The sequence below is a fragment of the Coturnix japonica genome, chromosome 27 (assembly GCF_054131305.1).
Source record: "Coturnix japonica strain WE chromosome 27, WE-NBRP24, whole genome shotgun sequence".
NCBI lineage: Eukaryota > Metazoa > Chordata > Aves > Galliformes > Phasianidae > Coturnix > Coturnix japonica.
Genome location: NC_140689.1, coordinates 8,010,005 through 8,081,208, shown reverse-complemented (window position 1 = coordinate 8,081,208; position 71,204 = coordinate 8,010,005). Strand labels below are relative to the sequence as shown.

The window sequence follows — 71,204 nt, the reverse complement described above, 5'->3', positions numbered from 1 at the left end:
AGCACAGATGGCAGCTTCTTGACCAAGCCATGGAGGAACCAAAGAGGAGAGGTGCTCTGCTGGATCTCATACTCTCTGGCAATGAAGGTCTAGTGGGAATTGTGAAGGTGAGAGGGGCATCAGGCCACGTGCAAAAGACAAATGGATCTAATTTTATTTATTTATTTGTTTGTTTGTTTGTTTTTAGGCTGTAAGCTTAAAAGATGAACATACATGTCAATAAAACTGAAATAAAGAATTGAAGACAAAGAATTCAATGAAAATGCTTTAACCCTTCTCATCATGAGAAATTCTCATGAGTCTTGATCCATTTTTAGTTGTAAATATGAGAATTTGTAGGGATTTTGTGTCTTCTTTTTTTTTTTTTTTTTTTTCCCTATATTTCAAATGCCTTCGGGTACAGAGACACCATCAGTGGTGCCATTGCCGTTGCCCTGCGACTAAAGCCCAGCGTCCACCGCTGCTCTTCCCTGCTGCCTATTTGATGTCCCTCATTTTTCAGGTGTCTGGAGCTGTCCTGAATAAATGGCCGTGGTTAAGGGCATGTTTTCAGCAGACCATTTGGACTCACGCTCCTCCCACTGCCTGCCATCTTTCCCCATCCTTGTTCAGTCAGATACCTCCCAATTATCTGTCTGATTTCTGACTTTCAAGGAGATTACTTGAATTTGCTCTGTCTCTCCAAAGTCTGATTGACTGTGTTGTCAAATCCTTCACCATAATTCTATCTATCCCTTCCTATCTTTTCTTTTTCTCTTTCTTTCTCTCTTTCTCTTTCTATTTTTCCCTTTCTTTTTCTTTTTCTTTTTCTTTTTCTTTTTCCTTTTCTTTTTCTCTTTCTCTTTCTTTTTCCTTTTCCTCTTCCTTTCTCTTTTTCTTTTTTTCTGTTTCTTTTACTTTTTTTTTTCTTTATCTTCTTTTTTCTTTTCCTTCTTTTACTTCTTTTTCTAATTGTCTTTCTTTTTAATTTTTTTAAAGCACAATGTCTAAAAGATGTTCATTAATGTCAGTAAAAGTTAAAAATATGAGTTGAAGACAAAGATATAAATAAATGAGAATGTGTTAAACATTCTCAATGTGTGAAATACTCACAAGTCCTGTTCAGTTTTAAGTTGATACCTCTCAACAACCTGGCTGATCTATCCCAGGGAGATTACTGGAATTTGCTCCATCTCCCAGAGTCTGATGGCCTCTGTTGTCAACTACTTCACTGTGATTCAATCTATCCTATGCTACCTCAGTATAAATAATTTCTTTTAAAAGTATTCCATATGAAAGACAAACTTCAATAGATGCAGCTTGAACATGGCATGCAGTTGATCGCTGTTTTACTGTTCATTCAATTGCATCACCTTTCCTTCCGTTTGCTGGCCAGATAAAAAAGAGAAATCTTTCCTTTTCCATGTGTAGCTGGTTCTCTGAGGAAAGCCAGTGGGAGTTGGTGCAAAGAAGTTTTAAAACTGAGCAGATGAATGCAGAGGAGAAGAGTGATGTGAAGAAAAGTGATGCAAGTCCCATAGGTCCATTGTGAGCAGAAATTGGGTGGGGAGGTTGAGAAGGACATTTGTAAACACAGTAACAGTACAGAACTCATTGGGACATCCTGGATTGGTATCAGTTGCACAGTGCTGCTTTAATGTCTTCTTTAAACCCAACTATAAATAAATAGACAATAAATTTATAATGGATTCTTTCTCTTTAATCTCTCTCCAGGTATCCCTCCTTTTTGCTGAACAAGTTCTGATAACCTGAAGAAGAGAACAAGATGGCACGAGGCACAGGAGACTCTTTGATTATAATGGGCCCCAGGGCGCATTTGATGCTGAGTCCATCAACCTCCAGTGCAGAGAGAAGTTTGCACAAAGTACTCAGCAAGACAAAGTCAGAAGTAACAGTGAAGTATCTTGCAGTACTAATGGGCCCACTGAGGGCCATGATCAAGCAAGCTTCCCAAGGGACTTGTTAGAGAAGATAACTGGAAGCCATGACTATAGGCAGGGAAAGGCACTGGCATGCTAAGAAACCTCTCCTTTGCCTTACGAAGCAGACAGGTCAAGCCCTGATTACAAGACCAGTGGTAGAGAGATCCTGTCTCTCATGTTGGCTCACGACCCTTCCTGGGGCAGTGGGATGGAGGTCTGTATGATGCTAAATGAAAGGCATGGGGACAGAAGATCCCAGGCTCTACATGTGGTGCAAGGATGCTGTCAAGTTCATATCCCACATGTGCCCTGTATCTCATCACAGGATGTGGGATGTGATAAGGGCCCTGTCTAAACAAGCAGTCAATTTTAGTAATACTCTGAACTTCAGATCTTTCAGTTCCAGTGCCCTCCTGTGCACACTCTCCCATAGTTTGATGCACTTTATGTTCTGCATTGCCCAGAAGAGCACCCAGTGCTCTAGGTGAGGCTGCAGCAGTGCAGAGCACACAGGGACAATCCTTTTCCTCACCCAATTGGCAAAACATGCTTGATGCACTCCAGGGCCTTCCTGGCTGCCTGGGCACACTGCTGACTCACATTCAATTTGATGCTGACCAGGACCCCCAGTCCTTTTCAGTCAGATTTCTCTCCAGTGCCCCATATCCAGTCAGTGTGTATGTCCAGGGTTGCCCCTACCCAGGTGCACAATCAGGCACTTGTTATACTTAATGCACTCGGTGCTTAGTACCGACTGGTACCCACTTCTCTGACTTGTTCACATCTCTCTGCAAGTACTCTCCACCCTCAGTGGAGGCAACAGCACCTCCTCATCTGGTCTAACCAGCAAACTTGCTCAGAACATCTAGTTCTGCATGCAAGTCATCAACAAAAACATGAGAGAAGTGGCCCGAAAATGGAGCCATGGGGGACCTTGATAGTGACCATCTACCAGGCTGATGGAACCCATTGACTATAATCCCTTTGGCCTGACCTATTGGCCAACTACTCACCCACCATGTTCTGTTTCTGTCTAGCCATATGCAGGACATTTTGTCCAGAAGGGTGCTGTGAGAAACAGTATCAAAAGCTCTACTGAAATCCTCAATGATTACATCAACTAGCTTCCCTTGGTCAGCTAATTGGATAACCGTGTCATAAAAGGATCTGAAATGAAATGACCTTCCCCTCAGTATCTTGCATTAGCTGCAACCAATGACAGGATTGTCCTTCAGCTGTTTTTCCGTAACTCCCACCATCATTTCCTCCACAATTTTAACAGGCACTGGAGTGATACTGGCTGGTCCATAATTGCTCATTTCATCTTTCTTGCTCTTCCTTACAATGAGACAACATTTGCCAGCTTCCCGTTAACTGGTATGACCCTGGATTTTTTTAGATGCCATGGAAAAGAGAGCCCAGAGCATGCTAAAGTGTCATCAGTGCAAGAACGTAGATGTGCCATAGCTTTGCAATGCCTTGAAATCCAGACTATGCCACAGATGGAGCAGAGAGGAAGATCTGCCTCTTCTGTTGTGAGCTCATCCTTTCAGTAAGCTGAATATCACTACGTACTCCATGGGGTCAGGTGCAAAAGACACACTGGGTGCCCTAAGCACGCGGCTGAGGTGGTATTTAGGATGGCCAAGAATACCTCCCTTCTGGCCCTCAGCTGATGCTCCAGAAGGAGGTGTCTATCTCATAGATTTTCCGTCACAGTTTACAAGCACTAGCACAAAACTAGAATCACCCAAGGCAACTTGGGCATCACTGAGAGTCTGTGTATAAGCAGTGCAGTCGCTGTGGAATAAAAACCAAGGATTCAGATGAGGGACTCACACACAGACACCTCACTGTGCACATCTGAACTCAGCTAGGTGAACTTGCAGCTCCCATGGTTCTTTGAAAATCTGATCCCAATTCAGCCCCAGGGTTTCCATCTGAGGATGAGATGCCTAACACTAGAATAAGGATGGGATGGTCCGATGATAACAGGACAAATGGAAACGGATTTAAATTAAAAAGGGGAGACATAGGTTAGATGTGAGGAACCTATTTTTTTACACAGCAACACTGGAAAAAGTTGCCCTCAGAGGCTGTGCATGCCTGATGGATGGGATCCTGGTTTTACTCTGGGTTTACCCTCACGTCAGTCCATGTTTCTACTCATAATTTTGTCTAGGTGAACTCTCACTTTACTCAAGGTTTTACTCACAATTTACCATCAGGGTGTGTGATCGGGAGATGGGCTGGTGGAGTGACTTGCTGGCATCCCCGAGGGAAGGCTGCCAGGCAGATACCCCCAGAAAAGTGGTTGACTCCCTGCCCTGTCACAGTCGGACAGACCTGACTGATGAGGCGGGTTGGAAGAGAGTCCCAACTCAACATCACAGGAGCCCCCCCATGCCTGCCTAGCCCTCGACCCCTGATCCATCTAAGCAACAGGTTTGACACTCTGAAATCTGAAGGAGATAAGAATGGGGAGGCAATGGAGGATCTGCCTAGGAGGGAGCCTAATGCAAGGCAGTCACTACCAAGCCTTGTGACTTTCTCTGCCATGAAAGAAAGAAGGGTGGCCGTGGTGGGTGACTCCCTTCTCAGAGGAATAGAGGGCCCCATTTGCAGACTGGACCCAAGTTGTCAGGAAGTCTGCTGCCTTCTTGGCTGCAGGTCAGGGACATAACGAGGAAACTCCCCATGCTGGTTAGGTCCACTGATTATTTTCCACTACTCATAGTTTAGGTGGGCAGTGATGAAATTTCTTAGATAAGACTACAGACTATGAAAAGAGATTTCAGGAATTTAGGCCATTTAGTTCACAGAGTGGGAGATCAAGTGATTTTTTGTTCTATACCTTCAGTGGCAGTGAGGGACACGGAGCAGGCTTGGAAAGCAAAGCAATGAACAATTGTCTCAGAGGTTGATACTGAGCCAGAAACTTTGGTTTCTTTGATCACAGGGCAGTTTACTTGGCCCATGGTCTGTTATCCATGAATGGAACCCAACTGTCTCAAAGGGGGAAACAAATCCTAGCACAGAAGGTAGTGGGGCTTATCGAAAGAGCTTTAAACTAGCTACGATGGGGGAGGGGACAAAACAAAGCTCACCAGAGATGAGCCTAGGGGAATGCTGCTTGAGTTGGGAGAGAGGCAGATGCCTCAGCTGAAGTGTCTACACCAACACAAGGAGCTTGGTCAACAAGCAGGAGGAGCTGGAAGCAACTGTGCATCTGACAAACCATGACCTAGTTGCTATTACCGACCCATGGTGGGACCACTGCCATGACTGGAGTGCTGTGATGGATGGTTACAAGCTCTTCAGAAGGGATAGAGGAGGAAGGAAGGGTGGTGGTGCCTCCCCATTCTTATCTCCTTCAGATTTCAGAGTGGCCCTTTATATTAAAGAGAGTTTTGATGTTGAAGAGCTTGGGCTTCAGAATGAAGTGCATGTTTGTAAGGATCAGGGGAAAGGCCTGTAAGTGTGACATCTTGCTAAAGGTTTCTTATAGACCGCCTAATTGATGCGTGAGGCATTCTATGAGCAGCTTACTGAAGTCGCACGATCGCCAGCACTCATTTTCTTGGGAGACTACAACTTCTCTGATATATGCTGGGAATATAATAAATAGCAGAGGAATCAGTCCAAGAGGTTTATAGATTGCATGCAAGACAGCTTCCTTACACAGCTGGTATGAAGGCCTACCAGGGGGGGTTCCTTGCTAGACCTGCTCTTCACTAACAGTGAAGGACTGGTAGGAGTTGAGAAGGTTGGGGACTGTCTTGGGCAGAGTGGCCATGAAATGGTAGAATTCTCTATTCTTGCAGATGTCAGAAGGGTGACTAGCAAAACTACTATCCTGAACTTCTAGAGGGCGGACTTTGACCTGTTCAGGACACTTGTAGCACAGGTCCCTTGGGAGTCGCTCCTTATGGGTAAAGGGGTCCAGGAAGCCTGGACACTCCTCAAGATGGAAATCATAAAGGCACGAGATCAGGCTATCCCTGAATGCCATAAGGTGAGCCATAGGGGAAGAAGACCAGTGCAGATGAACTGGGAAAAACTATTGAGACTCAGGAAGAAAAAGAGAATCTACGCCCTCTGGAAGAAGGGACAGGATACTTGGGGAGATTACAAGGAAGTTGCTAAGGTATGAAGGGAGGAAGTTAGGAAGGCACATTATTTCCCTATCCCTTAATCCATGCCCAGAGCTTCTCAGCCACGTCACTGCCAACTGTAAGCTCCATGCAGAGTTCAAGTGGGACACAGAGGGCACAGCCTTCTGCTGGGTGGATGCAAGTGTTGGTGGAACCAGATGGGACAAAGCCCTCCCACCATGCCCTCCTGGGAAAATGGCCACCCCAAGAATGGCAGTCTGCCTCCTCCATGACCCCATCTGAAATGCTCCTGCACTGATTGATTAAAGGGCTTTAAACCATGTCCGAAGTGGGAAGGGAGGGGAATTGGATGTGACAGATAAGGGCTGAGGGATGTTGTTGCTGTTGGAGATTGCAGAGAAAGCCTCTGAGTTGTTCCATAGGATTGTGTGAGGATTCCTCAGAGAAGGTCTTATTGCCAATACCTCGTCCTAAATCTTACTGTGTACCCTCTGGGGGTAACCCCAACCTGCTGCTGCCCTATAGTGCCTGTAGACCAGTGCGGGTAGCATGGGAAATAAACGGGACAACACAAGAGAAAACCACAGAGAATTTCCTTTCATGCAGGCTGCTGCTTCTGAGCAAGGCCCTGAACATCAGTACCACAGTGTAGATTCAAGACCCAGACAGGCTAAATCAAAGCATGCTTCTGGAAGGGGATGCTTTCTGAAGAATCCTTACACTAATGAGAGGACCACAAACATTCACTCAGCTAACTCCAAATCTCTGTGCCTTTGCAGGCCTAGGGTCTTGTTTGTCTCACAGAGACATGGTGGGATGGTTCCCACCTCTGAACTGTAGCAAAGTAGGTACAGACTCTTCATTACGATTAGGCAGTGAAGATGAAGAAAGGCTGCTGCCATCTGTGAGAGTGCACTGAGCTCTGCCTGGGGATGGCAGAGGAGCCAGCTGAGAACTGATGGAAAGGTTTCAAAAAGAAGAGCAGCAGATTCTGTTCCTTGCTTCCTGATCAGGAAGAACAAGAAGAGGGGACAGGCAGGAACCTGAGTTACAGCTGGGATGGAATTGTTTTCTTCAGACTGCCTGCTATGGTGCAGTGTTTTGGTTCTAGGAGAAAATCATTGATAACACTCTGATGTTTACAGCTGCTGCTAAGCAGTGTTGTACGGAGCCAAGGCCATGGTCAGTAAAGGGCACATGGAGCTGGGAGGGAACAGAGTGAGGACAGCTGACTGAAAGTGGCCAAAGGGACGTTCTCTATCAGCTGACAGCAAGCAGAAATTGTATTGAAAGGGGTGGGAGTTCATCTCAGTCTCTTCACTGCCCAGGGCCCAGCTGAGCATCAGTCTGGTGGTGCTGAGCAAGTGCTTGTGCATCAGTTGTTACATACAACTTTGTTACAACCCAGAAGTTGTACTTTTTTTCCCAGTTCTCATCCTCATCCCACTGGGAATTGGGCAGTGCACAAAGCACTGTGTGCTGCTGAGCCACATGTTGGGTTCAACAACCACCATCATTTTGGTGCCTGATGTAAGGCTCCACGGGTAGAGATAACAGCACAACTGTCCAGAGCGAGATAACTCAGGGCTTTGTGGGAGCTGGAGAAGTGCAGGCCATGGTGCTGATATGTGTGGATGTGCTCCCTATGTGTGGAGCTTGTTGAGTCTTCTCATGAAGCTTCACTGCACAGCTCCTTACTTGGTGCTTGGATGCTGCATTAGGGTATTTATTTTGCTATGCTGTTTGACCTCAGTTTGTACCACGATAAAATTGGCAGCTGACAAAGTGAAGTTTTGTGCACATTCAGCTCTGTGGCCATCTTTGGGTTTTGGAAGTAATATTGTCCATATGATTAGGAATTACACAATTTACATTGTCGCCTCTGTGAGTCCGGGGGTGTACTGGATATTGTGTTGAGGGACATGGTTTAGTGGGAGCTATTGGTAATAGGTGAACGGTTGGACTGGATGATCTTTTAGGCCTTTTCCAGCCTTGGTGATTCTATGATTCTAGGACTGAGGTTAAACAATTATTCAGGAATATCAGTGAGAGATCTGCCCCAAGGTGAGAAGGCTCTGCATGGCAGAGGGTGTGGGACAGTCTGTGCAGCTGCCTGGAGCGGTGGGCACCTCCAGGGCTTTGGAACTTCATCTCTGAGCAACTGCAGGATCCTGAGAAACTGGTAGAATATTGGGGGCAGGTCTGCTGTGGCTCTGGTAACCCCCAAGATACACACATTACTGCAGTGTGCCAGATCCAGAGAGCTGGATCTGCTGACAGTGCTGCAGCCTCTGCAACTCCTGGCACAGACCCTGCAGTATAACCAAGTTTTCTACACATCCTGTGGCTGCTCCAAGCTCTGGGACAGATCCCACTGTCACTCCATCCCTCATAATGAGCTCTGCAGTCAATCCTGCTACGGGTCCTGTAGCTTTTCCAAGTATTTTGATAAGAAATTGAAACAAATTCCTCCCAAGGGAGGTGCACTGTGCCAGGAGGTTCAGCCCTGTGGTCACTCCAACCCCTCCAATGAGCCCAGTGGCTGCTCCAACATAATCACATGTCCTGTGGTGGTTCCAGCTCTGGCAATGAACTCTGAGGTCCTTCAACTCCTGCAACAGCCTGAAAGTTAGTGCAGCTCCTACAGTTAACCCTCTGGCTGTTAAAACCCCAGCAACTAGTCCTGGACTTGCAAACAGGTGTGCATTGGGATTAGTTCATATATGTTTGCAACTGCATATGTTGTATATGTGTGAAAATACACTAAATATATTATATATGTATAAATACATTTGTCATGATTATTATCTTTTTCTTTTTCTCTTTATCTCAACCCAAAAACCTTAAACCACAGCACTGCCCCAAGTCTCTTACTGATCACATTGGGATTATTCTCTCTGATCCGGTCACTCACTGAAGAGCACCAGAAGATCTTGAGGACTTCTCAGGGAGCAGCTCCTGAGGTATATTCCTTACACCAGCTTTGGAAGAGGCCTCCAGTTCTCTGGTCCTGACCTGAAGGGGCCCTCTTGTTATGGCAGTACCAGCAAGGAGACCAGCTCTGACAGACCTTTTCATATTGCTAACAACTGACTGCAGCCCCAGAGTGCTGCTGTAGAGACAACTGGACTGTTGTGAGACACACAGGACCTTCAGGCCTGCACAAATGAGAGGACTTGAGAGCACTGTGACACTGTAAATGAAGCAGGAATGAAAACAGCACGTTGTGCTGCTGTCTGCGGCTCTACCTCCCCCAGACCCAGAGAAGGTAGGAAGACAGAAGAGCTAAGGAAAAGTTTACTTTGAAAGTATTTATTTATCTCTTAACCTATTGAGGGAATCGGGTTCCACATTTACACGAGTTATTGGAGTGCAAAAATGGAAAGGAGGTAGGAAGGAAGTGAAATAATTTGCAACATTATTTGCAGAATGCTGTATAAAACACAATCAAACAATCAAAGATGCATAAAACATAAATAGCCATCACTGGGAATCCTGTGAGAAAGTTGTGCATTTTATGGAAGCTGGAATAGTGCTTATGGCAACACCTTCCTGAGAGCGTTCTTGATCTCCCGGTTCCTCATGCTGTAGATAATAGGGTTCAGTGTTGGAGGCACCACCGAGTACAGAACTGCCATCATCTGGTCTATGGGTGGGGATGAGAGTGAGGGGGGCTTCAGGTAGGCAAAAGCAGCAGTGCTGACAAACAAGGAGACCACAGCCAGGTGAGGGAGGCATGTGGAGAAGGCTTTGTGCTGTCCCTGCTCAGAGGGCATCCTCAGCACGGCCATGAAGATCTGCACATATGATGCCACTATGAATAAAAAGCACCCAAAGAATAAACTGATACTAAAAAACAGAAGCACAACTTCCCTGAGGTAGGAGGCTGAGCAGGAGAGTTTGAGGATCTGGGGGATTTCACAGAAAAACAGGTTGACAACATTGCCTTGGCAGAGAGGCAGTGAAAACGTACTGGCAGTGTGCAGCAGGGAATTGAGAACCCCAGCGCCCCAGGCAGCTGCTGCCATGGTGGCACAAGCTCTGCTGTCCATCAAGGTCCCGTAGTGCAGGGGCTTGCAGATGGCAACGTAGCGGTCATAGGACATGATGGTGAGAAGGGAATACTCTGCTGAGATGAAGAAGACAAAGAAGAAGACCTGTGCAGCACATCCTGTGTAGGAGATGGCCCTGGTGTCCCAGAGGGTGTTGGCCATGGAATTGGGGAGAGTGGTGGAGATGCAGCCCAGGTCGAGGAGGGCCAGGTTGAGGAGGAAGAAGTACATGGGGGTGTGCAGGCGGCGGTCGCAGGCTACGGCTGTGCTGATGAGGCCGTTGCCCAGGAGGGCAGCCAGGTAGATGCCCAGCAAGAGCCAGAAGTGCAGGAGCTGCAGCTGCCGCGTGTCTGCCAACGGCAGCAGGAGGAACTCACTGATGGAGCTGCTGTTGGGCATCTGCTGTTGTTGGGCTTGGAGTCCTGCTCAGAGTGCAGAAGATAATGACAAGTCCAGACCATTCTCAAAGACACTACTCCTGGTATACTATGAAATGTTTTTATTCTCTTACAACAGTGTACATTTAGCACCATTACTTGCATTTAATTTCATGTATTTCAGCATTCCTTAAGCAGAAGCAGCATATGGAGCTCTAACCTTCCTCTTATTTTCTTATCCCTTCTCCCTGGGTATTTTCATCTGTTTCAAGTCTCATATCTCTACCCCAAGTGCTCTTAGAGCTTCTGTGGCATTCAGTTTCAGTTAGAAAATGATGCTTGTTTATAGGATAAGTGAATTATTCATGCCTATTGTTCACAAAACAAGCAATTGATTGACGAAAAATACTCAGAACTCTTATTGCCCCTTTTAGATTTCTGACTCCAAAACTCTTTGCCTCAGAACAGGAAATGGAAACCCCCTGCCTTGGCTCTCCTCTTGCAAAGTGCCCTCAGAAACATACTGTTGTGCAGTGGAGCTGTGATCCCCCTGCCCCAGGCAGCAGCTGTGGCAGCACAAGCCCTGCCGGGGGGCTCCTTCCCCCCACCCGTCTCCCCGCAGCGCCCTGGGCAGCTCCCCGGGCAGGCTGAGTGCTGAGCCTGGCAGGCGGCAGAGTCCCATACCCGGCACACAGCACCTGGGGCACAGCAGGGACCCTGCTCTGCAGGACAGCCCTGGGCACCCACCTGCAGCCCCGGCTGCTGGGACACGCAGCCCTCAGGGCTGTGCTCTGACACTGCAGTATGGAAGCCCTCAGCTGGAGCAGAAGGCTTTTTCCACAGTAAAGAAACATGCAGTGCCTGCATCCAGATCTGCTATGGGATATCCCAAATTAAGTTGACCCTCTATGAAAAGCAGCTCATGGTCCGCAGTGAGACTTACCCTGTCATGGTCTGTGAGCAATGCTCCTGCAGAGAGCATGCAGCCTGCTCACACCATACACATCCTGCAAGCTCTCTCCAATTTCTCTCCTCTCCTTCTGTCACCTGCAGGCTGTGCTGTGCACAAGAGCTGCTCCTGGGCACAGCTGTCTCTCTGCAGCTCTGCCCACTTTTATGAGCTCCCTGTGTCCCAGGAGCCTGGGCAAGCAAGCAGCAGATTATGTCATTTTTATCCTTCCCACTCGTCTCCCCTGACACATCCCTGGGTCCTCACGGCCAACAGCTCCTGAAAGACAACAGCATCATGACTGTGCTTTGAAATTCGCTCAATTAACCACCACATGTCCAGTGGTCAGTGACTGATTGGAGACATATGGGGAGTGCTACCAGAGTTCATTTGATGAATCACAAAGGGCACCCAGACAAGGAAGGCGAGGTTTGGACTTTCCCTGTGCAGGACAGTGATCCAGCTGAGGCAGTGCAGGAGTCTCATCCCTTGACAGAAATCCTGGAGCTGAAATGGGATTCAGCTCCCTACACACCCACAGGAGCTGGGATTCCTCTGGTTCAGTTCAGAAGAGCACAAGGAGTTGCCTGCATGTGAGCTCCTGCTCTGAGTCCTCGGTCCTTCAGCTGGGAGGCAGCTGCTCACACACAGACACTGGGTGATGCCCAAGGTGCCTGGGCTGCTCCTGATGTGTGCCAGTGCTTGTAAACCGTGTGGGAAATCCCTGAGATAGAAAGCTCCTTCCTAGGCTTCCGCTGAGGGCCAGAGAGGGGATAGCACCGGCTGTCTGGTGAATTCACATGCAGCTGCAAGTGCAGCACAGGGCCTTCAGCAAAGTCATGCCCTAGGAGTGTTTGTGCTGCTATGTCACCTCCAAGACCCACGATCGGTCTAATGTTTGTGTGCCACCTTCTGCACACTGATACCATAGATGAGCTATCCAGTCAGGCTATGTCCAGTGATGCTTTTCAATTAGGATGTTTACTTCTGTGTTTTTGCACTAATGCAAACACCAACACACAAGAAGCTAGAAATCTTGGTAGAGCTGCTGGCCTGAGCTCCTGTTTGGACCACGGGGACACAGTTTAATGGCTTCCACAACTGCACTGTAGCACAAGGAGGATACTGAGTCTTTAGGATGGATGGGCGAGGAGACAAAGAAGGGTGAATGCCCTCTGTGAGAGTGCACTGAGCTCTGCCTGGGGATGGAAGAGCAGACAGGTCAGAGCTAATGGAAATGGCAAACAGAGGAGACCATCAGTGTCTTTTCCTGTCTTCCTGATCAGAGAGAGTCAATGGAAGGTGCCCTCTGCAGACAGATGGGAATCTGATGTTCTCTGTCCCTTGTCCCATTTGGGGGCCTTTGTCACTCCATTATCTGCGGCAGGGACAGCACACAGGGCATGTGGCATCCAGCAGATCCCTGGAGAGCACAGATGGCAGGTTCTTGACCAAGCCATGGAGGAACCAAAGAGGAGAGGTGCTCTGCTGGATCTCATACTTTCTGGCATGGAAGGACTTGTGGGAACTGTGAAGGTCAAAGGGGCATCAGGCCATGTGCAAGATGCAAATGTATCTCTTTTAATTTATTTATTTATTTTGAGGCTGTAAGCTTAATAGTTGATCATAAATGTCAATAAAACTGAAACAAATAATTGAAGACAAAGATGGAAATCAATGAAAATGTGTTAACCCTTCTCAACATGAGAAATTCTCATGAGTCTTGTTCCATTTTAAGTTGTAAATATGAATCTTTGAGGTGATTTGATGTCTTTTTTTTTCTTTTACTGAAACTACAATGTTTTCCAGAACTGTGTTCGCTGGACACAAATGCTTTCAGGTTCAGAGACACAGACAGCAGTGCCAGTGCCAATGCCCTGTGACTATAGCCCGGTGCCCAGCACTACTCTTCCCTGCTGCCTATTTGATGTGTCTCATCCTCCAGGTGTTTTCAGCTCTCCTAAATAAATGGCCATGGTTAAGGGCATGTTTTCAGCAGGCCATTTGGGCACACACTACTCCCACTGCCCTCCAGATTTCTCCATCCCTTGCTCTTTGTTCAGTCAGATACCTCCCAATTATCTGTCTCATTTCTGACTTTCAGGGGGATTACTGGAATTTGTTCCATCTCCCCAAAGTCTGATGGAATGTGTTGTCAACTCCTTCACTTTGATTTGATCTATCCCTTCCTATCTTTTCTTTTTCTTTTTCTTCTTATACTTTTTCTTTTTCTCAATCACTGTCTCTTTTTTATTAAGGCACGAAGTCTGAAAGATGTTCATTAATGTCAGTAAAAGTGAAAAACAGAGTTGGAGACAAAGATATAAATCAATGAGAATGTGTTAACCCATCTCAATGTGTGAAATACTCACAAGTCCTGATCAATTTTAAGTTGGTACCTCTCAACAACCTGGCTGATCTATTCCAGGAAGATTACTGGAATTTGCTCCATCTCCCAGAGTCTGATGGCCTCTGTTGTCAACTACTTCACTGTGATTCAATCTATCCTATGCTACCTCAGCATAAATCATTTCTTTTAAAAGTATTGCATATGAAAGACAAACTTCAATAGATGCCGCTTGAACATGGCATGCAGTTGATCACTGTGTTTTACTGTTCATTCAATTGCATCACCTTTCTTTCCATTTGCTGGCCAGATAAAAAAGAGAAATCTTTCCTTTTCCATGTGTAGCTGGTTCTCTGAGGAAAGCCAGTGGGAGTTGGTGCAAAGCAGTTTTAACACTGAGCGGATGAATGCAGAGGAGAAGAGTGATGTGAAGAAAAGTGATGCAAGTCCCATAGGTCCATTGTGAGCAGAAATTGGGTGGGGAGGTTGAGAAGGACCTTTGTCAACACAGTAACAGTACAGAACTCATTGGGACATCCTGGATTGGTATCAGTTGCACAGTGCTGCTTTAAACCCAGCTATAAATAAAGAGACAATAAATTTATAATGGATTCTTTCTCTTTAAGCTCTCTCCAGATATCCCTCCTTTTTGCTGAACAAGTTCTGATAACCTGAAGAAGATAACAAGATGGCATAAGGCACAGGAGATTCTTTAGGTTATAATGGGCCCCAGGGCGCATTTGATGCTGAGTCGATCAACCTCCAGTGCAGAGAGAAGTTTGCACAAAGTGCTCAACAAGACAAAGTCAGAAGTAACAGTGAAGTTTCTTGGAGTATTAATGGGCCCACTGAGGAACATTAACAAGCAAGCTTCCCAAGGGACTTGTTAGAGAAGATAACTGGAAGCCATGACTAAAGACAGGCAAAGGCACTGGCATGCTAAGAAACCTCTCCTTTGCCTTACAAAGCAGACAGGTCAAGCCCTGATTGCAAGACCAGTGGTAGAGAGATCCTGTCTCTCATGTTGGCTCCGTGCATTTCCTGGGGCAATGGGTTGGAATTTTGTATGATGTTAAATGAAAGACATGGGGACAGAAGATCCCAGGCTCTACATGTTGTGCAAGGACGCTGTGAGGTTCATGTCCCATATGAGACCTATGTTTCATTGCAGGATGTGAGCAGGGATGTGAGAAGGGCGCCGTGTGAACAAGCAGTCAATCCCTGTGAAACTTTGAACTTCACATCTCTCAGTTTCAGTGCCCTCCTTTGCACATTCTCCCAGAGTTTGAAGTCCTTTATGTTCTGCGGTGCCCAGAAGTGCACCTAGTGCTGCTAGTGAGGCAGTAGCAATGCAGAGAAGAGAGGGATGATCCTTTCCCTCACCCAGCTGGCAATAAGTTGCTTCATGCACTCCAGGGGACCTTGGCTTTCCTGGCTGCCTGGGCACACTGCTGACTTATATTCAGTGTGATGCTGACCAGCACCCCAACCCTTTCCAGTAAGACTCCTCTCCAGTGTCCCATATCCAGTCAGTGTGTATGTCCAGCATTGCCCCTACCCAGGTGCACAATCAGGCACTTGTTCTTGTTATACGTTATGCACTTGGTGCTTAGTACCAATTGGTGCCCACTTCTCTGACTTGTCCACATCTCTCTGCAAGTCCTCTCCACCCGCAGTGGAGGCAACAGCACCTCCTCATCTGGTCTCATCAGCAAACTTGCTCAGAACGTCTTCTAGTCCTGCATTCAAGTCATCTGCATAAACATGAAAGGAAAGTGGCCCCAAAATGGAACCCTGGGGACCCCGACAGTGACCATCTACAATCCTGATGGAACCCACTGACTATAATCCTTTGGGACTGACCTACTGGCCAACTGCTCACCCACCACATTGTGTTTCTGTCTAGCCATATGCAGAACATTCTGTCCAGAAGGTTGTTGTGATAAACACTGTCAAAATCTCCACTGAAATCCTCAAGGATTACATCAACTGGCTTCCCTTGGTCAACTAAACAGATAACTGTGTCACAGAATGAGCTTAAATTTAACAGGACCTTCGCCTCACAAACTTGTGTTGGCTGCGACCAATGACAGAATTGTCCTTCAGCTGTTTTTCCATAACTCCCACCATCATTTTTTCCATAATTTTACCAGGCACTGGAGTGAGACTGACAGGTCCATAATTGCCCATGTCATCTTTCTTGCTCTTCCTTACAATGAGACAACATTTGCCAGCTTCCTGTCAGCTGGTATGACCCTAGACTTCTATAGATGCAATTGAAATGAGAGCCCAGAGCACACTAAGGTGTCATCATTGAAAGAAAGTAGATGTGCCATAGCTTTGCAATGCCTTGAACTCCAGAGTATGCCACAGATGGAGCAGAGGGGAAGATTTGCCTCTTCTGTAGTGAACTCATTCATTTGGTAAGCAGAATAACACTACCTGATACACGGGGACTGTGTCTCCACTATTCTCTGCTCAGCTCACAGGGCAGCGGTGCAGGGTGTTGCTCTCATGTCAGTGCAGGTAAACTCACTTTAATCCTTTTTCCTCTGTAAATGCTTCCTATGTTTGTATGCTCAGATACACTTCCACATTCCCTCAAGTACACTTCCATATATCATTAACAATTACACTTTCTTATACCATCAAAACAGTTTGTCAAACAGTACAGTTCTTCAGTTCACATAAACTCCCTTAATACAGTCTGTATTCTTCAGTTATAAACACTGTGCCACAGAACCAGCACTGATTGAACCACCTCCCTCACACACTTCCTCACAAGCTGTACATAGTATTACATAAATGGGTTGGCACTCATTGGTGGTGGAATGTACACCTCTCCTCAGGACAATCTTACTAATCTACAGAGTGCAAACTCCCGTCTTCTTACATACAAGCAGAAAGTACTTATGAGTGGACAGACAACACAGTCTTTCACTTTGTCCGTGTCCGGCCATTTCCCTCACAGGAGGAAGGAAACATGGGTCGGGACTCGGCACTCACCCTGCAGCTGTTCTGTGTCTCACTCACACCACAGTCACTCTGACATTTAGATCAAAAACTATGGTTTATTCATACTACACAATGCTGACAACGTTTTCTAGCTGGAATCTTAATAACACTCATACACTGGTCGACCAGTTGCAAACATTAATGTTTTTCCCAGAGTCGGCTTGACACACGGTACCAAACACTTAAAGCAGATGATAATATTGAACATACAACCTATAAGCCCCATGATTCCACCTTGGAGAACCCAGGCTACCATTTGACAGGCTATCCACTATATCCCATACCCGTAGGAGAGACCAACCTAGGTCCCTCCTATTGTCAGCTACCTGGGAGAGAGTATTTGTTCTTGTTTCCATTCATATGACATACAGTTCCCTTTCATAGGAACTCACCCAAGGAGTCTTCCTACCCCAGCTGGCAACCAAAGCCATGAGCTCACCTCCCTGGGAGCAGCACGTATGGCTGTAAACTGTGTAGGATGTCTCCTCAAGACATATGGGCTCCACTTACCATACACATACCTGGTCCACCTATGGGTGGTCCTTGTCTGTCCCTGCAGTGATCAGGTGAGGAAGGGAGTCCTTCAGAGAAATCTCAGGGTGCGCCAAAAGTGTCTCCCTCTCAGCTGGTCCTGCAGCAAACAGAGCTGGTCCCACCTGGGCCGCGAAATTGACTACAGGAATTGAACTCTATAACCTCTATAACTGATACAGTCTCCCATGACATACTTATACCAAAGTTGAGGAAGTATGGGATAGGTGAGTGGACAGTGAAGTGGGTTGAGAATTGGCTGACTGGCAGAGTGCAGAGGGTTGTCGTTGGCAGTGCAGTGTCTGGCTGCAGGGCTGTAACTAGCGGCGTCCCCCAGGGGTCTGTGCTGGGTCCGGTCTTGTTCAACATCTTCATCAACGACCACCCTCAGCAAGTTTGCTGATGACACGAAGTTGGGAGGATTGGCTGACACACCTGAAGGCTGTGATGCCATTCAGCGAGACCTGGACAGGCTTGAGAGCTGGGCAGTAAGAAACCAGATGAGGTTTAACAAAAGCAAATGTAGAGTCTTGCACCTAAGTAGAAATAATTGCATGCACCAGTACAGGCTGGGGGAAGAGCTGCTGGAGAGGAGCTCTGCTGAGAGGGACCTGGGCGTCCTGGTGGACGACAGATTGACCATGAGCCAGCAGTGTGCCCTTGTAGCCAAAAAAGCCAATGGCATCCTGGGGTGTATTAAAAAGAGCGTGTCCAGCAGGTCGAAGGAGGTGATCCTCCCCCTCTACTCTGCCCTGGTGAGGCCTCATCTGGAATATTGTGTCCAGTTCTGGGCTCCCCAGTACAAAAAAGACAGGGATCTCTTGGAAAGAGTCCAGCGGAGGGCCACAAAGATGGTGAAGGGCCTGGAGCATCTCACCTATGAGGAGAGACTTAGGGAACTGGGTCTGTTTAGCCTTGAGAAAAGAAGGCTGAGAGGGGACAGGATCCAGGTTTATAAATACCTGAGGTGTGGGGGTCATAGTGGTGAGGCTGGTGTCTTTTCAGTATTCCTGGGGACAGGATTAGGGGTAATGGGATGAAAGTACAGCATAGGAAGTTCTGCACTAATGTGTGCAATAACTTCTTTATGGTGAGAGTGACAGAGCACTGGAACAGGCTGCCCAGGGTGGTTGTGGAATCTCCTTCTCTGGAGATATTCAAGACCTGCCTGGATGCCGAGCTGTGCGACGTGGTGTAGGGAACCTGCTTTGGCAGGGGGACTGGACTCAGTGGTCTCTGGAGGTCTCTTCCAACCCCTACAATTCTGTGATTCTGTGAATATCATGGGGTGGTTTGGATGGGGAAAGACTACCCCTTTGAATGACCTTTTGTCAGGGCATGTCCTGGGATTCCTAGGATCCTTAAAATGCAGCATTGCTTCTGTCACTGAAAAATGGGGCCCTGTGTGGGACGGAGGGAGGGTCCATGAGTTCCTGGCCCACCTGACTGAGTATTTCCATGGTCTTAGCAAAGACATACTTACAACTTGAGAATGACAGTTAGCTGCGTTCATGGTGGCATGGCCACTGCTGATGGCCTTGAACTGTCTGAACATAACTGAAGAGGCTCAGGCTGATGCAAATCAGCTACTGAATGACAGTGTTGAAAAACTGGGAAGACAGGTGGCAGTTTTGATGGGAAAAAAACCTAATTCAATCATTCTCCTATGGAAGATCAGTAACAACTCTCTGGAGGACTATGGGGACCCTGTACAAGGGAATCTGTATAAAATGGACTCTGTAAATGAAGGCACTAAAAGGTCAGATTTTGAGGTTCCATTTAGACTAGATCTATTTGAGATCTGACTGAAATGAAAAAATGAAAAAAAAAAAAAATAAATGCAGGATAGGCTGGTGGGAGTGCCATGACCAGTGTCCAACCCCCCAAACCCTGCTGCCCATAATACAGCAGCTGAACTGATGGATATAGTACAGTGGTTTAGACAGAAACCAAGAGAGCATGCCAGCATAGCTGCTCTGGTTATGGGACATGGAGACAGAAAGCACTGTGGTGAACGGACTGGAAATTTCAAAACTGACATCCATTACTACTCACCCTGCCCTCAGGCAAAGACTGTATGCTCTGTCCAACATAATGAGGATAGACATTTGATCAGTGAATGATTTATGGCTGTGTGTCATATAACATGGCCAAATAAGAATGACATACCATTAAATATCAGCCTGTGGTACTCTATGGAGGACTAACAAAATTATATTAGAGAATTAGGCATGAAAGAGGCAATCTATGAAGATGATTTTGAGAGCCCAGTCAATAAATTTTTCATCAGGAACGAGGGATCTCATCCTACAGCCATCACCTTTACATCAGTATGGGTCTATGTTATCCATACTGAACCCCCCAGTGGCCCTCAGGTGCTGTAATACAACAGGCTGCCCAATTGATGGAGAGACAAGAGTGCCTATGGCCAGATGCAGGCTCTGAATGGTGGTGAAAAGGTCAGAGAACCATCTGCTGCCATGACTTAGGCGTCCAGCCCCTAAGGTAATCCAGTCTGGACCCATTAGAGTCTTGAGACAACAAATGTTTAAAGACCAGATTAGAGCAGGAGTTCAGTTTAAAAAGATTGATGGACAGCATAATCAGGAAATAAATATCTGTTAAACAGGCCCAAGCACTGAGTATTTTCAGTCCAACCTTTTCAGCCAAACTAGATGTGAATGTAACTCAAGAAGGGTCTGGATGGGGGCTCTGGCAGAACCAGAGTTCTTTGTGAACCCCTATGAGGTTTTGGTCACAGGTTTGGCATGGAGCAGAATAAAGATACATCACAGTTGAAAAGCATTTATTGGCTACCTATTCTACACTACAGGTGGTAGAACCAGTAACTCAGATTTCAGAGGTTATCGTTAAACAACAAGGCCAGTCCAGGGGTGGGTAAAAGATCTAACACACATCTCTATGATACGGGTGGCCCAATCACAAGCAGTGGTGCGCTCAGTTGTTCTGCTTGCCTGCTCCTCAAGGAGTTAGGAGAAATCTACGCCTGTTGCGTGTTCGAGTGCATGCGCAATGCCATGTGGAGGGCTTATCACAATAAAGATTGGCGGATTTGCTGCGTAGACCGGTCAGAACTCAGATCTGCGTTGTGCTTCCTGCGGCACCAAACGCCCAACAGTGGCAGTTCCGTGTATTGGCCAGCAGGTGGCAGCAGAGACCACGGAAAGAACGTCTGCGGGACAGACCCTGGGGATCCATTCTCTTTTGATTATAGGGGAAGAACACAAAGATGGAAGAGGAGGGAAGGGGGAAAAAAAAAAGAAAAAAAGAAAAAACCAAACCACAGCAAACAAATAAAAACTTCTCCAAACGTAGCAAATGTGAATCTCTGTCAATAAATAAATGAGTAATTGAATTGATGTCCATTTCCCCACCCCCCCCCCACCCCCCCCCCGCCCCGCAACTTCTGAGATGAAAAAAAACACCTGGTATCAATTGGACAGATGCACACAGTGAAGCCAGGGATGGTCTGAAACGCAAAGCAGCTGAGCAGCTTTTAGAAGAAAACAGAGTAGTAACAACTTCTGTACCTACATTCACCACTCTGAGATCCTGTCTGGGTCACCCAAGGCTTGTAAATAACCACTGGGTCGGTTCTGATGTCGAGTGATTTGTTGTCAGTTCTCTCATGGTTCTCCGGTCAGTTCTCCGGTGCCAGGATCTGCCACAGGGCATTCTGACCACGGGCATCATGTTTCTACGCTGCCGCCTGCATTTAACAGGCAATGGGACTGCCCAGCATGTGCAAGGCAGCACCTCTGTCACACCACCAGAATGTTTAAGGCTGTTGGGATTGTTGTTAGCGTCCCATTAACACTGAGGCTAGAGATACCCTTAGGATTGACATTACTATTAGCATTACTTTGATGGTGCCCTATCTGGGTCATCTTCAGGGGATGTCAGGAGTAAGGCACAGTGTCAGGAGAAAAAGAACAGACTCTGTTACTTTATAAACGTGATAATAGAGAGAGTTCATTGGAAAAAATACAACTCTTAAATAATGCAAAGCATGCTTCTGATTGGATGCAGGCATCATCTGGGCTCTGATTAATATTACTTTTAAGGTAAAGATTATTGTTACCTTAATGATTGTTTTTTGGATTATGATCAGGTTAAAGGTTCCTTTTGCTACAAACTTCTAGCATCATTTTTGTTGTTACATTTGGAGTTAGAGACGATTTTAGAATCAGGGTAAGGGTTAGGATTAGAGTTACATTGTGGGTTAATGCTGTTATCTCTACAGCTCCTGTGAGGGTTGGGGTCTGGGTCAGGTGTTTAAAAAATGAAATGAAAAAAGAATAAAAAAAATATATATTGAAAGCTTCAGATTTCCTTAATCTTTGTGGGAATCATATAATGTGCAACTCAAATCTACCTCTTCGTGCAGTGACTGCCTGTAAATTTGCTAGAGCTTGATATAATATGGCCTTGTGCCATAGTCCTCCAGATTGTTGCTAGGATTCCTTTCCATATATTGAAATTGAATTGACCTAATATATAGGTCAGTTACCAACCTCTTGTTTTTAGGTCTGCCTTGTACTTTTCTGTGGAGAGAGAAGGGCAATGTTTCCAAAAGTCAGTACATTCATTCTGTCCTGTGCTGGGCTCTACCCACCCTGCGTATTTATCTTGTGCTTGTCTCAATTCTCCCCATGTCAGAATGCCCCCAGTCTGAACTTAATTCTGTTCAGCAACTTTCTTGGTGGAAAAACTACTTATACAGCTGTTTTACAAGAGGGTTATACATTCAGTTAGGGCCTACACTATGTACTGAAAATACTGGAAACTTCCACTGCAAAAACACAATCTACCTCTCCCATCTGTGCAGCCTTGCAGACCCAGAGCATGCCAGGTTATTTCTGCTTTCATAGCATTTGCATGCTGTAGGGTGAGCAAAAGGTTCTGCTGCTTGATTCTTCTGCAAGAGCTGCCTACCGGCAAATGGTTGCAGGGATGGAGGATGTGACAGAAAGCATTTGTCTCCACAAGAGCAGAGTTACATTCAGTGCAGAGTGTGAGAGTCAGGTTGGTGTGGAAAAGCACTGACACGCTGGGGATGATGCAGTGCTCACATGTCTAACACTCACAGACATTACTGTCAGAAGGATGGTGCTGTGTTGTGCTTCTACCTTTGGCAGCCCCTGGAGAAATGCTGTGGCACACAGAACACCTTTGTATTGCACTGACTGCTGCCATGCAGCATGGATTTAACACACCAAATCCAGAGGAGCATGACTGCATCTAACTGCCCTGAGAAAAACTACTGTAGCTGAAGAGATGAGGAGGCAGCTGCTCATCTGCAGAACAAGCAGCACTGCCAGACACTGGGCCAGGTGAGCACCTCCTGCTGCAGCGTGATGATGACAGGGCTGGAGATGATCTGCAAAGCCAGCTTAAAAGTGGGAGACGTGAGTCAACATGGCAGGAGGACAGAGGTGTTAGGGAGCAGCCAAGGCATCAAAGAGTATCAAAAGGCTTTGAAAAGTATCACAAAGTGACAGCCAGGAAGACTGGGATTATCATGAGCAGCAACCTGGATGCTAGAGATTATTTGCTGCCATACAAAATGGTAGAGATCTTGCTGCTGACATCCCAAAGCCATGCAAAATGGGAACCCAGAGCTCTGCCTGCACAAACCCCACAGCCATAGCATTGCAAGCTGAGCTGCCTTGCTGTTTGTTGCATTCATCCCAATCCCTGTGAATGAAGACTCGGACTGCAGCCAAGGCGATGATTGAGCATGAGAGTGACTTTATTCAATAAAAGACAGGAGGGCTTGAGAGGTCAGGGGTGAAGATGGGACTCCTCTTGTCAAGATGAGAGTGGCTCAGAGCTGGTGCTGCTGCCTGGTGCCTGGGACTGGCAGCCTGACTCTAAGTCCCCATCTAAGATGCTCAGCTTCACCTCACTGATGCTGACCTGCTCCTGCATGGTGGTGCTGCTGTTGGGGCACTCGGGCTGTGCTTGGGATGGGCAGCACTGCAAAGGCACTGGGTCACAATCCAGGCAGGTGACTGTGGTGTCTGGCAGGCTCAGGTCAGGAGCTTCAGCAGAGCCAGGAGATATGAGAGCATGAATGTGGATGAGCCCCTTGTGTCCATCACTGTTACCATGTGGAAGGCTGTCATCCGAATTGCAGCGATTTGTGCTTAATAAGAACTCTCCATTGATGGAAACACACTGCACATCACTACTTGGTTTGGATCTTTGGGGTTGACAAGGGCTCGAATTATCTAGGAAGGCACAGAAACACAAGGGTTAGTGTCAAACGTTTGCAAGTTGAATCATGCAAGAGGTTGCTGATACTTGGTAATAGAGTGGCGGCAGGACGAAGCAAATAAGCTTGAAGCAACAGAGCCACTGTCTTGAAAGTGATCCTCGTGCAGGTCCATAAGTTTTGACTCTGCCTGGACTTCATATGGGGCAGTATGACATCACAAAGGGGTGATATGATGTCACAAATGGGCATTATGACGTCACAAATAAGCATTATGATGTCACAAAGGGGCACTATAATGTCAAAAAGGGGCATTATGACATCACAAATAAGCATTATGACGTCACAAAGGGCATTCTGACATCACAAAGGGGCATCATAACGTCACAAAGGATTGTTATGACGTCACAAAGAGGCATTATGACATCACAAAGGGGCATCGTGATGTCAGAAAGGAGCATTATGACATCACAAAGGGCATTATGACATCACAAAGAAGCATTATGACGTCACAAAGGGGCATTATGACATCACAAATGGGTGTTACCATCACCCTGCGCCCAACTCCTCTCTCCCTCCTATTGGCTCCCTCTCCCACCAATCCCCGATCTCCCCTTCCCTTAGGCATTGAATTCTCTTCTCACTACCTCCTCCCAGTCCTCCCCTAGGAACAGAAACCATTCGGATTCTACAGCAAACTACAGCATCTGCACTGCAAGAGCTCACTGAACCACCTGCAACAATGAAACATGGTTTTGGAGAGTGGGTTTGAAAACACACCTTTAGACAGCTGTCTCCCTGTAGCCAAAAGGAAACCAAGCAGCAAAAGAAGAGTCCAGCCTGAAACATGCCCATGCTACTAGCCCAGGTTTTTCACAGTCAATGCAGAATCCATCCTGTTCATGAGGTGACAAATGACCAGTGGGTCTCCCCTTGCTCCACCCCTTCTCCTTCAAAGCCAGAAAAAGAAAGAGAAAACAAGCTTCTGTACAGCTGCCGTTATTTCTGACAGCGAGTGTAATCACAGAATCATAGAATGGCCCGGGCTGGAAGGGACCTCAAGGATCATGAAGATCAATCACCTCCCTGTCCCTGCTGGCCATCCCCTCTTCTGATGGAGCCCAGGGGACCATTTGCTCTCTGAGCTGCAAGAGCACGCTGATGGCTCACGTTCTGTTTTTCATCCACCAGGACCCCCAGGTCCTTCTCTGCGGGGCTTCTCTTAAGGACTGCTCCTCCCAGGCTGTACAGATGCCTGGGATTCCTCCAGCCCAAGTGCAAAACCTTGCACTTTGCTGTGTTCAACCTCATTAGATTCACCTAGGCCAACCTCTCGGTTGAGCTCCCTCTGAATGGCATCCCTTCCTTCCACTGCATCAGCCGCACCACTCAGCAAACAGCAGAGGGTGCACTCCATTGCATCATTGGTGTCACTGATAACCATGTAAAAAAGCACTGGTCCCAAGACAGACTCCTGGATGACACCACTTGTTATTGGCCTCCACCTGGACACAGAACCATGAATCACCACCCTCTGTCTGTGGCCTTTCAACCAATCCCTTATCCACCAGGTGGTCCACCTGTCAAATCCACATCCCTCCAGTTTAGAGATAAGGATGTGGTGGAGGGCCATGTCAAAGATCTTGCTCAAGTCCAGGTCAATGACATCAGTTTCCTTCCTTTTGTCCACAAATGCCGTCACTCCATCATAGAAGAGCACCAGATTGGTTAGGCATGGCCTTCCCCTGCTAAAGCCACGCTGACTGTCTTGGATCACATGCTCATTCCTTATGTGATCAAGCATGTCTTTGAGGCGGATCTGTTCTTCACCATCTTCATCACAGTTCTACATTTGAATCAAGTAACTGGTGTTGCTGTCACCAAGAAAACCTCTTTGTCTTCTACTCCTGCTGCACATCTGTGCTTTCACCAGAAGCAAAGGGAGAGGCCACCTCCTAGATCCAAATTTTAAGAAACCAACACCCAATAGGTGTCATCTGAAGTAAAATAGCAGAGAAATTAAGATGACTCTTTTGCATCCAGCTTGGATCACTCCCTCACTCAGGCACACCACCATCAGATCAAGGAGATGCTGCCTTCAGCTTAGAGACTGTATGGGAAATCACAGCTTGAACCTCTGATTAATCAGCTGAGGCAAGTGTTGGGTCAGCTGCGGGAGCACAGGTGAGAGTAATCTAGCTGTGCTCCCAGAAGGGGTGGACCTCGACTGCACCTCTTCTGAGACCTCACCTCATTTAAAGGCTGACCACCACTAAGGCAGAATCTCTTGGAGACTGCTCCCCAGTTGAGACTGCCTCAGCTTTCTGGTCAAGGCATCAACATTGGTCAGTTTTCCTTTGCTAATAATCTTTGACTATTTACCACCATCTTGGTTAACATCTTTTTACTAGCCACCCTTACAGAGACCATAAGGGCTTGGGCTTCCAAACTCTCAGCAAGCATTTGGATCAGACAGCTTCCTGCTGGGGAGCCCCCTGCATCACTGCTGCCTCCTTTCGTACTGGACCTGCAGATGCTTCAGAGCTCATTAGCATGGACTTCCTTCCTCCCCTCAGCAGCTGCTCCTGCACTCACCTTCATTCCTACTCAGATACCGGCCGCTTCCAGCACCAGCTGACCTGCAAGACACAGAAAGGAAAGGTGGGAGTCATGCAAACGCACAAGCCCAAGGCTGCGTCACCACCACGTATGGCAGCCTCGGGAAGTCAGCTGCAACTACATCCTTTGTCAGAATGGAAACAGGCACCGTCAATTAAGTGTGACCTCTGAACTCATTGCCACCATCAGAAATAGGCACTGAAATTGCTCACTTCACTGCAGCTGGTTACCTCCTGATTTTGGGTAAATGCGGACACTGTCTTGAGGGCTACCAGAAAAACGACATCAACTTCATTGTAGGTGGTTAAGCTTGGAAGCTGGACTTGAGCAAGAAAAGTTTCTCAGCTCAGAATCACAGAATTATCAAGGTTGGAGAAGACCTACAAAATCATCTGGTCCAACCATTACCAATACTTCCCGGATAAATCATACCTCTCAACACAACATCCAAACGTTTCTTGAGCACTCCCATGGTCGGTGACTCCACCACCTCCCTGGGCAGTGCTATCCAATGCCTGAATACCCTTTAGGGGAAGTAATATTTCCTAATGTCCAGCCTGAATCTTTCCTGGCACAGCTTAAAACCATTCCCTCTAGATCTATAACTGATCACACAAGAGAAGAGGCCAAACCCCAGCTCACTACAACCTCCCTTCAGGACGTTATAGAGAGTTATAAGGTCTCCCCTGAGCCTGCTCTTTTCCAAGCTGAACAATCCTAGTTCCCTCAGCAGCTCCTCGTAAGGTTTGTGCTCCAGACCCCTCACTACCTTCGTAGCTGAAGACGTTCCAGAACCGCAAGGTTTTCTTGCATGGAGGGGCCCAAAACTGAATAGGTCAGAGCTCCTTCTTTCCATCATTGCTGTCACGTGGAAGGCTGTCCTTGGAACTGCAGTGACTCATGCATCCTAACTGCACTCCATTGATGGAAGCACAACGTGCATCATTGCAACTTGCTGGTGGGTTCCTGTATTGGCAAGGGATCGATTCACCTGGAAAGAGTAGATACACAGCATTTAGCGTCAAACTTTCACTGTCCAAGGAGGCAAAGGCTTGGTGCTGCCTGTCAAGCAGGTTTCAAGCAGCTTGTGAGACTCATCTGGGAAAGACAGGAGTCAACCAAAGATGTCAGGCACAGGCTTGAATGCCAGAAGGAGGTACAAGCCCACTGAAAGCATGAATTCTACCTGTGTTGCTGACAAGCAGTGTTTTGAAAGCTGGATTTGCACCCTTACCTGCCAGGACCACGACTTCTGCTTCAGAGGGCTCCCTGGCACTGCTCTGCAGTTGGTGTTTGGCCACAGGGGATGGTTTGCCCAGGCAGAAGCAGGAACACCAACTGCCAGCTGGTGACTCTGCCCTCTTACTGGGAGAACTCAGTCTGGAGAGAAAACAGAGCATGCTGTCAGTCGTGGTGCAGGATGAGGGAAGAGCTGCACCGAGCCCTTGCCAATAGTTGCCTGTTCCCGGCACTGCCTGCTTTCTGCTGAAACACAGCTTAGAAAAGCGCTCTGTTTCAAACAGCAGAGGATGCTTCCATTCCTACAGCTCAGCCCTCAAGTCCTGCTGGCTACATTCCTCTCAATGATTTCAAGCAAGATTCGGAGCATGTGAGCAAAGGCTCCACAGCCGGACAGGAAAGGAGCTGGCAGGCGTAACTGCTTTCTGAGGAACCGTACAGTTATAAGGGAGGTTCAAAAGCATCCCTGACTCTTACGTTAACACCTCCTCGGCCTCAGCTCACTGCCACCTTTAAATTCTAGTGCCAGCAAGTCTGACCAACAGCTCTGCTTACAGGAGAAGCACAATTGGTTTCAGGCACATGGCCCTGAAATCTGGAAAACCCCAAGATTTCCATGTACAGCCAGCACAGAACAGGATAGACGCCAGCATGGCTTTCTGCATCTTGTGACTGCCTGCCCAACCAGGAAGGAAAGGCACCTTGTGTGGCTCCACTGAGGCCATAGGGCAACTGTGTGTTAGTTGAATCCTCAAAGATATAATGGACAAAAAATAAACCAATAAAAATCATCCGAACAATGATGGTAGGGGCTGGAAAGGGAATTCCTCTTTCTTTATCTTTCAGATGGAAAATCAATGATTGCGTTGAAGTTCCTCAGTACAGCTGCAGGCCCTTCCTCCACTTGTATCTTGCTGCTCCGTGTTGCAACAGGAGAGCTGCTCTGGCCTCTCCTCTCAGCCTGTGCCGCCTGCACGGTGAGCAGCTTTGTGGATGGAGAGACCCACACAGACTTGGGCCCAGGCAGAGAACTGTGCCCTGCAAGGGAAAACCACAGCTAAGACAGAAAAGGAAGCAGCAGCACAGCCATCCCCATTCTGCATATCTCTCAGAATTGCTCATCCGAGCCACTGGAAGAAGAGGAGCTCAAAATAACTGTGTGCTCAGAGGTATGCTCGTGGCAAAGGACACAGCCACAATTAAGAGCAGCTCACTGTATCTTAAGAGGCAAACAAAAAGCCTAGAAAAACTAGGGGCCAGAGATCTCAGAAAGCATCACTGCCACACTTCAATCAAGTTTCACCTGCTTGCAAAACATCTTAAGAGCAGTGATGGTTTTCTCTATGTAAGGCTTGGACACTCTCAGGACCCATCAACAGGGCACCATATTCTAACCTAAGCCCAGAAGCCTGCTGTCTCCTCAACAGTAACAGAATTTTCAAAGGTCTTGGAGAAGCCCTGGATTGGATGAAGCTGTCAGATTTAGATCAAGCTAATGGAGGAAGATGCTCACCTACTCCCTCTCCCATGGCTGGTGTGGATTTGGAGCAGAAAAGGACGTCTGTGTAAATAGTACTGTTGAAATATCAACTGGTAGAGCAGTGTTGCACATTGTACAAATCACAGTTGGACATCCATGGACAGCTGATGATAAAAGTAATTGTAGGGGAAGAGCTGGATGAAATATTGTTAAAAACAAATAATCATTTTAGCTGCACGTTTGTAAGCATTTCTTTTCATCCTTCTCAAAACAGTTTCATGGCAGAATAAAGAGGACACGTTCACACAGACATTTCCACAGCCAGACTAGGGAATAATCAAAGAATATCAACCAAAACGTGTTTCCTACCAGTTACATGAATCTTGAAGGTGAGTTTCTAGCCAGCAGCCTCGCAGCTGTACTCCCCTTTGTTGCAGTAATTCATTCCTGGATGTAAATCACATGTAGAAAAGTGTTGCTATGATACTAGATGACCAAGAAAGTCCTATAGCCAAAATGTTTTGCACCAGAGAGGCTGTCAGTTGATCCTCCAAATGCAAGACACACAAAATGAAGCGTTCCTTTATCTCTGGGATTCCAAGCATTTTCTCACCTCTGACTTTCACTTGGAATGTTGCTTTGTCATCTTTTGTTTCACAGCTGTAGCTCCCTTGGTCTTTCAGGGTCACATTTTTGACCATGAGCTTGCGGTGCGTCCCCTTGGAGATGATGGTTGTCCTCTGGTCCTGCTTCACCTCTGTTTGATCTTTCTTCTATACGACAGCTCCGCTTGCAGCTGACACCTCACACACCAGCTCCAGGTCTTCAGAAGGACTGACTGATATTTCTGAAGTGGTTTTGGGCTTGCTGACACATTAATGGCTTCATCTGAAGAAAAAAAGAGAAAGTGGTTTACATCCTGACTCAGGCTTATTCAGCACAGCATGAAGATACAGTTAGAACTGATTGTAATGTCTCTGCTCATTACATTTGGGTGATTGAGTTTCACCTCTGGAGGTACTCACATACAAATGTGTGCTTGATTCTCCTGTGTAAGGAAAGAGTAAGTTCTATGCAGACAGTTCTTATTTCTTTTAATCAATTCTGTATTCTGCACACGTTCTTCTGAAGCTAAAATGAAGGCAGCTAAGTAACGTGTTTGCAATACATGAACAAACCTATTTAACACCTTGTCTCTAAGCTAACAAGCAGCGTTTGAAGAGCACATCAGTATTTCATGCCCTTCATTCCATCCAGACAGAACCTGCCTGAGGAGCAAGCTGATGGCTGTCAGCTACAGGCAGACCTAGCTTAGTACTGCATTTCTTAGAGCAACAACTGTTGCTTTCAGTCACTGAATATACCAAGGCCAATTGCTATGCCAGGCACATTTATGGCATCAGTGAACAAATAATGAGTTAAAAATTGTAATAGACAGGAGTCATCTATTCTTGTAAAACTAGGTGACCAAAGAAGAACAGTCCCTCTAGAGTCAAGCTGTGAAGAACTAATAGCATCAATCAATATCACATAGATAGATTACTTCCCTGCCCTAAGACCATCTTGTGACCATTTGGTGCTCCTAATTAAGCCCTCTTGATGGCTTTTTTGTCTGAGCCATGTGACATTTTGTGATAGGAGTTACTGCTAGTGTTCCCTTCACCCTACACCAAAGTAGGAGGTATCCATTCTCAGGGAATCATGCAGGCTTCCTCTGTATCTGATGCTCAGAGACAGCCCCAGAACTTTTTAAATCTTAGCTTAGCTCTCATCCAATAATGTTCATCAAACAGTGCAACTTGTCCTTTGGGGATGCCTTTGTTCTGCATCAACCAATTCCAACGGAGTCTTCTCGGCTTGTTTTAGATCAGTTTTTTAACAGATAAAGAAAGGGGCTTTGAATTACAAAGTGAAATTGCAGAATGCATGATTCTCAACCAAACAGAACGGGAGGTGAGATGCAGGGTGAATACCTGAGCCAACACCACCTGCAAGCAATCCTTCTTAGGAATCTCTAGCCATCCCAAATCCAGTGTTGGGCTTGATCTATCATCTCTGCTGAGTTTTTAGCTAGCTGATGGTGAGCATCTTGGTGGAGATGGGTGAGCAGTCAGACTAGAGGGTCTTAATCAACCTTAAGGATCCTGTGATCAGAGGAACTTGAATGTGCTGTTAAAGGTCACAAGAGCTGCACTGCAGCATGAGCATACACAGCGAAAGGTTTTCAGTAGAGCTTCGGTTCATAAATGAGGACTGGGTTATGGAAAATAGGCTCAAGAAATAAACCAGAAAACAGATCTTAACGCCAGGTTCTGTGAATGCAGCCAGCTGAATTTCACAGATATTGAATTTCAATGACAATTTCTTGTGTTATTTTACCCACCAGCTCCACCCTGAACAGGAACATGTCAGTGACAAGCATTACTCCTCCAGGCTTGACCTGCCAGTGCTTTACTTGCACTTTGAGCTAATGGCTGTGCTTACAGCACCTCAGGGAGACACCTCAGAGATCACAATATCCTTCGGGTACAGCAGGAGACACTCAACTCTCCAAATGTGGAGTTTAATTTGTCAAAAGAGGAGACAGGATTCCCATGCTAAGAACTTAGGACCATTTCAGTCATAGGTTTAAAGATGATGTAAGTGCTGAGGCAATTCATGAACTAGAAGAATGAAGCCCAGATGTCAGGGCTCAAGTCGTGACTCCAGCCCCAGCTGCAGCTAAGGCTGTCTTGAATTCATCACAACACAGTTACATTATTTGCTCATACTGTGGATTTGCATAGGAACAACAGGAATGTCAGAATTGCTTCAATAGAGCTATGCAATCTTTGTCCTAAATACTGGAAACCCACAGGGTTGGACAAATCAAATGAATTAAGTCTGAAGTGCTTTACATGGATTGTGATCCCATGTTTGCCTCACAAACTTACCTGAGACTTTCCAATCAAAAATCAGAGTGTCATCTCCAGTTTTGCAGATGTATGTTTCCTCATCTTCTTTCGTTACAGGTGAAGCCAGAAGATTATGCAGTTTCCCTTTATCTTCCATTGTGAACTTGTTACTAGTCATGATTTCTTTGCCATTTTTGTACCACTTCACCAGGACATTGCAAACAAATTGAGCCTAAAAGATGGAGATATCATTCAGGACCGAAAAGAAAAAAAGAATTCCTTTATGGAAATTAATTGGAGCTCAAAAGTTAGATGATGAAACTGTCCCCTATTAACACACACTGGAATAATTGACTTCAAAGTTTCAAAATCTCACCACTGTCTTAGCCAAAAGTTTAAGCCTAAGGCCACGGTCCTATTTTACTGCGGGTAATGGAGTTTGTTTTCCAACTTCTTGTTAACATATCATTTCAAAACAGCGCACACAGCTGAGTTGGGTCTGTTGAGACAGCGCAGTCAGAGCTGCTAAAATCAAGTCCGGATTTTGCATGCATTTGTTCTGCAGTTCCAAGAACACAGATGGATAATACAAATTCAACAACATTCTACAGAACGCCTGTCTTTTAGGAGCTCGAGAGCCAGCTGATGGACACTGGGATCACTGAGATCCTGTCAATACATTTAACTCCATCCTATCATACAGTCAAATTTCATTCATTTTTTCAGCAACTGTCTCTTATCATTGTAGTTCCCTCAACACTGCTGGATGTGAGCCCAGCCACACAAAAGCAGCTGCTGGTTTTCACTGCAGATACTGCAGGAAGGAGAAACAGCCTCCGGACTGGACCAGCTGAGCGTGGCCCTACCAGGATTTGCTCCAAAGGTCTTATTACCAGTAGTGCTTCCTGCTGAAATACATGGGGGTCCTCCTTTGATTCCAACCCCAACCCACCTCACCATGCCCCCTGATAACATCCATCAGGGCCACATCTCCACAGTTCCTGAACACCTCCAGGGATCCCACCACCTCCCTGAGCAGCCTGTGCCGGTTAATTCTGGGGGCAGACCTGCCAGTATGAAATATTATGCTAACATGACAAAGAGAGAGAAGAAAAGCAAAATTAAGACTAGCTGACAAGCCTTGGCAGGAAGTTCTGCTCTCCATCAATTTAGTCCCTGTGACTCTTCACAGGTCTCTTCTACATTTTGGATCACTGCAACAAAAAGAGCTGTTGACATCATCTCTCGTGGCCACCCTGAGAGAAGAGCAGGAAGGCTGGGATGTTCTTTTTCCTATCTTTCCCTTGACTTCCTCTATATCTTAGGGACGAATCACAGGACAGAACACAGAAATCAAATGGCTCTACAAAGCAGATTGGCCAGTTCAAGTCAAAACAGCCACTGAAAACACCCCAGATGCTGTCTGACAACAGCTGGACTGTCGGGGAGTCAGGTGAATGCAGTCTGCTGGCCCTGGGCAGGAGGAGCACAGCCCAGACTGTCACATACCTTTCAGTGAAAGCTGATAGAGCATTTTATTCCCCTCACAGATGCACTGACAACTTCCAGCATCATCCATTGAGACGCTGTGAATTTTCAGGGTGTGTTTCTTCCCCACAATGTGCAGATCATGTTTTTCACTGGCCTTGAGCTCTTCCCATCCTTCATCCACTCCACAGTAGCGCCTGTGTCTGAAAGCTCAGCCTGCAGTTTGGCTTCCTCACGCAGCCAAGCGCAGATCTTTTCTACATCTTTGCTCTTATTGGTAAATCTCACTGCAGCACCTGTCAGGAGCAAAGGCCTCGTTAGTTCAATTGATATCAGGCTAACGTGGTCAATGTTTGCTGCAACATCTCTGAAAAAGTATCACCTTCTGTTCCTGCACTCATCATTGTGTCAGTGCTGAGCAATTCAAGATATTTCATTTGGTCTTCTTGCCGGATTTACTAAGTAAAAATCAACCAAACATCTCCTTCTACTGATTAAGAATGCTCTAAACATGCTTCTGCAGAGGTTTCCACCCAATGACAAACAGGTCCTCCCATCATGAATCTTTGTTCTATTTTGTCATGCAAAGCTGATTGACAGAGATATTATTGGAATGATTGCTCCCCTACTTCTAAACTATTCCAGTGCAATCAGAAAGGCTGTCTGAACCTGGAGCTGAAAGTACTGCTCTATGGTGATGCAGTGGTAAACCTGCTGACTGAATGCACTGGCCAGTAGCTGTGAACTGCAGACATTCATCAGCTGGCATGAAGCAATCTGGTTCAGATACCAAGCAGCTGGGTAGATTGGCTTACCCTACACTCAGTGCTATCATGTTTAGGTCATTACCAGGAGTCACATCAGTCCATGGGATGCAATTTCAGGTATTTGGTACAGTCAGTGAATGCCTGCAGCCCCAGTTCTAATCATCAGATCACAGCAACTATGCCTTGACTGTAAGAGGAAAGGAGAAGGATCAAAGCAAATACCTCTCACTCTCATCTTGCTGCTGACATCATTTTCGGCAACAAATTTCACTTCTGCTCCATCATCGTTCTTGGTGATGTTCTTTATGATTAGGCTGTGAGTAGTTGGGTTCTCTTGATGATGCAGGTCTCGCTTTCCTGTAAGACATTACCACTGAGGTACCAAGTGCTGCAACACGTTGTTGTAAGGTCAATAGTAAACATGGCATCCCCTCCAGGTACAGCTTCACCAGTTGTTAGGGGGGATTTCACAACCAGGACTGGTCCTGAGGAAGAACATGGAATGCTCTTTAGATGCAAGTCTGGTATCTCATTTAGAGATGGAAGATTAAATCATGGGTACATTTCTACTTCTCCCTTTGCATGAGTGCTGGAAGAAGCACTTCTATGCTTCAGATCTGTTACAGAAAGTTCTGCCTCTTGCACATGTGAGATATCAAAAGATAAGGATATTCACGTCTCTGTCACAGAAACAGAACTTGTATCACTTTAGTGGTAGCTGGAGGTTGATAGGAGATAGGAGAACTAGTAATAAAGGAAAGCCTTGGTGTGTTAATGCACTGCTATCCTTAAAGTCAAATGAAACATCTTTAGGGAACCAACACAGCTGCTCAGCACACACTGACCCATTTCCATTGGGGTTTTTGTGCTTACCAAGGTGCACGCTTCCTGGGAATTCCAGATACAGGCTCTATCCATGTGCATTGACTGCAGACACTCGGAACTGATCATCAGCCTCTTCAGACAGATTGCTCACCGTGAACTCTGGGACAGGGACATGAGACTCGTGGCACCTCACCCAGGTGAAGCCAGTTAGTTTCTTGCGTTCCACAATGTAGCCATCGCTTGGAATGGGGCGGTGCATCTTCGGAGGGGACCATGCCAGCGTCACTGACGTTTCTGTTTTACTTTTCACCACGGGGTCAGTTGGGGGCTGGGTGGGAGGTTTTCTGGGAGCTGAACAGAAATAAATACAGAAATATTAGCATAAGGTCATGTAGGCTGGAAAAGACCTTCAAGATCAGCAGACTCAACTTTCAGCATGACCTACTGAGTCCCACCATTAACTACTGTGCTACCTGAGGACATACATGACAAGCTTATTCCTGCAGGTATTTGCATAGTGAATATATTCACCCTCTGGTTGCTTTGGAACATTTTAGAGGTTAAAATCCCATCAGACTTTTTCACCGTGTGCAGCCACTGATACAGGCAGGAGGCTGGGAATTACCTGATGGGCTCTAGTTACAGACTACTGACACAGTCAAGGATTGATTTCATTTCATTTTGGCCATCAAAAAGTTTGGAGTCTGGTTTAAGTCATCCATCTAGACTCCAATTATAATCATATGGAGAACAGCGCATTTAGGAGAACTCATCTCATCTTAATAAACCTGAATGAAATCACAGAATCATAGGATCACGGGAGGACTTGGGTTGGAAGAAACCTTCAAGATCATTAAGTTCTAAACACCCTGCCATGGGCTGGCTGCCCACTAACCAGCTCAGGCTGCCCATCACCCATCCAACCTCGCCTTCAACACCAAGGACAGGCATCCACAGCTTCTCTGGGCAGCCTGAAATGGAAGCAATGAGCCACATGTTAAAGATACTCAAACATTCATGACTGTAGAGAGAGCCAAATACTCCATACATATTGCCTGCCTGGTCAATGGTATTAAAATGCCAACAACAGACTCATCTAGCTCATTGAAAATGGTGTGAACAAGGCGTACAGGATTCTTCCAGCAGCGAGTTAGATCTGCAAAGTGTAAAAATAGGAAATCTCAATGCAATGCAATTTTCCCTCATAACATAAATAGACACATAACTGTTTTGGGGTGCACTGTTACCAGACTGTCAGTTGCTGTTGGTCAGTGCTAAATGCCAAAGGTCCCACTAACACAGCATGAAGCTGAAAGCTAGACGCTGGAATCAGATCTCCTGACCTTACCATCAGAAATCGAGATGTCATATTTTGCTCAGAGGTGCCTGCTTGTAGGAGGGACAGCTTCCGAGCTTTTTCTGCTCCAGGAACCAGCTCCAGCTTCAGGATTTAAACAGCAGTCAGAAATTAAACTGAGCTTTGTCACCTCCATCAAATAGAAGGAGTGGTTGGGTGGTACAGCTTTCCAAATCACTTAGAAACTGGCACAACAATCAGATGCCTACCTTTTCTTTTTGAACTTGTTAATACATAGAGCTTAATAGCATCAGAATGCCCCAAGCGCTTCAGATAACACGACAGCTGTAAACCCTTCTTTAAGGATTCCTTTGTTTAACCACTGAGTAACTGTAATTCAGTGGTGCTGGTGGGAGAAGGGAAGTCCTAATCTTCCCAGATGGTGAATAGAGCTGATGTTCACATGCAGACTGGTGCTGCAGCACAGCCAGAAACCACTCATTTGGGAAACACAGCACCAAGAAAATAATGGGAATAGCTTCATAAAATCAGGCAGCTTCACCCAAATTTCATGTCAGGTCCATTATTCTTCCTATTTTCAGGAAGAAAGGTTTTCCCTTTTTCTTGTAGTTTTATTTTCTTTTCCTTTCATGCAAGCAGCTTTGTAGCTTACAAATTGTTTTCTAATCACCTCCTGGTGTGGACAAATCACACAGGCTTGACTCCATGTTTTACATAGTTAGCATTTTATATTTGTTCCAGTATGGAACTGTACAGCCATAGAATGGCCTGGGTTGAAAAGGATCTCAAAGATCATCCAGTTCCAACCCCCTGCTATGTGCAGGGTCGCCAACCACCAGACCAGGCTGCCCAGAGCCACAATCCAGCCTTTCCTCATAGGAGAGCTGCTCCAACCCTCTGATCATCACAGTGGCCCCTCCTCTGGACCCACCCCAACAGCACCACAACCTTATTGTCCACAGAAAGCATATAACCCTCATTGAATTGCCCTTCCACTCAGCTTAGAGCACTACTAAAACCAGCATCTTCACCTTAGCTCATCACACTGCTGCAGTTCCTTTTACAAGGATTTCACTGGCAAAAATTAAATCAAAGCCATCACAAGGGATTTAGCACAGTTACGTGTTACTGGCTACGAGAGCTGTCAGCACAGTCACCTGTCAGGCTTTGCTGCTGTTCTCTTTATGTAGAGGCACAACAAGGTTCAGACACCTCACAGTGCAATTCTCACTTGGACTGTAAAGAAAAAGGAGGCTTGAAAAGCAGCGTGTGGAAAACAAAGAAACAAGAATTAGAACAACAGTGGGGCCATGGCACTTGTAGGAATTGTTCTGCCTTTAACAGCAGAGCTTTTCAAGAAGTATGAGGGCATTGCAAACCAGACCAGTTTGGACAGATTAACAACTGCAAGTAGTGGGTTCCAAAATTCCAGACATGAAATCAAAGATAGAAAAACTCTTCACATTTTCATCTCCCAATTTTTCGTACATTGTGCATTACAGTGCAAACAAGTCATCACATACAACTTGGAAGCTAAAGACAAGTCTGACAAAACAGACTGCACAAAAATGATGGATAATTAACAGAGCAAATTGCTCTTTCAAAAACAGAGTTTATGTCTTCTGGTCATAACACTTCAGAAGCCTCAGAGGCTTCTTCTCCTTTGTATATTTTCATTAATCTTAGATTTTGTTTTCATTCAATGTGACCTCACTAAACAAATATTGTCTAAGACCATGAGTATCACATAAATGTGCAGATCTCAAGCTGCTCACTTATCTAGTACCCTTGGCATGATGCTTTATTTTCCTCAGCTGATCATCTAGATTGTGCCTGTTGATTGTGCAACAACAGCCTGTTGGTCTCGATTACCTGTGAGAGGCTCTAACTTTGGCCAGGAAAAATCATTTGAGGATAAGTAATTCTCTTGGAATCAGTAAGGCAGTCTTCCCATTCTTTCTTACCAGCACCCATCTTACATGTTAATAAAGGATTCTGGAAATCAGTTTGAAGATCAAGAAACAATTCAGTTCAAGCATATGCAATCACAGGATTTGTACGTCACCTGCAAAAGTCATTTTATTCTATCCACAATCTCATCCTACATGCAGTTCCTTAGAGGGTTCCTTAGGCACACCAACCCCATGCTCCTATTACAGACCCTTGCATAAGACAGGTGATATACCTACAAGATTATCTACAGCTTAGACTATGAAAACAGGGAGTCTAGCTAGAGAAAATTATCTACCTGTGCTTCTGAGCAATCTGTTAACCACTCTCATACAGTTCAGGCCATTCCAAACAAGATGCAATGACATGTCAGCCACAGAAACAGCTTGATTTTAAGGAGTTTGTTTGGACAAGCCCCTGTTGCATACGGTGGTCAAACATGCATTACTTGGGGGCACATTGTATTTGATTTAACACATCCTCTTACCTCTGGCTTTGCACAGAGTCCAAAGTCTATCAGCTTCAAATTGTCAATCAGCAGATTTTCCCGGTGGATGAGAAAGCAGTCAGGAATGATTTCCACCCAAATGCCCAAGGAAACATCTTTTCTCTTATTTCCTGCTGTGGCTAGTGGTTCCCAGTCTACTCAAAGCTCGCTCGCTCTCGCTGTCTCAGAGATCTTCACTGACTGCTGGCAAGTTCCCATCTTCCAATATCCCAGGTGGGAAATACTAGCTTGTATCTGTTGGAAAGGACCTGGGGACTAGGAGGACAAGTGGTGAGAGACCACAGGCTGAATGCAAGCCAGCAGTGTGCTCTGACAGAAAAGAAGTACAACAAGATCATCAGCTGCATTAAAAAGCAGCACAACCAGACCAGGACAAGTCATTCCTGCTTCAACACTCATTGCACCACATCTACAATACTGTATCTGGTTTTTGGCCAGGAAGGATAACAACCTGAAACAAACTCTGAAGCAAGTTCTATGGATGACCTCCAGCCTGTGCAGGGGGCTGAAGCTCCCACTCAGAGAAGAGAAGCTGGGGAGAATGATCTTTGTGACAGAAAATCCATTGGATGGGGCCAGAGGAATGCATCTCACCCCATACCCTCTGTACAGCCACCATTTGTTTAAAGGATCACTCTTCCTTGAGGCACAAAACTAGAGCAGGTTACACAACAGACTGACACCACAAGGGCTTCTCTCTAGATACAAACTGCAGCAAAGAGCATCACAAAAATGTGAAACCAACACTCAGATCAGATCTGTGTCTCTGCTCCGCTCATTAGGAGCATCATGTTTTACTCCCCTTTCAGAGGAAGATACTTCTTCAAGGATAACAAAATCCAGCTCAGCTACAGAACACAGTACCACATAGCAATAAATATCTAACATTTCCTGTAGGGAAAGAATCCTAAGCACAAGTTATTGTCTGAGTTTCAGCTGGGACTGAATTATCTACTTCAGTGTCTGATACAATACTACGTTTTCATTCTAGAGAAACAATGGAGATAGCGCAGTGATGCTTACAGCTGCTGCCAGGCAGCGTTGTACAGAGCCACAGTCAATCTCAGCTGAGAGCCCAAGGAAGTGAGAAGGAACAGAACTAGGACAGCTGACTTAAACTGGCCAAAGGATATTCCATACTATATGACATATTGTGGAAATAATATGTGCAATAATAATGTAATGTAATGTAATAATATAATAACTTCCTCCATTTTACAGCCAGAGAATACTGCCCTCTGAACAACCAGCAACAAGATTTGTGGTGCTCTGTTAAACTTTTTCCAGCTCTACAGCATCTTTCAAAAGGCAATGGGACCAGTAGGCTGCATTCCTAAGTACCATCCCACCTGCCCCCGTGTTCTTGAGAACTCCACAACTCCAACAGAAGATATTCTCATATTTAAATGCCTTTTGGCTTACCCCTACAGTAACTTTCTCCATGATTTTTAGTGCAACTTTTTCACCAGTAAGAAGATGCCGCCCGAGTTTTACCTTTGCAAAACTACCTACAACTCAAAACACAGTTGCTTAAAGTTGAGTGTGAATTCTTCACTATTATAATATTACAAGTAAAGCAGAGTACCTAGCATACACTGTGTGTAATGCTTTAATTAGAGGAAGAGGTAATCAGAACCATCAATTTCCAACTGGTTTCAAAAATCCAATTTCAAGTTTATACAAATGAAACCTGACTTAGAGAACTGACAAGAGCTGTCAATCTATTCTCAGATTAATTCTAGAGTGGTGAGACAGACTGTTAGGCGTGCTGTTTCTGTACAAAGATGACACTTACCCGTTCCAACTGTTTCATGGAATTCCTAGTACTGGAGAATTTCCTCGTAGTCACTGACAGACATCCTGAATGTGCAAGAACTGAAGATCCTCCAAGCACGTGCAATGAGGAAGTGCCAGCAGTGTTCACATCCTACTTAGGACATATTCTTAGAGGCAGAAGCGACACTCGTGGCAGATCCAGCAATGCTCATCTTCTCACCAACGTGCATCCCCCTCTCACCCAGCAACAACAAAACACAGTGCATGAAGCTGGCTTCACTTAGGTTAACAATATGGAACATCCCTCAGGGCTTTGTGCCACAGAGCAGTAGCAGGGCTGGACTACAGCTTTAGGAAGCAGTGAAAGCCTTTCCCTGTATGGTTACAGTGTCCCTGCACGCACCCCACAGCCAGAGCGTTGCAAGCTGAGCTGCCTTGATGTTTCTTGCACTCATCCCAATCTCTGCGAATGAAAACTCGGAATGCAGCCAAAGTACTGATTGAGCACGAGCGTGCCTTTATTCAATGGAACAAAGGAGGGTGTGAGAGGTAAAGGCTTTAAGATGGGACCAGTCGTGCTGTTGCCCAGAGCCTGGGACTCTTGGCCTGATTCTACCTCCCCCTCAGAGATGTTTGGCTTCTCCTCTGTAATGCTGACCTGAGCCTGCATGGTTGTGCTGCTGTCGGGGCACTCGGGCTGTGCTTGGGCTGGGCTGTCCTGGAAAAGCACTGGGTCCAGGCTGGTGCCTGAGGAGTCTGGCAGGCTCAGGTCAGCAGCTTCAGCAGGTATGGGATGAACGAGAGCTTCAACGATGATGGCATTCTTCTCTTTATAACTGATGTTATACGGAAGGCTTTCATCTGAACTGCAGCATCCTGTGCTTAGTAACAGTTCTTCATTGATGGAATCACAGGATGCTGCATCGTAACATGCCTGGCGTCTTGGAGATATACAAGGGCTCGGGTCACCTAGGAAGGAGTAGACGCACAGCAGTTAGTGTCAAAGTTTCACAAGATGAATCATGAAACAGGTTCTTGACATTTGGCTATGCAGTGATGGTGGGCAGAAGCAAATAGGCTTCTAGCAACAGTGTCACTGTCTTGAAAGTGATCCTCGTGCAGGTCCAGCTCTTGTGTTGACAAGAGACTCATTTGGGAAAAACAGGGGTCAACTGAAGATGTCAGGCACAGGCTTGAATGCCAGAAGGATGTACAAGCCCACTGAAAGCATGAATTCTACCTGTGTTGCTGACAAGCAGTGCTTTGAAAGCTGGATTTGCATGCTTACCTGCCAGGACCAAGACTTCAGCTTCAGAGGGCTCCCTAGCACTGCTCTGCAGTTGGCGTTTGGCCACAGGGGATGGTTTGCCCAGGCAGAAGCAGGAACGCCAACTGCAAGCTGCTGACTCTGCCCTCTTACTGGGAGAACTCATTCTGCAGAGAAAACAGAGCATGCTGTCAGACGTGGTGCAGGGTGAGGGAAGAGCTGCACCGAGCCCTGGCCAAAAGTTGCCTGTTCTGGGCAATGCCTGGTTTCTGCTGAAACACAGCTTAGAAACGCGCTCTGTTTCAAACAGCAAAGGACGCTTCCTTTCCTACAGCTCAGCCCTCAAGTCCTGTTGGCTAAATACCTCTCAACGATGTCAAGCAGGGACATGGATCCCGAGAATGTCGGAGGCTCCGGCTGCTTTGCTCTCCTGGGGCAGGCCTTCAACAGGGAACGAAGGCAGGAGATGAACTTGCCCCGTTTCTTTGGCTCTGCGCAACAAAACAAAAAAACAAGTTCATTTCAGCCCTGGCTCGGTTGGACGAGGCTGAGCGCAACGCATTCAACAGAACACGTAACAACAAAAAGCATGTTCCCAACAAGGACACACAAGAACGGATTTTCCCCATCCCTGGAGGTGCCCAAGGAGCTTAATGCAGTTCTCTTGCTGTACTAGGGCATTAACGAACCCCCTGAAAGCCACGTTCAGACCCCATTTTACTAACCCGCATTGTCAAATGTAAAATACGCACCTGGCTTTGGCAATGAATTGAGGATGGACTCGGGCAGTTTTCCCCTGATGAGTTCCACGCACTCACCAGGGAAAAAACCAACCTGTAATAAGAACAAAAAGACAGGTGGGCATTAGCCCAAGCCCAGAGCCAAAGGGAAGGTCCTCTGACACCGACGCAGGGCAACTGTTTGCATCCAGAAGCCATCCTGTGCAGGCAGAGCAGCTCCAACCAGAGATTCTAGACACTACTGAAGCTGTGCTCTCTAGTCAAAAATGTGTGCCTACCTCAAAGCCATGCTTGCCTCTCCAAAAGGGGCTCATCTCCTTTGGTGGCATATCAATGATGCACACCAGATCTCCAACCTGCAAGAGATTGAAACATCAATCCCAGCTTCAGCACAGCTGGCAGGAAAGCACAGCTAAAACAACAGCCTTCTTCTACGACACAAAATATGAGAGTATTCCCGAGGCGTTCACACTCTATACTACTCCCTGTGCACAACAACAAGGAACGCCTGGAACTGCTTACCTCCAGAGAGAGCTCATCCGGCCCCTGAGCGACGTGGCACTTGATAACATGGGCTGCTGCAATCGCTGGTACGTTGAGAGATGACACAGCACGCACCAGCTGCGGCTCCCGCATGTTATCAGCCTGCAAAACAGAGCACAGGCCGTGGTCAGGAGCTGAGGACAAGCCAAGACGATTTCAAGGTGAGGAGCACATCTCCAGAGAAAGCTGCAGCAAATGTGCTCCATCCTTATCAGGAGCACTTCAGAAGGAGCTGCACGTCTCATCACAGTTATTTCCCTTTCTGGCGTGCATTGCCAGGCCATGCAAAGATGCATCTCTCTCTACCCAGACTAATCAGCAATGGCACTGGCGCAGACAGCTGGCCAGGCCCTTTTTGGCCCATTCTTTCCTGCAGGAGAGTACATCTGCAGCTACTTCTAATGGCTCAACACAGGGAACAAAGACCAGCCAGAGCTTCATACTGTACCTCCGTCGCCGCCACCTCAGGCTCACGGCTGATCTCACTGCACGCAGCACACATCACAGCAAGTGTGAAGAGCTGGAACAGAGCAGAAACACACTTCTGTTTTCTCTATTCACACAGCACAGGATGGACAGACTTCTTCAGAGCTACCCGCGCATACCCTGCGGCAAAACCATGCGGGCGGACAAAACATGGCACGTACCTGGCAGTGAGATCACCTCAAGCTATATGCAGCAGTTCCTTGTCGCTTTGCTCGGATGATATGAGAGCAAAAGCTGCACCGAGGCAGCGGGTGGAGGGCGAGGAGAGGAGAGAGAAAGAGCAGGTCAGTGAGAAGGGCTAAGACATCCATGGAATAACACACACAGCACAACCGCCCCACCCACTTCCTGCAAGACATGCTGAGTCTCAGACTACGTGATGCCTGTCCACCCAGCAACTTTACGATGCTTCCACTACTGAGCAAAGACAATGGAAGAAGCACGGGACAGGTGCCAACTTTACTGATATCCCCTTTGGAACGTGTGTACCAGGGGAAAATTACGTCTGATGGTCAAGAGTAAGCAATACGGTGCTGTGAGCTCCGACAGCCAGCAGTTCTCAACACCTCACTGCCCACCCATCCATCCCATGCAGGTTCAGCTTACCTACAAGCTGCTGCACACGACGGTGTGAAGAAAAAGGCAATAAAGTCACTAACTAACTAACTAACTAACTAACTAACTAACTAACTAACTAACTAACGGCACTAACTAACTAACGACACTAACTAACTAACGACACTAACTAACAACACTAACAAACAACACTAACTAACTAACAACACTAACTAACTAACAATACTAACTAACTAACAACACTAACTAACTAACGACACTAACTAATTAACGACACTAAAGGCACAAGAACAACAAGTCAACAACCACTCCGACCACTAGCTCACCCACAAAGGAACACAGAACGCACCGCTCCTCCCCTCATTCCAGCCGCTTATGACATCACCAACGGCCAACAGCATGGTCCACCATGACCCCCCACAAGGCGGGGAGCCAAGACCACGTGGTCACATCTGATTCCAACACGGCACCACAACATTCCAGGACTCAGTGTGGGCTTGGAATTCTATCCTGGTGTGGCAGCGCAATGGGAGGTGTTAGGGCACAGCTGAAGAGCTGACAGACAACGGACGTTTCCAAAGGAGGGTGCCAGATTAACTCTCAGCATTCTCTTGTGGGGCTCTTAGGAATGCTTCAAACCCATTTTCACTGCCTAGCTCATTTCTAGAAAGTCCAGTTGAGAAATGCTCACTTTGTCTGGGGAACGCCTCTATGCATCATGAATGAAAAATAAAATAAAATGGGCATGCGACCCTATGAAACTTACCTCTCTGCTCTTGCTGTCAGCCAGACACCTCAGATGAGCATGACGTGTCCCTGCTCCTGAATGAAGATCCACCCAAGTCTGTGTTCCTCTCTGCTCCATCTCTGGGTCTAAAAGAAACACAGACAGAGATGATTACAAGATCCTTTGTGGAGACGAAAGACAAGGGTGCACACGAATTCTGTTTAGCAAGAAATACTACAGTCCCAATGGACTGCGGTGGTAGTACTTGAATCCTCATTTGGGACTGGAGCTCAACAGGTCAACACATCAGAAATAACACAAAGTGCATCTGGAAGACGTGTCTCAAAGCCCAGAAAATCCAACACGGGAGGGGGCTGGACAGTGGACCACAAGTGTCCATTTCCATTGCAGCTCCCTGTAGAGAACAGCACCAATCAGCAGGCGTGAATCAATTCATTCACAAGCTGCACAATGACTCTGTTCTTTACGTGATAAAGAAACACAGAGATTCCTGACCAAAAAGTTGGGAGTTAATAACGACCAAAGAGGTTCCTGTTCCTACGCCTCATCCTCTCACCCCAACTCCTGGGTGATGCCCACAGGCTTCAAGTCAGCACTCAAATCCATTGAACTCCAGTCACAGAACTCCATCAAGAAGGATGTCACACATGTGACACTTACATACATTTTGCATCAGAAACAGTGATGCCAGCAGGAGCAGAGAGGTGACTGTCCCCCTGTACCCAGCACTGGTGAGGCCACAACTCGAATTCTGTTTCCAGTTTGTGGCCCCTCACTGCAAAAAAGACACTGAGCCTTTGGAATGTGTTCAAAGAAGGGCAACAAAGCTGGTGAGGGGTCTGGAGCACAATGGGGCCATATGAGGAGAGGCTGCAGGAGATGGGAATGTCCAGCCTGGAGAAGAGATGGCTCAGGGGAGACCTCATTGCTCTCTATAACTTCCTGAAGGGAGGTTGCATTGAGCTGGGGGTCGACCTCTTCTCTCGTGTCATTATTGATAGAACTAGAGGGAATGGTTTTAAGCTGCAGCAGGAGAGGTTCAGGCTGGACATTAGGAAATATTACTTCTCAGAAAGGGTGGCCAGGCACTGGAATGGACTGCCCAGGGAGGTGGTGGAGTCACCCACCCTGGGGGTGTTCAAGGAATGACTGGATGTTGTGTTGAGGGACGTGATTTAGTGGGAGCTAGTGGTAATAGGAGAACGGTTGGACTGGATGATCTTTTAGGTCTTTCCCAACCCTGGTGATTCTATGATTCTGTGATTCATACGCTAAGAAGCAAGGAGAGGCTCTTTTGTTAAATCTTTCAGTAGAGAGAAGAGTTGATATTTGCTTCTCCCGACAACAGAAACACGGTACCAGCTTTCTAAGCCAACCCACCTACAGCAGGCAGACAACGCATATGTAAAGGAGCACGCACATCCCCTCCGGCATCACTTGAGACGACAACCCACCTTCAGATCTCTGTGCATTTCCCTTGTTTTACAAAGATGCAGCCTCGCTGCAGCTCCATGGGTGTCACACAAGGCCTGCAGGACCTTCCTCCACAAACCCCATTTGCAGGCCTTGCTCCGTGAGGATTGCCACCGGCCCTCCTGAGCAAAAACAAGCACTAAGAACAAGAGCAAAGCACACTGGATTCGCCCTGGCCTGGCTCAAGCCCCAGTCTTACCAGACAGACCCTGGGATGAAAACTACTCCACAAACACCAGATGGACACCAGCAAACAAGAAGTTGATCAGATCTAACCCCAAGCAAGCACCAAGCCTCCCCAGGAAGCTCTTTGCCATCTGCTTTGTCATCACCTTACCTTTCCCTTTCCCTTTCCCTTTCCCTTTCCCTTTCCCATTTCCTTTCTCTTTCCCTTCCCTTCCCTTCCCTTCCCTTCCCTTCCCTTCCCTTCCCTTCCCTTCCCTTCCCTTCCCTTCCCTTCCCTTCCCTTCCCTTCCCTTCCCTTCCCTTCCCTTCCCTTCCCTCCACACCTCAATCCCAAAGTTGTTTCCACACCTGCCAGCACGTGTTACCTCCCACCTGCTCATCGCACAGAGCTTCAACAGCACCAAATTTGCTTCCGGGGCCCTCCTTCACCTCACTGTGCTAACACTCATGATTCAAATTACACAGAAATCCTAGCAGAAGTTCTCAGTGAGAACTGCACCTAACATTCCTCCTTCTACAAGCAACAGCCACAACAAGTGGTCATGAAAATGCTTTCATCAAAAAGAAGCAGAGACGGCACGGCAGGACAGATGTACTCTGTGTGCACGTCTGAAGCCTTTTGAGAACCTAGTCGTTCTTCCTGCAGGACCCCTGTCTTCTGTTAAAAGCTGAACGGTCCCCAGAGCACCTGTTTCCATCAGCTGCCACCATCCAAAGCAGCCAGCCTTCTTACAGTCACCTGGCCCAAACATCCCTTTTGCTCTACACTTGATTCATGCAAGAGATGGGAGCTTGGCACGCAGACCATCCTTCCAACAGCACATCCCAGCAGCAAGGGATCACAGCGCTGGCACAGCTGAAACAAAAAGGGTGTGCGAGTTTCCTGTTAGCACTCAGTGTGAACAAATCTACCACTGAGCAACACCGTGAGCCCCCACTCACCTCAGCACAGGTCAACCTGTAACCCCAGCCTTCCCCTATCCATGTGCAAACGCACACCCATTCACCACCCTGCCTGCTTTGCACACCCCCATGCACGCACTGCATCGTGTGCCCTCCTTTGCATTCACAGACGTGTGCCAACCACCCCTGGGAACACGTACGTGCATACACCTTCCACAAACACCCCTTTGTGTGCACCTGTGTGCAACCCAACTCCTCAGCACACGCACGTGTTTGTGCCACCCTGTCCACGCACTCACCACGTGCCCTCCAGCACCCAAGGATTGCAGAGATGCTCCAGACTGTGCCAGAAATGGAATCTCAGAGTGCTGGGACATTATTGATCACTAAGGAAAACACTTGGAAGCATATTCAATCTGCAGAAGCTGTAATTACTGGGCACAGTTAGCTTTCCTATGGCTCAGCTGGAGGAGGCGGGTGCTCTCATACATCTGAGACACTCGCACAATGTTGGGATCATTCTGATGGAAACTATGTCTTCAGATATCATGGTTAAAACCATCCAAGATGATCATGCAGAGCCTTAGCTCTTGAGCAGCACTTCTTCCCCACCCTTCACTACTCCAAGCAGCTCCAACAAACTTCTCAGAAGAAATCCAGGCCAGCACAGACCTGGCAGACCAGAACCAAGTGCAGCTTGTGGGAGGGCAGTGCCCACTCCTTGCTTCCACCCTGCTCCAGCAGGTTAAGGAGTCTGAGCCTCACTGGCCTTTGACAGCTCAAGACTTTCAGCACCTCATGCCAACATTTCTCACTAAGATACACCTCAGGCATTGAATTCTCTTCTCACTACCTCCTCCCAGTCCTCCCGTAACAACAGAAACCATTCAGATTCTACAGCAAACTACAGCATCTACCCTGCAAGAGCACACTGAACCACCTGCAACAATGAAACATGGTTTTGGAGAGTGGGTATGAAAACACACCTTTAGACAGCTGTCTCCCTGTAGCCAAAAGGAAACCAAGAAGGAAAAGAAAAGTCCAGCCTGAAACATGCCCATGCTACTAGCCCAGGTTTTTCACAGTCAATGCAGAATCCATCCTGTTCTTGAGGTAACAAATGACCAGTGAGTCTCCCGTTGCTCCACCCCTTCTCCTTCAAAGCCCGAAAAAGAAAGAATAAACAAGCAGAAGAAACCCAGACGTACCTTTCCACACACAGAGCAGAAAGTGGAACAGCAGTTGTCTCCTTCCTGAGACATGGTGGGGAGCATCCCAGAGGAAGCCCAAGTTCTTTGCTTCTCTCCACAGGGACTTCAAGCACTCTTGGCAAGAGCTGCTTTTGTTCTTTCTTCAATTGTTTCCATCACCAGAATCTCCTTTGGAAAAGGAACCCGAAAGAAAGAATCAGCAAATGAAAAAGAATGAGCAATAGCCACTTTACCAGCTTTCTTCTGACATGCAATTAAGACTCTTGACTCGGGCAAGGTCTTAAAATCAGCTGGTTACAAGAACTGTCCCAAAATATATCCAGCTTCTGTACAGCTGCCGTTATTTCTGACAGCATGTGTAATCACAGAATCATAGAATGGCCCGGGTTGGAAGGGACCTCAAGGATCATGAAGATCAATCACCTCCCTGTCCCTGCTGGCCATCCCCTCTTCTGATGGAGCCCAGGGGACCATTTGCTCTCTGAGCTGCAAGAGCACGCTGATGGCTCACGTTCTGTTTTTCATCCACCAGGACCCCCAGGTCCTTCTCTGCGGGGCTTCTCTTAAGGACTGCTCCTCCCAGGCTGTAGAAATGCCTGGGATTCCTCCAGCCCAAGTGCAAAACCTTGCACTTTGCTGTGTTGAACCTCATTAGATTCACCTAGGCCAACCTCTCGGTTGAGCTCCCACTGAATGGCATCCCTTCCTTCCACTGCGTCAGCCGCACCACTCAGCAAACAGCAGAGGGTGCACTCCATTGCATCATTGGTGTCTCTGATAACCATGTAAAAAAGCACTGGTCCCAAGACAGACTCCTGGATGACACCACTTGTTATCGGCCTCCACCTGGACATCAAACCATGAATCACCACCCTCTGTCCTCTACAAAACCTCTTTGTCTTCTACTCCTGCTGCAGCTGCAATGGCTGCACCAGCATGACTCACATGTTTGACAGTCCTCCAGCTCTGGCCTAGCCATGCACAGCAGCAGTCCGTCTCCCTCCCAGCTCACTCACCAGTGTGCTGCTGTGCCCCAAATTCAGTGCAGCAGCACTGAGAGCAGGCAGCACCCATCACCCTCCTCTAACTCTCTCTGCCAGCTGCGATGAGGACTGACACAGCACGCCCACCCCAGCCCAGCTTTTCTGCTGAGACACCTCCCAGCAACCACCCAGCACCAATCCCAGTTGCTGCAAGCTGTCTGAGAGCCTGCTGGAGTGCACTGACCATAACTTTGTGGGCCAAGCATTAAGCACACCAAGCAGAAGGGAAGCATTACTGGACATGGTGCACAGCAGGGGTTAAGACTGGAGGTGGTCAGGGCTGTAGTGACCATGCCCTCCTAGAGTTCCTCATCTCAAGGAATGTGGGCCTGGCAAAAAGCAAAGTCAGGACCCTGAGCTTCAGGAGAGTCAGCTGCAGGCTGTTCAAAGAATTCTTGCATGAGAGACACTGGAAAACTGTTTTTAGGGGTAAAGGAATGGAAAAGAGATGGTAACTTTCTCAGAAAACCTTTCTCAGAGCTGGAGCTCTGAGCTCCATCCCGACCACACGAAACACAGCAGAGGAGGCAGGAAAGCAGCATGGCTGAACCTGCTGGTTACAGGGAGCAACAAGAAGGAAATGGAGAAACAGTGGAAACGGAGACATGCAGCCTGGTCGCTTTGGTGGCCTTCTACAGTGGAGTGACAGCATCAGTAGGGAAAGGAAAAGCAACTGACATCACTCAGCCAGACTTTTGCAAGGCCTTCGATGTTGAGCAAGTTTCCTGTTAGAACTCAGTGTGAACAAATCTACCACTGAGCAACACCCTGAGCCCCCACTCACCTCAGCAGAGGTCAGCCTGCACCCCAGCCTTCCGCCTATTCTGCTCCATTGATGGAAGCACACCGGGCATCATTGCTACTCACCCGACCAATGATGATAGGGGCAGAAAAGGGAATTCCTCTTTACCTTTCAGATGAAAAATTGATGACTATGTGGAATCTTCCCAGTACAGCTGCGGGGCCTTCCTTTACTTGTATCCTGCTGCTCCGTGTCACAGTGGGAGAGCTGCTCTGGCCTCTCCTCTCAGCCTGTGCCTCCTGCAGTGTGAGCAGCTTTGTGGATAGAGGAGACACCCACACAGACTTGGGCCTGGATAGAGAACTGTGCCCTACAACATAGAATAGCCCTTGGTACATTTACATCACGCTCTTTTCCTTGTGTGTGAGCAATCCTTGCTCTTTTCAGATGGTACTATGAGCGTGTGACACCCCAAACACATAGTTAGCATCTGTCCATATCATTAAGGCTCTCGTCAAGGCAGTTATTTCAGCCTTCTGAAGGGGTAGTCCCCACGGCTGATGGTTGTGCTTCCATTCCCTGCTCAGTAGCAGTTACTGCATGTCCTGCCTTAAAGCCTCCTTGTCTCACAAAACTGCAGCTGCTGGTAAACCAGGCGTCTTCTGCATCTTCTAAGGGTTCGTCCTTCAGCTCCGACTGACTGGATGTAATGTGCAGCATCAGTTGTTTCAAAGCAGTGATGTCATCCTGGTTCTCCACCAGGGGAGTTCCGCTAAGGAAAGACACTGGGTTGGTAATAGTAGTTACAATTATTTCTATATCACCCTGCTCTACCAGGATGGCCTGGTATTTCGGGAATCTTTGGGGTGAAAGCCAATGTCCCCCTTTTGCCTCCAATACAGTAAACACTGCATGAGATATTAAAACTGGTATCCTTTGGCCCAGTGTAGATTGATGGGCTTCTTGAATATTGAGCACCAGTGCATCCTGGATATCCCTTACTCACTTCAAGCTGTTTCAAGTTTACCATCAGTCCGTAGCTGTGTATCCATGGTCGGCACCCTCCTGACATTCCTGGCAACGTATGGAGTTCCTTGGCAGTTTGCAGCTCAGGGGTTGAGCAGATGGCTTCTTTCTTGGCAGTCCTTAAGGTTCAAAGTCCAGCTGTCATCTCCTATCCCAAATACATCACTTGCTGCTGAGTTAGTTGTGCTTTCTGTCAACCAAGAAACTCAGCAAACTCTCAGTCTATTGTACACAGTCCTTTTGTTGCTGTGGCACCCACATGCTCCAGTAAAGTTCCACCCTGGGATGGAGGATCCCAGGTCTCAGGCTCACGAGTTGACCAGTTCTCAACAATCATTCAGCTGTTCTCACAACCCTGGGTAACACTGTCCAGGTTCACTGAGTCTCTTCTCCCTCTACTAGGGAGAACAGATACACGCAAGTACTCGTATGCTATCATGAGGAATCCAGTAGGTTACATTTAATTTAGAAGCATGATGCAATCAAAAGCTCGCTTAAATAAAAGCATAACCTTTTCTTTCACTCAAAATAATAGCCCAGAAAAAAATAAAAACAAAACAAAACCCTCATCATAATTGTTAAAGAAATTATCTACTAGATCTCAATGGAGAGTGGAGACACATGCTAGTTTTAGGAACACAGCACTTATCTCATTATCTGAATGCATCTCAAAGCATGCTCCTTGTGAAACTGTGAGAACTTCTATCATTAACAGACGTGTACCGTGCCCTGATATATGGTTAAACCGCTTGCAGTGCACTGTCAGATGTACAGGATGGCAGCTGTATGTGCTGTGACCAAATAAACCCCACACTGAAACCTTTCAGAATTTTAGGATCTACAAGTATTGCATTCATATTTAAAGTAAAAAATTCCTAAGCTACACATGTTCTAGGTTTCCATTTGTTAGATACAACATACCTTTGGAAGTAGGCGCCTGAAAGGATATGCCTTCTACTTGCTTCTCTGTCTGGCTCTTCGAAAAGAAGGCCTTTGGAGCAGGAAATGCAAAGGGCAGCTCATTTCTTAACGCTGACTCTGCATCAACATTCTCTGTGTTTGCACGCTTCTTAGATGCCACTTTTCTTGTCACTGGAGTTGACAGTGTGAATTCCATATCACCCAGTTGAGTATCATGCCTCGAATGCTGCCAGAGACGGAACAGAAGGTTTTCTGATCACAGCCGGAGAAGTTACTGTCAAAGAAATTCTAACAGCTGAGAAGGTCAGACACAATGCTTATAAAAATATCATACATTATTTGGCTATTGAACAAAACAGTTGAAAACTCTGATTCTCTCCTAGAATAAGTTCGTTTCTTATAGACTGTCAAACGCCATTTTTTGATTTGTTCAACTCAATTCTCCATTGAGGATTAACCCTCACCAGCTTATCTAAACATAAATATGAATTATCACTTGGTTTAGTTAAAAATTTGAATAATATCACAGTGGATTTTTTTGTCCAACACAGTAAGATTGAATTTCTTTCGGTACCTTTCAACCTCTGCCTACCTCCAGCCTAACTCCAGAATCTTATTAACTATGCCTTATCTCTTCCCATTGTGTTTTAAAATCCTCACTGACTCCTTTACTTGTTCCCTTGCTTGCTGTTTCTGTGCAAACCAAACACTGGAGTTAGGGATCACGTCAAACCAACCATGGCCTACAGGTAGAAGGCAACAAAATTTATGCTTAACATACTTCTTTGCTCTATCTTTATCTTCCTTTGGTCAAGGTCCACTAGATACTTAAATATGGAGTAAGCACTAGATACAATGAGAAGCAGATTTCTAGATTAAGAGCTGTATTTTTTCTGTAAGAAACTAGCTGTACATCTTCACACACCTGCTTTGTTTTCTGAGTATTTAGATCGAGTGGAGATTCTTCAAACACTGAAGCTACATCAGAAAATTCCATGGATCCAAACGCATCTGGCACATGGCTGCAGTCTGGCACATCTTCATATGCCAGAGCCTTTTCAGACAGAAATGTTCCATCGAGATTCTTTTGCAGAATTAGAAGGAGGATTTCATCAGAAGATTTCAACACCAAAGTCTAAATAAGATTGCTTTGCAAGTTCCAAACTATGGCTAACAGCTAGTGGAAGTCCACAGGCCAGCAGCACAAACTTTTATATTATCTTCTTAATATTCTAATTGTTGATATGATGTTCCTATCAAGAGCAGAAGGGAAATTACTCTTAGAGCTCAAGTCATCTTTCACAGCCTGTGTCAACAAGAGCAGCACCTCACAGCCTTTGGTTTCAAGACCCGGACCACAAGCTAGCTAATGATTTTACACAGAATTCCAGAGTTCAAGTCACTGTTTACATTAGGGCTGAAATTGTACTGAAAGCCTTCAAATTCATCACACTTAATTATCACTGGCACCACACATAACTCCACGTTACATATGTGATCACACGCAACCTGGCAACTTCAGACAATTTCCAAAGCACTCCACTTGCACTTGGCTACTAAAGTACAGAAAAAGGAATTAACATCAGAAATAGCTGCAGTCAAAACCATCTAAGAATCCAAGTCTCCAGGAAACAAGGAAAGCAAATCCTCTCCAGGACTGTGTTCTAAAAGGAAACAGATCAGAAAGGTGATTTCTTCCCCCCTTTGACCACCCACTCATGTAACGTCCATGTCATTTCTAAGTATGCTGCCCAGACCAAGACTGAGGATGCTTCAGAAGAAGACCTTCCCTGCTAAGCCAAACAGAACAAGTAAGGTAGCAAAATATGTAGAGCCAAACGAGGAAAGGTGCTCTAGGAAGGTAAGCATCACAAGAGACCAACAGGAATACTTACACAATCCAAACAATGCACAATTTCTGTTCCACAAGCTGCCAAGAGGAATGTGTGCAGTACTCACAGCGCACCATGTACACTGCTTACTGCAGTCATACTGCTTCGTAGGACCAGCCCAACTTACTAAAACATTTTAATGAGCGATCCGAACTGTCTGGATCAGCACGGTTCACTTGGAAGGGACCTTCACAGATAAACCTGAAGAGGTGAGGCGACTGCACTATCTAAACCTTAAAGCATATAGGACCTTAAAGCATAAGCTTAAAGCACAGAAGCATGACCAGCAGGTCTAGGGAGGTGGTGCTGCCCCTTCCACACTCCTCTCATTGAAACCCCATCTGGAGCACTGCACGCAGTTCTGGAGCCCTCAACACAAGAAGGACTTGGAGATGTTCAGGCAGGTCCAGAGGAGGGCCATGAAGGTGATCAGAGAGGGCTGAAAGCACCTCTACTATGTGCACAGGCTGAGAGAGATGGGGCTCTTCAGCCTGGAGAAGACTCCAAGGAGACCTTAGAGTGGCCTTCCAGTATCTGAAGAGGGCCTACAGGGAAGGCTGGGGAGGGACTTTTCATAAGGGCAGGTAGCAACAGAATGAGGGGAAATGGCTTTACATGGGAAGAAGGTAGATTAGGATTGGATATTAGGAAGAAATGCTTTACTGTGGGTGTGGTGAGACACTGGAGCAGGTTGCCCAGCAAGGCTCCAATATGATTGCTTTGCAAGTTCCAAACTATGGCTAACAGCTAATGGAAGTCCTTAGTCCAGCAGCACAAACTTTTATATTATCTTCTTAATATTCTAATTGTTGATATGACGTTCCTATCAAGAGCAGAAGGGAAATTACTCTTAGAGTTCAAGTCATCTTTCACAGCCTGTGTCAACAAGAGCAGCACCTCACAGCCTTTGGTTTGAAGACCCGGACAACAAGCTAGCTAATGATTTTACACAGAATTCCAGAGTTCAAGTCATTGTTTATGTTAGGGCTGCAATTCTACTGAAAGCCTTCCAGTTCATCACACTTCATTATCAATGGCACCACAAATACCTCACAAAGAAGCATTATGACACCACAAAGGGGCATTATGACGTCAGAAAGGGCATTATGACATCACAAAGGGCATTATGAATCACAAAGGAGCATTATGACATCACAAAGGAGCATTATGACGTCTCAAAGAGCATTATGACGTCACAAAGTAGCATTATGACATCACAAAGAAGCATTATGACATCACAAAGGGGAATTATGACGTCAAAAAGGGTCATTATGACGTCTGAAAGGGGCATTATGATGTCACAAAGGGGTGTTATGACATCACAAAGGGGTATTGTGACATCACAAAAGAGCATTAAGACATCAGAAAGGGGCATTAAGACATCACAATGGGTCATTATGACGTCAGAAAGGGGCATTATGACATCAGAAAGGTGCATTATGATGTCACAAAGGGGTGTTATGATGTCACAAAGGGGCGTTATGACGTCACAAAGGGGTGCTGGGAAAAGATCTCTGTGTGGAGATTGCTTCTACTAGAGGTAGTTCTATAAGACTGTTATATAGAGCTGTGCAGGGGCTGTAAATCTGTCTGCAGAGGGTGATGATCAGTTCCAAGTGTCTGCAGTCAATGCTCATGGACAGAGCCCATCCAACCTGGCCTTGAATGCCTGCAGGCCTTGAATGGGGCATCCACAGCCTCCTTGGGCAACCTGTTCCAGTGCGTCACCACCCTCTGAGCAAAAAACATCTACCTAAGATCCAACCTATACCTCCCCAGTCTCAGTTTTAAACCATTCCCCCTTGTCCTATCATTATCCACCCTCATAAACAGCCATTCCCCCTCCTGTTTATACGCTCCCTTCAAGTACTGAAAGGCCACAATGAGGTCTCCCCACCGCCTTCTCTTCTCCAGGCTAAACAAGCCCAGATCCCTCCACCTTTCCTCATAGGAGAGCTGCTCCAGCCCTCTGATCATCACAGTGGCCCTCCTCTGGACCCCCCCCAACAGCTCCACATCCTTCCCAGGCCTGGACACAGTGCTGCAAATATGGCCTCACAAGAGCTGAGCAGGAGGGGACAATCACCTCCCTCTCCTGCTGGCCACCCCTTTTTCAGTGCAGCCCAGAACACACATGGATCTATCTTTTCCATACGGATATTCCCATCTGTGTACATATATATACCACACCTACACCCCCACAATCTGCTACAACTCCATAGAATTTTCAAGGTTGGAAAAGACCTGGATGATCTTATGATCTTATGATCTCAGATCTTATGATCTGGATGATCTTATGATCATCCAGTCCAACCATCACCAATACTTCCCAGTTAAATCACATCCCTCAACACAACACCCAAACTTTTTGTGAACTTCCCAGGGTTGGTGACTCTACATGAGAGAAAAGGGCACTCAGATAAGGGATTCTGCATTTGCTATTAGCAGAGGTGGGATGAGACCGAGCACTGCCCCAGCTCCTGGGATAACGCAGAAGGGCTGAGACCTTCCAGCTGCTTCCACCCAGGGTCACACAGCAAAGCCGACCCTGCAGGAGTCTGCATCATTCTTTGCATGGCATTGCTAAGAGGAAGATCCCCCCCCTACCCTTGGCTCTACACTCCAGCTGCTGTCTGCCATCTGTAAAGCCACCACAGCTCTCCTACTGGAGTTCCCATCTGCACAGTGACAGCTTGGTTTCTTCTTACTGTCAAAGCAGCCACAGCCTCAGTGCTTCTAAAATCTCCCCTTTTCAGCTGATTTCCTCTTTCTGGTGGCTGGGCAATTCCTCCCTCTCACAGTCATCCCTCTGCCCCACTCTGTGCCCACAGACCCACAGAGGGCACACAGAGCCAGCCCTGTCCCAGCTGCTGCTGCTTCACATCTGACAGTCTCAGGAGCTGAGATCCAGGCCGAGACAGCACTGCCCAGACATGGTTTGTAGGACGTTTGTGATAGGAAATAGGGAGGTTTGTGATTAAACCTGCCCCCTAAGGAGGAAGGCAATGCTGCCTGCAGCCCCAGCAGGCATTACAAAACATCCCCATTTACAGGAGGGTTTTAAATAGCACAGTTCAGGAACTACAACTGCACAAATTCCCGCATGCCCTGGAATAAGTTTGGGAATGGACATGGTTCTACCACCTGTGCAATGCCATAGAAATAACAACCATCCACCTGTAAACCTCCATCCTCTCCCCTGCTGCACAAAGGGAAGCTCAACAGCAGTGCACAAATGTCCCAGCAATGTCTGAGCACTGCTCTGTGCATCCCAACCTGCTCATCCCATCCACTCCTGGCTGGGCAGCAGGATTGGGGTGGCACATTGCAATGGGCACAGAGGAACGTGGAAGCCCCACACATGTGAGGAAGGGGCTGGCTGTGCTCCACACTCACGTTATCAGACGTGATTTGCCCTTCTGTGGGGAGCCTCTGCTCTTTCCCAGCTCATCCTCCAGCGTCTGGGACTCCAGGATCTCATTCAGGCTGTTGTTGGCTGCGGGGCAGCTCCATGAAGAGCCTCCCCTCCACCGACCGGCACACAACAGCCGCTCCCGCGCACTGCGGCTCAGCCAATCGGAGCCGGCGGAGCTGCCGCTGCCCGATGGGACCCCCCCCCCCCACATATTGACCCCCCAGACGAGGAAGAGGAGGAGGAGAGCGACGAGGAGCTGCCGCAGGAGCTGACGTTGGGGCGGGGGGGCAACGCGGGGGAAGGGTCGGCAGTGGGGGGTGGGGGAGGGGGTGGGGCAGCATTACCCCCGGACCCCGTGGACCCCCCCCCCAGCCAAAGTGCTGCTCTCCGACCCCCGCGGGCTCTTTGTGCAGCCGCTGCCCTCCAGTTATAGGACCCCCCCCCCCCATATTGCGCTTTGCTCACCCCCACCCCCCAACTCCGGAACCACCCCCCCCTCCCCACATTGCCCCCTCCCCCCGGGTGTGGTTATGGGGGGGGGTGTCGACGATGTGCCGTAAGCCGCGGCGGGGTCGTGTGTCAAACCCCCCCCCCCCCCCCCATAAAGATGAATGGGGCGCTGTGTGGGGGGGGGGGCTCAGCCGTGGGGATAAAGAAGGGGGTTAATGGGGGGGGGGGCGGCGCTATAGGGAACGCAACTGATCTAAGCCCCCCCCCCCACATTAACACCCCATTGTGTGTGGGGGGGGTGGGGTGGGGCACCCAATAACCCCCCCCAGTGCCAAACAGCCCCAACCCCCCCCCTCAAAGCCGCTGCCTTACGCTGTGCCCCCCCTGCATGAAGGGGCCCCCCCCATCGATTGAGCCCCCCCCAATCCCATCTATAGTTGAGAGCTGTGCTTTTTGTAATCCCCCCCTTTTAAAGCCCCCCCCCCCCCCAATGTTGTGCACGTTGTGCTGCCCCCCATGAGCCCCTGACCCCCCCCTTAAAAGATGGGGTGTGGGGGGGTGGTCTCGTACCCCCCCTCCTTTAAACGATGGGGTGTGGGGGGGATTGTCACTGCCCCCCCCCCACCAAAATGGACACCCCCCTTTTAAAGGATGGGGTGGGGATGGGGGGGGGGTGAAGGTGGTCTCGGCTCCCCCCCATTAAAACGGACCCCCCACCCCTTTAAAGGATGGGTGGGGGTCAGTTATGGGCCCCCCCCGGCGCTGTGTATGTATGTGGCCCTCTCCCCGATTTCCCCCCCCCCCCGTGTCGGAGTGTGCTGGGAAAGGATCTCTGTGTGGAGATTGCTTCTACTAGAGGTAGTTCTATAAGACTGTTATATAGAGCTGTGCAGGGGCTGTAAATCTGTCTGCAGAGGCTGATGATCAGTTCCAAGTGTCTGCAGTCAATGCGCATGGACAGAGCCTGTATCTGGAATTCCCAGGGGACGTGCACCTTGGTAAGCACAAAAACCCCATGAGCAGCTGTGTTAGTTCCCTAAAGATGTTTCCTTTGACTTTAAGGATAGTAGTGCATTAACACACCAAAGGCTTTCCTTTATTCCTAGTTCTCCTATCTCCTATCAACCTCCAGCTACCACTGAAGTGATACAAGTTCTGTTTCTGTGACAGAGACATGAATATCCTTATCTTTTGATATCTCACATGTGCAAGAGGCAGAACTTTCTGTAACAGATCTGAAGCATAGAAGTGCTTCTTCCAGCACTCATGCAGAGGGAGAAGTAGAAATGTACCTATGATTTAATCTTCCATTTCTAATTGAGATACCAGACTTGCATCTCAAGAGCATTAAGACATCCATGTTGTTCTTCCTCAGGACCAGTCCTGGCTGTGAAATCCCCCCTAACAACTGGTGAAGCTGTACCTGGAGGGGATGCCATGTTTACTATTGACCTTACAACAACGTGTTGCGGCACTTGGTACCTCAGTGGTAAAGTCTTACAGGAAAGCGAGACCTGGATCATCAAGAGAACCCAAACTACTCACAGCCTAATCATAAAGAACGTCACCAAGAACGATGATGGAGCAGAAGTGAAATTTGTTGCCAGAAATGTTGATGTCAGCAGCAAGATGAGAGTGAGAGGTATTTGCTTTGATCCATCTCCTTTCCTCTTACAGTCAAGGCATAGTTGCTGTGATCTGATGATTAGAACTGGGGCTGCAGGCATTCACTGACTGTACCAAATACCTGAAACTGCATCCCATGGACTGACGTGAGTCCTGGTAATGACCTAAACATGATAGCACTGAGTGTAGGGTAAGCCAATCTACCCAGCTGCTTGGTATCTGAACCAGATTGCTTCATGCCAGCTGATGAACGTCTGCAGTTCACAGCTATTGGCCAGTGCATTCAGTCAGCAGGTTTACCACTGCATCACCATAGAGCAGTACTTTCAGCTCCAGGTTCAGACAGCTTTTCTGATTGTGCCGGAATGGGTTAGAAGTAGGGGAGCAATCGTTACAATAGTATCTCTATCAATCAGCTTTGCATGACAAAGTAGAACAAATAAACATTCATGATGGGAGTTCCTGTTTGTCATTGGGTGGAAACCTCTGCAGAAGCATGTTTAGAGCATTCTTAATCAGTAGAAGGAGATGTTTGGTTGATTTTTACTTAGTAAATCCGGCAAGAAGACCAAATGAAATATCTTGAATTGCTCAGCACTGACACAATGATGAGTGCAGGAACAGAAGGTGATACTTTTTCAGAGATCTTGCAGCAAACATTGACCACATTAGCCTGATATAAATTGAAATAACGCGGCCTTTGCTCCTGACAGGTGCTGCAGTGAGATTTACCAATAAGTGCAAAGATGTAGAAAAGATCTCTGCTCGGCTGCGTGAGGAAGCCAAACTGCAGGCTGAGCTTTCAGACACAGGCGCTACTGTGGAGTGGATGAAGGATGGGAAGGAGCTCAAGGCCAGTGAAAATTATGAACTGCAAATTGTGGGGAAGAAACACACCCTGAAAATTCACAACGTCTCAATGGATGATGCTGGAAGTTGTCAGTGCTTCTGTGAGGGGGATAAAATGCTCTATCAGCTTTCACTGAAAGGTATGTGACAGTCTGGGCTGTGCTCTTCCTGCCCAGGGCCAGCAGACTGCATTCACCTGACTCCCCGACAGTCCAGCTGTTGTCAGACAGCATCTGGGGTGTTTTCAGTGGCTGTTTTGACTTGAACTGGCCAATCTGCTTTGTAGAGCCATTTGATTTCTCTGTTGTGTCCTGTGATTCGTCCCTAAGATATAGAGGAAATCAAGGGAAAGATAGGAAAAAGAGCATCCCAGCCTTCCTGCTCTTCTGTCAGGGTGGCCACAAGAAATGATGTCAACAGCTCTTTTTGTAGCAGTGATCCCAAATGTAGAAAACACCTGTGAAGAGTCACAGGGACTAAATTGATGGAGAGCAGAACTTCCTGCCAAGGCTTGTCAGCTAGTCTTAATTTTGCTTTTCTTCTCTCTCTTTGTCATGTTAGCATAATATTTCATACTGGCAGGTCTGCCCACAGAATTAACTGGCACAGGCTGCCCAGGGAGGTGGTGGGATCCCTGGAGGTGTTCAGGAGCTGTCGAGATGTGGCCCTGATGGATGTTATCAGGGGGCATGGTGGGGTGGGTTGGGGTTGGAATCAAAGGAGGACCCCCATGTATTTCATCAGGAAGCACTACTGGTAATAAGACCTTTGGAGCAAATCCTGGTAGGGCCACGCTCAGCTGGTCCAGTCCGGAGGCTGTTTCTCCTTACTGCAGTATCTGCAGTGAAAACCAGCAGCTGCTTTTGTGTGGTTGGGCTCACATCCAGCAGTGGTGAGGGGACTACAATGATAAGAGACAGTTCCTGAAAAAATGAATGAAATTTGACTGTATGATAGGATGGAGTTAAATGTATTGACAGGATCTCAGTCATCCCAGTGTACATCAGCTGGCTCTCGAGCTCCTAAATACAGGCATTCTGTAGAACGTTGTTGAATTTGTATTATCCATGCGTGTTCTTGGAACTGCAGAACAAATGCATGCATAATCCAGACTTTGATTTTAGCAGCTCTGACTGCGCTGTCTCAACAGACCCAACTCAGTTGTGTGCGCTGTTTTGAAATAATATGTTAACAAGAAGTTGGAAAACAAGCTCAATTACCCTCAGTAAAATAGGACCGTGGACTTAGGCTTAAACTTTTGGCTAAGACAGTGGTGAGATTTTGAATCTTTGGAGTGAATTATTCCACTGTGTGTTAATAGGGGCCAGTTTTATCATCTAACTTTTGCGCTCCAATTAATTTCCATAAAGGAATTCTGTTTTTCTTTTCAGTCCTAAGTGATATCTCCATCTTTTAGGCTCGATTTGTTTGCCAGGGGGTTACAGTGCAGTAATAGATACCCCCTCCATTGATTTCCTTCTAGTTTGCTTGTTCCAATTCTTTCCTCAGTTTTCCTATTTTAGACATTTTCTTGAAGCCTTGGGCTTCTTCCTTTGGCTCTGTCCCCTGTCCAGTGTATGTCCTTCAACTTGTGGAGATAAGGTAATCTGGTACGTGGTTTATAAAAGCTGCCAATTTGCCAGCTTCTGAATTAGAATCTAGCAATTAGAACTAGGATTAAACGTGCACGTTTGATCTTATGATAAATGAATGCCTCATGGTCACCAATGTCCCTGCAGTTCTTTACCATCATATGTATTTTGTGTGTCCATATTTTGTTTCAGCACTGGCAAACTTCGTAATCAAAGAGACAACTGGAGGAGTAATCAGGGCCGTTGCTGTAAAACAAGCTGAATTTGTTTCTGAGACCTCTGAAGCCAATGTCATGGTGAAGTGGTACAAAAATGGCAAAGAAATCACGACCAGTAAGAAATTCACAATGGAAGATAAAAGGAAACTGCATAAGCTTGTGGCTTCAGCTGTAACGAAAGAAGACGAGGGAACATACATCTACACAATTGGAGATGACACTCTGATTTTTGATTGGAAAGTCTCAGGTAAGTTTGTGAGGCAAACATAGGATCACAATCCATGTAAAGCACTTCAGACTTAATTCATTTTATTTGTCCAACGCTGTGGGTTTCCAGTATTTAGGACAAAGATTGCATAGCTCTATTGAAGCAATTCTGACCTTCCTGTTGTCCCTATGCAAATCCACAGTATGAGCAAATAATCTAACTGTGTTGTGATGAATTCGAGACAGCCTTAGCTCCAGCTGGGGCTGGAGTCACGACTTGAGCCCTGACATCTGGGCTTCATTCATCTAGTTCATGTATTGCCTCAGCATTTACATCATCTTTAAACCTATGACTGAAATGGTCCTAAGTTATTAGCATGGGAATCCTGTCTCCTCTTTGGACAAATTAAACTCCACATTTGGAGAGTTGAGTGTCTCCTGCTGTACCCGAAGGACACTGTGATCTCTGAGGTGTCTCCCTGAGGTGCTGTAAGCACAGCCATTAGCTCATAATACAAGTAAAGCACTGTCAGGTCAAGCCTGGAGGAGTAATGCTTGTCACTGACCTGTTCCTGTTCAGGGTGGATGGAGGGTAAAATAACACAAGAAATTGTCATTGAAATTCAAGATCTGTGAAATTCAGCTGGTTGCATTCACAGAACCTGGCGTTAAGATCTGTTTTCTGGTTTATATCTTGAGCCTATTTTCCATAACCCAGTCCTCATTTATGAACTGAAGCTCTACTGAAAGCCTTTCGCTGTGTATGCTCATGCTGCAGTGCAGCGCTTGTGACCTTTAACAGCACATTCACATTCCTCTGATCACAGGATCCTTAAGGTTGATTAAGACCCTCTAGTCCGACTGCTCACCCATCACTACCATGATGCTCACCATCAGCTAGCTAAAAACTCAGCAGAGATGATAGATCAAGCACAACATTGGATTTGGGAGGGCTAGAGATTCCTAAGATATTGAAGGATTGCTTGCAGGTGGTGTTGGCTCAGGTATTCACCCTGCATCCCACCTCCTGTTCTGTTTGGTTGAGAATCATGCATTCTGCAATTTCACTTTGTAATTCAAAGACCCTGGCTTTATCTGTTGAAAAACTGATCTAAAACAAGCCAAGAAGACTCCATTGGAACTGGTTGATGCAGAACAAAGGCATCCCCAAGGGACAAGTTACACTGTTTGATGAACATTATTGGATGAGAGCTAAGCTAAGATTTAAAAAGTTCTGGGGCTGTCTCTGAGCATCAAATACAGAGGAAGCCTGCATGATTCCCTGAGAATGGATACCTCCTACTTTGGTGTAGGGTTAAGGGAACACTAGCAGTAACTCATCACAAAATGTCACATGGCTCAGACAAAAAAGCCATCAAGAGGGCTTAATTAGGAGCACCAAATGGTCACAAGATGGTCTTAGGGCAGGGAAGTAATCTATGTATGTGATATTGGTTGGTGCTATTAGTTCTTAACAGCTTGACTCTAGAGGGACTGTTCTTCTTTGGTCACCTAGTTTTAAAAGAATAGATGGCTCCTGTCACAATTTTTAACGAATTATTTATTTACTGATGTCATAAATGTGCCTGGCATAGCAATTGGCCTTGTTATATTCAGTGAATGAAAGCAACAGTTGTTGCTCTAAGAAATGCAATACTAAGCTAGGTCTGCCTGTAGCTGACAGCCATCAGCTTGCTCCTCAGGCAGGTTCTGTCTGGATGGAATGAAGGGCATGAAATACTGATGTGCTCATCAAACGCTGCTTGTTAGCTTAGAGACAAGGTGTTAAATAGGTTTGTTCATGTATTGCAAATACGTTACTTAGCTGCCTTCCTTTTAGCTTCAGAAGAACATGTGCAGAATACAGAATTGATTAAAAGAAATAAGAACTGTCTGCATAGAACTTACTCTTTCCTTACACAGGAGAATCAAGCAGATGTTTGTATGTGAGTACCTCCAGAGGTGAAACTCGATCACCCAAATGTAATGAGCAGAGACATTACAATCAGCTCTAACTGTATCTTAATGCTGTGCTGAATAAGCCTGAGTCAGGATGTAAACCACTTTCTCTTTTTTTCTTCAGATGAAGCCATTAATTTTGTCAACAAGCCCAAAACGACTCCAGAAATATCAGTCAGTCCTTCTGAAGACCTGGAGCTGGTGTGTGAGGTGTCAGCTGCAAGCGGAGCTTTCATATGGAAGAAAGATCAAACAGAGGTGAAGCAGGACCAGAGGACAACCATCATCTCCCAGGGGACGCACCGCAAGCTCATGGTCAAAAATGTGACCCTGAAAGACCAAGGGAGCTACAGCTGTGAAACAAAAGATGACAAAGCAACATTCCAAGTGAAAGTCAGAGGTGAGAAAATGCTTGGAAACCCAGAGATAAAGGAACGCTTCATTTGGTGTGTCTTGCATTTGGAGGATCAACTGACAGCCTCTCTGGTGCAAAACACTTTGGCTATAGGACTTTCTTTGTCATCTAGTGTCATAACAACACTTTTCTACATGTGCTTTTCCATCCAGGAATGAATTACTGCAACAAACAATTGGCAAGGAGGGTAACTTGTGCAGCTCTTGTAGTCAGCTGGTGTCTGCAGGGTTACAGTGCAAGAGCACACCAGGCATGCAAGGAGTGAGAAAAGGGGAGGTGTTTGAAGAGATCTGGTTACAAAATTTGAATGACACAATGAGGTGGAAAATGCCACTAATCAGACTCATAAATGGCCTTGTCTCGCTCCAATTTAGGAGTGAGGCAAAGGTTCTTTTAATAATGTTATGCCCGGCGTGAGATTAAGAAGAAGAGCATTCAAATGTTGATCCGACCAGTTTATTGGAAATAATAGACAATTGAGGGGATGGGGAAGGGAGAGTGACGAATGCCAAAATTAGGGTGATGGGGAAGGGAAAGTAGGCGATAGAAAAAGGTGGAAAAGAGCAAGAATTACGTTAAAGCGGGGAATAGTCACCTCCTGGATGCAGCAGCGTCCCGTAGCACGTTGTTAACGTTGGTCCGGGGCAGGGGAGAGCAGCAACGGAGTAGCAGGCTGCAAGCAGCAGATCGGTGAATCGCAGAAAAGACGGTCAGAGTACCGTGGTCTCTAGAAGCAGAGTCTCGGGCAGCGAGGTCCCTCGGAGCAGAGTCTCGAGCGGCAATCCCAGAAGAGATAATAGGACAACGGTGGAGGAATCTGAGATCGGATACCTAGATGCCCACTAAGGTTCTTCAGCATGCAGCCATCTTCTTCAGCATGCAGGCGCTCGCGTAGAGAGGCATCTGGTGTCAGAAAACCTCTCCCCAAAATTCGGGGTTTGTCCGTGCCCTTTTTATCCTTCTTTCCAGCCTTCGAGACATTTCGGGACGGCTCGGGTCAGTCTTGTGACTTCCTCAGAGCTGTCAATCTTCCTTGAGATGGGCAAACAGGAAAGACCACTTAAGGGCCATTGATCAGTATCTTATCTCCCTTTCGTAGCTCCCGGACTTGTCCATCTCCTGTGTGTCTCAGACAAAGGCAGTCCTGGAACCTTGGCCAGGACTTGCCTGAACTTGTCCATTTCAGCAAACTTTGAGACAGTAATGTAAAAAGCATGGCTTCTTACAGGCCTGGGTTGCAAAGGCCCACAGTGCTCATCCAGTTCCAACCCCCTTCTTCCTATGTGCAGGGTTGCCAACCAGCAGCCCAGGCTGCCCAGAACCACATCCAGCCTGGCCTTGAATGCCTGCAGGGATGGAGCATCCACAGTCTCCTTGGGCAACCTGTTCTAGAGGGCCGTTCCCTTCTGATTTACTGGAAATGTAGAGAGACATCAGAAGAAAAAAAGATAAGGGAAAAGGTTCAGTTGTGCATGCAGGTGTTGAATCCCACGTTGACGACCATTCGTTCCATGTTCTGTAAATGTAATGACCAGTCATGAATCCATTGATACCTTTCTAATTGTCCGTTTCTCATTAGTCTGAGGGTTTAGAACAGAGGCAGATCTCTCACTCCAGCTGCAGTAGAGATTGCTCTGGTGTCAGTATATTTTGCACATGATCCAGTAATTTTTAAATTAGGCTCCAGATAGGCATGGGCACATCAGCTGCATTCTGAGTGACCATTAGTGAGCTGGCTGATGACGAGGGTTTGTCTTCTGTTTTATTTGAAGCTGCACTCTGCTGGTTTTTGCTCGTAAGTCAGCTTGTTCTCTGTTAACTTTACAGTTCTCGTCTGGTATTCTGAGCTGATCAGGACAGGGAATCTGTTTTCTCCTCTTCATTCTTATGGCAGTGAACACATTGGAGCTTAATCCTGGTCAAGGTTTGGCATTTGATCAGCTCTGTGGAGGAGCAACTGTACTGGGAGTCTACTGCCTTTCTGCTCACACAGACCTGGTGTCCTTGCAGGGCATAGCTTGCGTTCTGTTCCCTTGTAAAGGTTGCAGTCTTTGCTCTCTCCATCTTGGGGCATTCTGCTCCTTCAGTCCCTGGTGTGCAATGTATCTCTGCTCCTGTAGTAGACAGTTTTTCTGCTGCCTGTGGTGTAGACTCTAAACCATCAGCTCTTACTGTTCCCACACCACGTGGATGTGATTCTGGGGCCTTTGGATCTGTCCCGTGAGTTGTGTCGCTCATGCTTTTGGCTCAGGAAACTGGCAGTTTCAGCAAAGAGTGGATTACAGAAAGGGTAGATTTGGGAGGTATCTGTCAGAGAAAATGAAATATGAACGATTACAGAAAGACTATGGCAACAGCTGGAATCAACCAAGTTAATCCTCAGCAGCCAAAGCCAGCCCACGTCTTATTGCAGAGGTGTAGGGAGAAAACCCAGAAATGTAGTGCTTTTACACTTGAATTTTGCTAGCTGAGGGCTATTATTAGCTGTTTGCCTCAGAAACCAAAGGTTTTCTGTTCTCTTTCAGACCAGATGAGCTCATGGCTGCACAGGGTAATGTAATACGTCCTCCTCTGCCATACGTGGAGAGTGCTTGCCTAGCTACTGTTGCTGTATTTCTCATGTATTTCTCACTGTAACATGACGTGCAAGTCCAGCCCTCACTGCAAAATGATGTGGTGTGAAAGTCAGGAGGGATTATGAGTACTCTTGGAGTGGTTGGCTCTTTCACCACAGAAATCCTCATCTTACTAGCTTCTCCAAAAGTGCAATGGCTTCCTGAGTCTTAATTTCTCCTCTTACCATTGCACTCAGAAAGCTTTTCAGGGTTCCTCTACCCCAGGGTTCCACTGGTAGCACAGAACAATCCCATTTTAAGGACATGTTGAATGTTAGGTGCTGAGTGTTGAGCATTGTGGGACGCAGATTAGACCTTCTTGCTTAAAAGAAACAAGTGCTGCACACCTTGGAAACCTATAGAAAACTAGAGTAAGAAGGGCTGATTCTGCCATCTCATTATCTCAGTATTTGTGGTGCACGCTGAAATCCTTATTTGAAGTGGGCCAAAGCTCCATTGCATTTGTGAGAAGTTTTGCATCACCTGTTTGGTCCAGGCCATGTTTGTTGTCTTGCTAATAAGCAACCCTTCTGATCTTCATCAAATCATTGTGGTTGGAAAAGACCACAAAGATCCCCACATCCAGCCTCACCCCATCCCACCATGCACACTGCCCACGTCCCTCAGTGCCACATCTCCATGGTTATTGAACACTCCCAGGGATGGTGACCCCACCACCTCCCTGCAAAGCTGTGCCACCACATCACCATTCCTCTTCAGAAGAAGTTTTTCTTAACATCCAACTTGAACCTCCCCTGAAAATCATCAGTCAAAACAGGGGCTGTTGAAGGTGGGCGGAGAGAATGATGCTTCTGCAGTCAATACAAGCAGGGAGATCAAATGTAGAGTGTATCAACTGCATTCTTGCATTGGCTTTCTGCCCTGCTCCCTCACCTTCAGTGGACTGCAGTGCTGGTGGTAGAGCTGTGGTGTGAATCCTGGGATTGCACGTACTGCAACGGTCAGCAGCACAGCAACTTGAGCTGAACTTACCCTCCTGGGCAGCTGCTGCCACTCAGAATTCAGACAGCATGCAGAGGAGAAAGTCATGAAGGAAGGGAAAGGGATGGCAGCAGAAGGCTTCACAGAGTGACAGCGGGGAGGAAGGAGATAGGGGACAGGTCCTGGAAGGGTTTGCCATGACTGCTGGGGAGCAGGAGCCTTCCCGGTCACCTGAGCTGGGTATGCCTGAATATGCTTGCATGAATGATCTGAATGAGTGGTCTTCCATGTCTCCACTGCAAATAAAAGGCAATGTCAATCCCCCTCACACCTGCTAGTCCTGCATTCATGCTTGGAGCCTCTGACTTGGTATCAGCATCAGGACCCTGGGATCTTTCCTTGGACCCAAACAAGCATAGGAAGCTTATTCAAAATTGCTCTGCTGTTAGAAGCTGGCTAGCACTAGAGAAGTCCATGATGTAAGTGCGTCAGAAATATTCTGCACTTCTACAGCCTTTTGTAGGGCAAACCATGGAATAGAAATGGAAGCCCATTTATTTAGGGTTTATCTGTTCTCCCACGCCTCAAATAGGAACTAGCATGAACACTCTCAGCAACCAGTTGTTGGTAAAAGGAGAACCAGATAAAACAGTCATTAAAGTAATCAATAAAAGATTCAATGTATCAATCGATCCCACTTAGCAAAGTGATTAACTGAATCCCCTTAACTGAAGTGTGTATGCCTAACTAATTACACTTGCTATCTTTCTGATGCTAACTCCATTTGTTGACACAAAGGGTAAGGTGGGCTTTAAACACTTTCTTCTATATGTGTTAGGTATTAAGAGGAGATGACCTCAGCCAGTTCTCTGAAGAATCAGGGGTTGCTGAGAGTAGAAAACCATGCTTTATGCATAAAACCGAGCTACAAAATCTAATGTAGGCCAACTATTCACCATATTAAGGGCTATATCATTGCCATAGGGTAGAGTCAAAAGATGGTTTTCTGCTCTTAAATTTCTATGGTTTCCTGATTTTGAGGTCTTCACTTCATAATTGAGCTGTATTTGGCTGATCCCCAGTGCAGAGTGAAGCAATATCAAAAAGACAGACAGATGAAGATCTGTCATTGTCTTCATTAGAAGAAATCTGAAAATTAGGAGTCCAAGCTGATAGTAAAGACTACCCAGAGGGATGGGATGACCATAGGGACTGTGCTGAGGATGCATTATAATGTGTGATAAACACTGTAAAGCAGTGTTGCTCCAGGAAATGGTCCAATACAACATAGAAGCAACTTTTAATGTCTTCCAGTCACAAGTTGTTCATATCTAATGTATATTTAACCCAATGTTTTCCAGTTCCAGAAGCAGAGGATGCCTTTATCAACAAGCAGAAGGTGCAGAAGGAGGTGAAGGCTGCACCAACAGAAAATGCCACGCTGAGCTGCGAGGTGGCCCAGGAGAAGATGGAGGTGAAGTGGTACAAGGAGGGGAAACTGATCACCTCGAGCAAGAAGTTCAGGGTGGAGTCAGAGAGCAAACAGCGTCGGCTGGTGGTGAGCCAGGTGGAGAAGAAAGATGCAGGGGAGTACAGCTGCGAGGCTGCTGGCCAGAAACTCACCTTCAAGATTCATGTCACAGGTAAGACAGGTGTTGTCTGAAATACAGCAAAGAACAGTAAAGTAAAATCTAGTTTCTATTATACAGTGATCCAGGTGCAGTAGTCTGTACTGAGGTTTTTTCCCTATACTTGACTGCCTGGGTTTGTAGCAAGTATTTGGATTTAGTATGGCACAAAGACCTGTTTCAGTCTGTCTGTAGAATAATAATTACTGATATATGTACAGTGGAAGCAATATTCAAGATATTATTCAAATCTCTCCTGTGCCTGAGATCCCAAACTGTAATTCTTGTTCACAGAAACATTTGACTAAGATAAGTATGTGCAGTGAGGCTGGAGTGCATGTTGTACGTGCAGCCTTTCGTGGCAGGAGAAGCAGGAACTTCTCCTAGTAGTACACTGCCTTTTTACTATGCCTTTATGTTGGAGGCTGCATCTGGATAGGTGAGTCTGCTACTCACAGTAAGAGACCTGGTAGAGCTGACTATTCCCAGAGCTCAAAGTAAGATAGATATCTGCAAATCACACACAAAGAATAAAGGACTGCGTTGGTGAGCATATTTCCTTTGTGCCTTTGACAGTCACAGTTGTGGCAATGGTAGAGGCCATGAGGAGTCTGTTCAGGAAGCCAGGAGTACTGTTCTGGGTCATGAAAAGGCAGCCAGTGGTTTGACTATCACATGTTTATGTGTTTTGATTTTTCACAGTGGGTCTTAAGCAAAAGGAACTCAGGTTTTGGTTGCCTGCAGGACAGATGTTCTTTTCGGTTCAATATGTTTGCATAGTGACTTGCAACCATGGGACTGGTGTTCAAGGACCCTCTTGGTTCCTTCAGTTCCTAGGTTCTTTCTTGCCTAGATTTGACACTTTGTTTCAACAGAAGAGCTGATATTCTCTAGTGAAGGCTATTAGTTTGGGCACAAGTGGTAACCTAAACCTGTTCCAACCTGTACATACAGACCTGCAAGATGGTCTCATTTCAGTCCTTCTGTTTTTCTTTTCTTCCCTCAGAGCCAAAACCTGTGTTTATAAACCAGGAGCAGGTGCAGAAAGAGGTGAGTGCTGCCCTGGCAGCAAGTGCCTCCCTCAGCTGTGAAGTAGCACAGGATCCAACTGGAGTAAAATG

General features: G+C 46.7%; 3 protein-coding genes and 1 long non-coding RNA gene across 4 annotated transcripts; 1 reads left to right on the top strand and 3 right to left on the bottom strand.

Moving 5' to 3' along the window:
* Nucleotides 1-9,573: 9,573 nt before the first annotated feature.
* LOC146756502 (olfactory receptor 14J1-like) lies at nt 9,574-10,488 on the bottom strand. Its single transcript, XM_085524541.1, has one exon. The coding sequence runs from the start codon at nt 10,486-10,488 to the stop codon at nt 9,574-9,576; it is 915 nt and encodes a 304-aa protein (XP_085380667.1).
* A 30,255-nt stretch (nt 10,489-40,743) lies between these two features.
* Nucleotides 40,744-43,058, bottom strand: LOC146756501 (uncharacterized). The gene is made up of 6 exons (XM_085524508.1): nt 42,940-43,058; nt 42,696-42,773; nt 42,430-42,511; nt 42,042-42,168; nt 41,699-41,844; nt 40,744-41,379 (listed from the first exon to the last, which is right to left on the bottom strand). The coding sequence occupies exons 1-6, from the start codon at nt 43,051-43,053 to the stop codon at nt 40,862-40,864; spliced, it is 1,065 nt and encodes a 354-aa protein (XP_085380634.1). The 5' UTR covers nt 43,054-43,058; the 3' UTR covers nt 40,744-40,861.
* A 166-nt stretch (nt 43,059-43,224) lies between these two features.
* Nucleotides 43,225-46,616, bottom strand: LOC146756500 (uncharacterized). The gene is made up of 4 exons (XR_014937463.1): nt 46,225-46,616; nt 44,789-44,895; nt 43,608-43,680; nt 43,225-43,480 (listed from the first exon to the last, which is right to left on the bottom strand). It is a non-coding gene; the product is annotated as an uncharacterized LOC146756500 (long non-coding RNA).
* An 11,515-nt stretch (nt 46,617-58,131) lies between these two features.
* LOC146756499 (obscurin-like protein 1) lies at nt 58,132-65,086 on the top strand. Its single transcript, XM_085524540.1, has 4 exons — nt 58,132-58,138; nt 60,372-60,647; nt 62,292-62,564; nt 64,608-65,086. The coding sequence occupies exons 1-4, from the start codon at nt 58,132-58,134 to the stop codon at nt 65,054-65,056; spliced, it is 1,005 nt and encodes a 334-aa protein (XP_085380666.1). The 3' UTR covers nt 65,057-65,086.
* The last annotated feature ends 6,118 nt before the right edge of the window (nt 65,087-71,204 follow it).

What these genes read in the sequence shown, in the direction of transcription:
- LOC146756501 (XM_085524508.1), bottom strand. Translation starts at nt 43,053, where the DNA reads ATGCGGGAGCCGCAGCTGGTGCGTGCTGTGTCATCTCTCAACGTACCA. An exon ending in GAGGCAAGCATGGCTTTGAG is followed by an intron (nt 42,512 to 42,695) that starts GTAGGCACACAT and finishes TTCTTATTACAG; the next exon opens with GTTGGTTTTTTCCCTGGTGA. An exon ending in TGAAGTCTTGGTCCTGGCAG is followed by an intron (nt 41,380 to 41,698) that starts GTAAGCATGCAA and finishes ACTCCTTCCTAG; the next exon opens with GTGACCCGAGCCCTTGTATA.
- LOC146756499 (XM_085524540.1), top strand. An exon ending in CTATCAGCTTTCACTGAAAG is followed by an intron (nt 60,648 to 62,291) that starts GTATGTGACAGT and finishes ATTTTGTTTCAG; the next exon opens with CACTGGCAAACTTCGTAATC. An exon ending in TTTTGATTGGAAAGTCTCAG is followed by an intron (nt 62,565 to 64,607) that starts GTAAGTTTGTGA and finishes TTTTTTCTTCAG; the next exon opens with ATGAAGCCATTAATTTTGTC.
- LOC146756502 (XM_085524541.1), bottom strand. Translation starts at nt 10,488, where the DNA reads ATGCCCAACAGCAGCTCCATCAGTGAGTTCCTCCTGCTGCCGTTGGCA.